This window comes from Dipteris shenzhenensis, chromosome 17 (genome assembly GCF_047967505.1).
Source record: "Dipteris shenzhenensis isolate YYH24624 ecotype China chromosome 17, Dip_SZ_1.0, whole genome shotgun sequence".
Taxonomy (NCBI): Eukaryota; Viridiplantae; Streptophyta; class Polypodiopsida; order Gleicheniales; family Dipteridaceae; genus Dipteris; species Dipteris shenzhenensis.
In genome coordinates, this window is record NC_141612.1 from 51,457,681 (window position 1) to 51,528,963 (window position 71,283).

A 71,283-nucleotide genomic window follows, 5' to 3' on the forward strand; every position below is an offset into this window, starting at 1 on the left:
GAATTATGATCTCCTATTTCTGTTTCAGGTAATTGTAGCTCACAACCTTTTTCAATTTCTATGATATCTTGTGATTGTCTCTTCTCTTTTCTTGCCTTTGGTCCCTTTCCTAATTTACTCTATTTCCTTGCTCATGCAATAGCTGGAGTCTTTCAAACCATACCCACTTGGGCATGCACTTATTCCATGAGTGCCTGAATAAATAAGGGGCTCTCAATCCATGTGAACCAAAAGAAGCAAGAGCTCTTAATCCATGACTACTAGTGCCCCTTTTTTCAACTTCATATACAAAAGATCCTTTTTCCTTTGTATTGTCTGATTGATGACCATGGTGCCCAATGGTTGAAATTGTTGTGCCTTCTAGTAGTCAAATAGTAGTTAGGTTTAATTTCTAGACTAGTTTGAGTCATATACCAGCTAATTTCTAAATCGGGATGGCTTAGACTTAATGTGATTGTCCTAAGCTAGCCTAGTGGTTGGAACATCATGCAATATATCACTGAGTCGGTTCAGATCAAACATGAGTCATGTGATTAACAGAAGCTAACAAAAATATATTTTAAAATAGAAATAATTGATGACCAGTCGGATGGTTGGTTTAAATTGGTGCGTTTCCTAATAATTATATTATTTAAGATCACTTTCCGAGCTGGTTTAGGTCATATACTAGTTAATTTCTAAACCATACTGGCTTGGACTTATGTGATTGTCCTAAACTAGCCCGATGGATGAAACATTATGCAATATATCACCAAGTTGGTTTAGATAAAAAAGGAATTATGTGATTATCCTTAACCAACATGGTTGAACAAAAATTAATCAAAAATATATTTCACAACCAAAATAATGGGTGACCAGCCCGGTGATTGAAATTACTGTGTTTCCTAGGAGTTGAATTAGTTTATTTTACTAGTAGTTAAATTAGTTTAGTTTCATTTTTGGTTTGGTTCAAGTCATACACCAGCTGGCTTGGACTGTGATCATTCAAAATCAGCCTGATGGTTGGAGTAACAATAGATAATTCAGCTAGTTAATGTGATTATTGTTTAGTGGTTTAGTTTTTTGGCTAGTTTGAGTCATGTGATTATCCTAAACCAACCCTATGGTTGGAACAACAATATATTATTGAGCTGGTAAAGGTCACATAGTAGTTCTGTAACTATTGTAAAGCAGATATGTGAAATTGTTTTGTTTGTGAAATTCTTTTGTTCTCTAGTAGCTTGATTAGTTTAATTAGCAAATTCATTGTCCTAAACTAGCCTTGTGGTTTGAACACTGAGTTGGTACATGTCAGACATCAACTATGTGATTATCATAATCCAAACCGGTGGTTGAAATTGTTTTATTTTGTAGGAGTGAAATTGTTTTGTTTTCTAGTAGCTTGATTAGATTGTGTTTCTAGATGTACTTGTGTTTGATTTCCTCATAGTAGTGTTAAAAACGTAGTGTTTGTTTCTTCAAAATTATATTTCTTGCATGTTGGGTGAGCAAATAGAGTTGTATCTGAAGTTTATGGCTCATAACCTTGATGTTTTTATTGGGTAAAGAAGCTTTGAGAATTGTAAGCCCTAGTAAGTCAAGAAACTCAAAGACAGACATGTGTCTTGTTGCAAAACACACATTGCTTTGACTTGGCCCGGCAAGCTTTGAATGACTTGAAATTTGGTTGTGTTAGACCATTGCTTCATGGAGATCGATGCCCATGTCTTGTAGGTGAATGTGTAGTCTATAGGCGACTTGGATACTCATCATTATGTGTTGTGAGGGAGACCTATTTCTCTCTAACTATCAATTCTCTCTAAATAATGAGGAATTTATGATCACAATCTTGAGAAATATCTTCTTGGAGTGACCTTCAAATTGTATTGGTTTCATAAATTGGAGGGTTAAACAATGGACGATGGGGAGGACATGCCTGAAAACTAGCTAATGGGAAGGCTTGGGCATTAAGAGAATGGATGATTCCATATTGGTCTCTCATTGGTGGAGAGACATTCCTTGGTACCCACTAGGCTCCCTTTCCTCCCTCTTGCCCCCGCCACCTCATGGGGCCTTTACTCCCCCCCTTGACTTTTGGCTGGTCCCCCTAACCTCCTCCCTCTCTTGGTGGGACCCAAAATTCATGAGTTTTTTCCCCTCCAAATACAATCAAAATTTCCAAAAGTGACCTCACCCCCTCAAACACTTCCCATAAGTCCCCCCAAACTATCCCCATTGACTCAAGCTCTTCCTCTCAGCCTCTTCCTCCTCTTAACCTCCTTCTCCCAAACTCTTTCTCTTCTCAACCTTCTCTCAACTTCTTCCTCTAAACCTCTTTCTCCTTTCAATGTCCTCTCACCCTATAAACACTATAGCATGGGTTCATTTCATAAGGAATGGTGATGATTATTATAGTTAAGAGAGTAATTGGGTGTTGAAAGCCCCAAGAGTGGTTGGCGATATCATTCAATGAGAAGAGATACCTTGATCAACAAGGGTGAAAGACTTGATGAGAGAGTGAGATTTTTGACAATGTATGCATGGTAATCCATGGTTACACAACTCTGACAGGTCTCAATTCCACCAAGATGGGACTACTATTTGATATGAATTCAATGGGAATTTTAGTAGCAAAATGCATCACAAGCACTTCATTTGACTTATCACATATCACATGGACTTTGTGTAGTCCATTTTCTTTCATATTGTGTGCCAACACTAGAGTATGCATTTGCTTGGATCGGCACCTATTTCTGTAGCTAGTTGTACAAGCTAATTAGCATCGTAAAAAGGGGGTTGTGATTGCCAATTATTGGTAAGCACTCATGGAGTGGAGTATACTATAATAATGAGTGAAGATTATGAAGGTGTGAGTAGTGATGAAGTATCACCATTGAGAATAAGGTAGGTCTAGCTTTTTACATTTCTATTCACTATCACTAACATCACCATTTAGCCATAGCTCACAATTACATCTTACAGTGGGGTTTTCTAGTTTGGTTTAACTCTTCTTTTTTATATGCCATTTGCATTATGCATACAAAAAGTTGATCATTTCACTCCATACCACTCACATGTACCTCTAATCACTCAGCTTGTGTACCCTATTATGCGCTTGCATTGGTGGAATTTGATCCAGGAATGTGTTGTCACTTGCCAAAATGGATGACTAACATCACCAACATTTCTATTCACTATCACTAACATCACCATTTAGCCATAGCTCACAATTACATCTTATAGTGGGGCTTTCCAGTTTGGTTTAACTCTTCTTTTTTATATGCCTTTTTCATTATGCATACAAAAAATTGATCATTTCACTCCATACCACTCAGATGCACCTGAAATCACTTAGCTTGCTTACCCTATTATGCACTTGCATATTGCTGGAATTTGATCCAGGAATGTGTTGTCACTTGCCAAAATGGATGAATTTTGATGATATGATGATATCAGTAGACTTATCGTCATTTGGATTTTCCAAATGTGATAGCATTGTAGAGCTCATCAAGTGAGACCTATGAAATCCATCAACACAGTTCTACCATAGTATGCTCTAAACTCAAAATCCTAATTACTATTTGCCTTGATTCACCAACCTTCCTTCCTTCTAGATCCCTTTGGATCCCAAAATATTTCCTAAATGTTTTTCAAGTGATTAAAAAAAAAATCCAAAACGAAATCCTTACATACTAGAAGCATGATCATAACTTTTGTTAAACATCTTAGATGGAGATAAAGTAGACAAAAAAAATGACCTAGAATTTTGGACCATATGATGATGTGGTTTGATAGGATTTTCGGGTTTTGGCTAGAATCATTTAAGTAGTGTATATCCACTATCTCTTTCCACATGTACACATGGAAATGTTATGGTGGGTGTTCACCTAGTATGACCACTCCTTAAGGCATCGTTGATGATGTTTTCTAGACATTTTTCCTAGGGTCACTATGATGGTGAGATTTGATTCTGGAAATTGATTAGTGGAGGCCATGCAGTGCTTGAGCCTCAATCCATGGCAAATAATGGAAGCCATGACAATTTTGAGGGAAAAAGTGTTGAGGAGGTGATTTAGGGGTCATTGAAGAGGCCCTTAGGCACTCCATCTATATCCCTCTCTCTCTCCTCCCAATGTTGGATGTGCCTATTGGAGATATGCCAAAGATCCTATGGATTTCCATCATCTTGTTGATGCTTCCAATGTAGCATTGAGATGTCATGCTTCCTATCTTTTACACTTGTAGTCAAGGTGTGAAGGGAGAGGCATAGACATTATAGTCATATACAATCATGTAATGTTTTCATTATTAGGTGCACAGAGACATAAAGAGGCACAAAGAAAGTTGAGGGTTGTGCGCATGTGGGAAGTTTGAGTTCTTCAACGATTTGCCAACATGAAATGGAGCAATTGAGGGTGGACTAGATGGACATCACAATTTAGAATGGTCATTGGGGCATTAAATTAGGTCATGGTAGAGTATGTTCATTGTGATCGGAGGCCATAGTAAGTCATGTGAGAGCAACTATCATGTGAACAACACGTAGAAGATGATATTACAAAACCCATGATATACTGATAGTGGAGCAATGTCCCACATCGCAAGTCATGAAAACTTTGGAGGCACCAAAAAGTGCGATCTACACTACTCTAACAATACACAAATTCCTATTAAGGAAAAGGGTAAAGTACCTTTGGACATTTTTAAAGTCAAGAAATACTGATAAATGATGTACTTTATGTTCTAAATCTTAGCAAGCATCTCCTATAAGTAAAGAAAAATAATAATTAATTGATGGGAATCAATACCTACTCAAAGAGAAAATTAATGGAAAGATAGTGAAAGAAAAAAATTTCAAACTTAGTATCTAGTCTGATGCAATGGCAGTAGAGTATAGACCATGCAAATCTCAAAATTATTGCACACAAAATGGGAGATTTGCACAAATAATGGGACTCATAAAGAATGGATAATAAAAATGTTTTAAGGACTAACCATGCATGCCTAGAGGTGGTTCCATTAGTCCCTAAAAGGCACATCATCTCTCTTCTTAAGGGTCTCCCTTAGTCTCATGCATATAACTTCTTCAAAATAGCCAATTTTACAAAAGTACCCAAATGAGTAAGAACGCATGTCAAACACCCAAACCCATTCCTATGCACCCAAGCCCACCATTCTCAACCCCAAAATACATGTCTTGCATACCCAAATCCTTACCTAACCATTATCATTATCATTTCCTATCCATACTCATCCTCAAATCCATCTTATCTTACCTCTAATTGACAATGCTAGCGGGTATGTGCATTGAAGGTTAGATTTTAAACAAGGAGGCATGCAATAATGTATGAGAGGGAGGAGCAAGACATGGCAATCTAAAAATGACTAGCTCTTGGTGCTATAGGCAAAGTAACTTCTACTAGGAGTGTCATGCACTTTGTCCAACATGGAAAGTGCTAAAATTTTACTAAGCAACAATTAGTTGCTCATGCAAAGTCTTGCTCATTGAAAGGGCCCTTAAATGAAAACTAGGTGGCCTATAGACTGCAGATTCATCTACAAGACATGGGCATCTATCTCCATGGAGCACATGCTCCAACACAACCGAATTTCAAGTCATTAAAAGCTTGCCAAAGCTATCTGTGTTTTACAACAACACACATATCTATTTTTGAGTTTCTTAACTTACCACGGCTTACAATGCTCAAAGCTCCTTTACCCAATCAAAAGATTAAGGTTGTGGAAACAAATACTATGTCTTTTGCACTACTATGAGGAAAAAAAATACAAGTATGTGCAAAAAACACTCTAATCAAGCTACTAGAAAACAAAACAATTTCAACCATCGGTCTGGTTTATGATAATTCCATAGTTGGTGTCTGATATGTACCAGCTCGGTGTTCCAACCACAGGGCTAGTTTAGGACAATGACATTACTAATTAAACTAATCAAGCTACTAGGGAACAAAACAATTTCACAAACAAAACAATACAGACTCATGTTTGACCTAAACCAACTCGGTGATATATTGCATGATGTTCCAACCACGAGGTTGGTTTAGGACAATTCTTTGATGAAAATCACGTTGAATACATACCCCCAAACTTATACATAAGATTCTCATGATCTCACTTGGTTGCAAGGGAGACTAGTTCTCTCTAAATGATGAGGAATTTATGGCCACAATCTTGAGCAAAATCTTAGATGAGTGACCTTCAAAATTGTATCGATCCCTTAAATTGGAGGGTTAAACAATGGAAGATGGGGAGGACATGCGTAAAAAAGACATCTACGTGGATTGTATATAGAAACTTGATAGCTAACTAACCTTCATTGATGTCAACAGCCCCCGTCTGGCCCAAAGTTGCACCTGCGCGCAGCAGGGCCCCTTGGGGGCTTTTTTTTTTTTTTTAATGGGGATGCATCCCCCATCACATACACATGCGGATGCATCCCCCATCACACACACATCCCACATGGCAAGTCATTAAAAATTTGGAGGGACCAAAGAGTGAGATCTACACTACTCTAACAATACACAAAATTCCTATTAAAGAAAAGGGTAACGTACTTTTGGACATTTTTAAAGGCAAGAAATGACTCATAAATTATGTACTTTATGTTTTCAATCTTAGCAAGCATCTCCTAAAAGTAAAGAAAGAAAAGAATTACATCATTGATGGGAATCAATACCTGCTCAAAGACAAACTTAATGGAAAGATAATGAAAGAAGGAATTCCAAACTTAGTATCTAGTCTAGATGCAATGGTAGTAGAGTCTAGCCCATGGCAATCTCAAAATTATCTGCACACGAAATGGGAGATTTGGACAAAAAATGGGCCTCATAAAGAATGGATAATAAAAATATTTTAAGGACTAACCATGTATGCCTAGAGGGAGTTCCATTAGTCCCTAAAGATGCATATCTCTGATGCATATCACTTCTTCAAAATAGCCAATTTTTAAAAAGTACCCAAATGAACAAGAACCCATGTCAAACTACACCCCAATGCATTCCTATGTACCTAAGCCCTTTCTCAATCCCAAAATACACGTCTTGCATACCCAAATCCTTTCTCAACAGATAAAGAGGATTGGAGAAGATATTGAGACGACTTGTCTCAAGTGCAGATGATAGGAGAAAAGTGTGGGAGGAGCTTTCATATTATAGGCAAGGAGAGGATGCATAGAATGACAGGTTCAATATTTCCTCCATTCATTGGTGGGAGGAATATGGCAGGTGCTCCATTGTTGCAACATTTGGCCATTTGCTTAGCCATGGAACTAGCTCTTCGTCCATTGAGTGGATGTGGAGCAATTTTGGAAACATTGCATCCAAAAAGAGGAACATGCTTGGGGTTCAAAAGACAAATGATCTTGCATTTTTGAATGGGAACTTGCTTTTGCTTAACAAGTTTAGGGTAGAGTGCACTCCTGAACCATATCTTTGGATTTAAACCAAATGAGGACAATGTAGTAGAGAATGCTCCAGAGCATGAGGATGATGAGGCCGAGGACCAGGATCAGGATGATGAGGCCTAGCAAGGGGAGGGAGAGGCCTCCATTGCTATGACACCTTCAAACCATTAGGGCTAACTCTTTTTTTATGTATACACGATGTACTTAACTCGAGAGTCTGGAGTATTTTGTATTGAGGCCTTTAGGCCCAAGGCATGGCCTCCTTTTTTTGTACTTTGCATATTATATGCTCTTAGATCTATAGTATTCTACTACACTTTATGCACATTGCATGAGGAATGGCCTCCTTTTTTTGTTCTTTGCATATTATATGCTCTCACATTTATAGTATTCTACCACGCTTTATGCACATTGCGAACATGTACAAATATTTCAGTTTTGAGTATTCTAAGAGTGCCTTTAAATGTCTAAAGCTGAAATGGAAAGTTTAGAGCTACTAAAAGTGGTTTTCTTTTCATAATTGGTGTATTTTTATATGAATTGATGATGTGTCATATGACATGGCTTTTTGGTTCTCGTTCCCCTGCTCCCCTTCCCGGAACATTCCTGTTTTTGCACTTGAAATTTCAGAATGTTCCGTTCCCTAGTAACTATGAGATTCGATATCATACGTGGATGGGTATGTTTTCTTATCCACCTATCCAATGAAAGGATGCAAAAGGGATCAGATGGTGCAGTAAATGGGAGGAGAAGGAGAGAGAGGACATTGATGAAACATAGAAACTCTAGAATGGATATCCTACCGCTATCAAATTGGATGGGTGTGTTTCCCTTATCCACCAATCCAAGCCACTCTTTCATTGTTATATGAATCTTCTTGTGTCCACTTGTCACTCCTAAGAGACCTAGTAATGTGACTTTTATATTCAATGAATCTTCTTGTGTCCACTTTTCACTCCTAAAAGACCTAGTAATGTGACTTTTATATTCAAATGGTGTAGAAAATAAGAGAAGAGTGTGGACATTGAGGGAACTCAAAATGTGTAAATGGATGCTCAAGTATGTTGTGGGTGTGTGGATTTGTATGTGTGAGAGAATTTGTTTATACAATGGTCTACACCCACTATTGGGTGCTAATGACATTAGTGGGGATTTCATAGTAGCTAGTCCTTGCTATGCATGATGGAGTTTATGGTTTTCAACCTTATCACTAAGACTATCATGAGATGGAAAATGCACTAATACCAATATGATATGTGGATGGGGTTGAGTTCCTTATTCACTTATCCATATGACCTTTAGCTGAAAATTTTGTTTCCATTTTTTGTAACTTTCAAAGTCATGGCAATGCCTTGGCGAGTAGGTCTACTAGTTGATTTTCTAATAAAATAGTGGTCCAATTTCTCCCTCCTTGATTTGACATCGAATGGAATATAGGAATATATGGGTGTACTTCCCCCTCCCATGATCTTATAGATTTGTTTGTTAGAGCATTTGCCCTTATGTTATCACATAGAACATAGTAGCTTCCTCTTGGATTAAACCGAAGTTCACCTAAACGCTTCTATAGTAAATATTTCTTCACATATCCATTTTGAAAAAGCAAAATATGTAGTTTGCTTCTATTGTCAACAAAGTGATTGTGTATTGCTTATTGCTTGTCCAATCTATGGATTAAAACTATAGTCATTTGTTGGCTTTGTCTCTTTACCTCCTTGCATGACCCATGACTATGGTTTCTTGTATATCTTTGAACTATAAAATTGATGCTATGTTGTATCTTTACAGTATTTGACAATTCTTTTAATCAATTTTCAATTTTAATTAGATGGGCTTGCCTTAAATTGATTGACCAACCCTATAAGATGTGTCCAATGATGCTGACATGGGTTTTGATATTCTTATCAATGAAGATAGATGTTTATTCTGGCTATTGTCATCAAATAAGTCAACTTTCCAATTGTTTGTTACTATAATGCAGTGCCTTGGAGCTATTTTCTTTCAATCTAAAGACTTGTCTCAATTAGAGTGTTGATAGGTTTACATTTTGTCATATGACTCTTGATATTTAAAAATTGACCGGAGACCACATGGGGGTGTTGGTTTCTTGTCTATGAATTTTGATGGCATATCTAAACTCAATGTCTTTGTGCTTCTTATCCTTAACAAAGTCATTTCCTTCTTCCACCAATTTTTTAACCCTTCTAGGTTGAGGGTTTGATCTTGATCAATATATTTTTTTAATGTCTCCCCACTTGCTTCTCTTGTGTCAAGACTTCTATCCATGCCTCTTTGATTTGATGCCATTGAGTCCATGTATTAGTGAGTGATTTATAGAAAACACTAGGGTGCTTGTTTCTTCTAGCTAGAAAATGTTTTGTAGGCTTGTCTACAACATGCATTGGGTACTTTCACCATGTTCCTTCTTTAGCAACATTGTTCTACTCTGGAGTACCTACTATAGTATCTTGCCCCAAGATGTCATTGCTTGCGGGACTCTATAAACTCATGTGTATGATTGAGCTACTTCCATTAGTGTGAAGGCTTTGAATATTTCAAAGGTTTTGGATCTCTCTTTATAGAATATCTAAATACTTTCCTAATATATTCATTGACGAAATAATCAAATATATTTACTCTCTTTTAATGATGGTGTGTCTAGCACATACCTTGCAATATTAATGTGAACTAATCCTAGTGGACCCCGTAACTAGTTCCTTCTTTGTTGTGCTACACATGCTTCACTTACCCATACTTGATAAGCCATGAATCGGATTCTTCTTCTCCAAGGATTGGAGAGATTGCAAATTAATTGTTTGAGTCGTTGCTGCCACAAATTTGCCTTAGTTCGAGAAATCGTGCATGCCATTCTGCCAAGTTGCATCAGTGCTAAGTCATAAAATGCACCATCTCTACACCATGTGTAGCGGCTTCTAACTAGTAAGATAAAATGAAATGTGTGTGAAGTAATTCCCTTGTATGCCATCCTATACACCCATAATGCTATGGTCTTGTTGCCTTCCTACAATTATTCGTTGGAATAGATTTGTTGAATATGGAGCCATTTTGTTAATTTACCCATGCTAAGGGAGATCTTTAATACCTTGAATTGTTCCCATGTGCTGCGCGAGGCTTGAAATTACTTTGGCTTGCATCCTTAGGCTCTTCTTCCTCAATTGTACTAGGTGGTCTTACATTATTGGTGGATGCCTCATAGCTGAGTCAAAAAACGTATTGCAAGGATTGGGAAGAAAAATCTAGATCTAAGAAAAGTGGTGTGCCAAGTGCATTAGAGTGGATCGTATGCCCAACAAATGTAACCTTTGCACCAAGGTAGGTCATGACACCAAGGAGTGTAGGTACAAGAACTATAAGGAAGCAAAAGGATCAAGAGGCAAGGATGACCAAGAAGACCAAGGATGATTGATCAAGAAAGAGATAGCTCTCAAGGTTGAGCATTGAGTGCTAATTATGACAAGAATATGTGAAGCTATTATACGACAATAGTGAATGAATGAGGTGGATCATGACATGGATTGTGGATTGGCACTAATCGAGATAGAGATAGTTCTCAAGGTCAAGGATTGAGTGCTAATTATGACAAGAACATGTGAAGCTATTATACAACAATAGTAAATGAATGAGGTGGATCATGACATGGATTGTGGATTGGCACTAATCAAGATAGCATAGCTAGACTCAATGAATGCATATATGAAACCCATTCTTGAGGTTGGTTACTTAGAACACTGAAGGAAAGTCACTATAAGAGAATAATTTATTTGGAGTAGAAAGACACCATACAAAAAATTGTCAAAGAATTACAAGGAAACACGCCAATAGTAGAAATGACTAGCCCAACAAAGTCTAGCCAACAATATGATGAGACAAAGTCTAACTGAGAGTTGAGGTAAATAAAGTAAGGTGTAGGTTGAGGATTGGAATTTGAAACCTCAACCTCAGAGCCCTAATTTATCTTTATAGAATGGTGTGACATAGGTAGTAAAGGATGAGGTTTCCCTAGTGAGGCATCTCCTCATCCTCTTCATCATTGCTTTCTTCCTTCTCCCTTTTCTTTGTCTTTATTTGTAAAGGACATCATACACCTCTCCATTTACAACAACCCAATGCAGATGTCCTTCACGTGTTTTTAGATCATGGATTACATTTGTAGCTACCAACCACTTAGCAACCAAGTTCTCATGGTCTTATCATGTGGTTTTTATGCTTAGGTGATTGACTAATGCCCTCATTTCAAAGGCAAATAATCGAGCCATTTTGACCTACTTTTGGTTTATATTAGTGGGCCTTGGTCCTTTAGTTATTCCCAATCCTTGACATACCTAATTGGATATTGATTGAGAAACTTTATAAAGTATGAATGGTTTATATAATCTTGTTGCATGTTACATGCACATACTTGGTTAACATAGGGTTAACACTTTGGAGATGACCAGATGGATCATCATCCTCCAATCCTCCTCAAAACTCATGAAATTCAACATTTACTCTTGCTGAGGATGACATTTTGACTAATCTCTCATTACTCTTGGCTTGACTAGGCTCTCACCCTTCACTGGTCAGGTCAATCTTTGGAGACACATTCTTGATTCCTCAAGTGACACCCTAGGGTGCCAACTCCCTCTAGTAAGAAAACGTATCAAAATCTTGAGTATGAGATGAATTTAACAATATGCCATGAGTAGAAATTATTCAAATTAACATGGTTGTGTTTTACACTAAAAGAGCTTCAAATATGTCTTTACACCTTGAAATTTGGGTAACAGATGAAACAGTTACCTTAATTTGAAAGAAGATGGGTTTTCATATTTTAGTGTATTTTTTGTTTTACCCCCCCCATCCAAAATACCCCCCCCTTGGGCCTCACATATTATGAAAAATATGTACAAATCTTAAAAGCTTGCATATTTTTCAAGGTATATGCCTTATATTTTGTGGGAGAGGGGACATGAAATTTTTATATTTTTCCCTTGCATATTTGAAATTTTTATAGAAAATCCATGCATATTATATACGGACCTTGTCCCCCCATGCCCTAGATTTTGGACGAGGGTAGTAACATATTACATATTGAGTTGGCGCCCCAGGAGTGACACTTGATCTCAATGTACTTTGGTTATTTATCTTTCTTTGGTGGATCTATGCCTTCGCTCGTTGAATCCTTGTGGGTGGGTTTGCTATCTGCTTTGGAGTCATCACTTTTTATGTAAGTATTTCCTTCATCTTTTATAGAGCTTTGTTTCTCCATGGGCGACATCCTTCTTCTTTTGGGCAATAGATTTTAAGCATATTCAGTTGATGGCTTGAATACATGCCTCTTGGTCAAGGTATACATGGTAAGGAGTTTCACGTTGCCCACAACTTCTACACTCCCTACAAATTATGACCCACATGCAAGCCATTCTCCCCAGAGATGGTGCCATGATTTTCTTCATGAGTGCTCTTATGATATGTTGGATTGTTACTAACTTCAAACTCTTGGCAAAGAACTAGAGCTTCCTATTGTCATTGAGCCAAACTTACATTGCGGACTTTCCATTTCCCAAACTTGTTGGCATACCAAATGTGAATCCCATCATACAACTAAGTTGAAAATGTGATGCTATTGAGGTTTTGATGGCCAAAAAGGAGTGATGATTACTTGACCTGGTTGCATGTGCTAGCTGACACAAAATTGTTGTGCCGATATACGATTCTTTCTATAGCTATTAGACCTACCCAAGACTTAGTTTTGTTGAGGGCTTATACTCTGGTACCATCAAAATGCAAGATCCATGTTGATATTACCTATCATAGAGTTTTATAGATATTCCACTATAAGAAATATGAGGGGATTCAAAAGTTTTTTAACACCAAAATGACTGACAATGTTTTGCTTGTAATTTCTCCTTTGATAGATACAACCAGGATTGTGAAACATTTTGAACAAGTCCTACTCTTGCGAGTGGTGGTTGATCTCAAGGAAATTTGCTAAATTTGAGAGATAAAATTCAAATTAAACAAACATCTCTAGAGGATTAGACAAAAAATATGGAGTATGGATGCCCAATCGTTTGGTGTCTCCCATCCATAATAGAGCCTTGCCTTCCGAATGCAAAGGGTTGTAGTAAACAATTTCATCAATGTACGATTGGAAGTGACAAATGAGAAGTCCAACCGTTATATGTAGAGTGGGTACCATCATGGTATTACCATGCATGGACCCCCACCATCATCTACCTAATAGACATTCTCAATTATTACATGTATACTTGCACACATCCAGATACACACATGTAACCATTCTAAACATATACATATTTTCACACACTTTATTTTGGACACAGTCACAAATGTTGCAGAGGTGATTCCTAATATCATGGTGTCAACCATATGTGAGAGACAATGTCTTCGAACGGTGAAACAACTCGCAAGGGGGTATCTTCCACCTATGCAACCAAACAAACATCTGAGTGCCCATCATCTCTTAAAAGCACCATTGCTATTGCACAACACCTAAATGATGATGACATCTCTGTACAATGAGATGTCTCGCAAGGGTAGGGTCATCCACCTGTACAACCAGAAAGACCACTAGGTGTCATTCATCTTCAAGGCAACATGCTATCATTGTTGCAAAGCAATTAAAGTCCATCCAAGATATATATGTGAGTGTACTAAGCATGTGGATTCAATGAACAATACATATCTTAGCTCCCTATGGGGTGAAATCCATTTGAATGATGGTGGAGCAATGAGAGAGGGAATGGGCATGTCTGTTGAAACTATCAATTTGAGGATTACCCAGATTGAGAATTGCATGAAGGCCACAAATGAGCATATGCAGAATCTTCTAGGGGGTGGTGGAGAAGGTTCAATAGCATGGTCACAAATGAGCACATGCAGAATCTTCTAGGGGGTGGTGGAGAAGGTTCAATAGTCTGTGAGACAAAGGTTATAGGCTAGAAGTCGGCATCTTAAAGGAACAAGTTACTTTGTTGCACGTTGAGGTGTCAACATTTAATGTTAGTTTGAATAGGTTGACAACTATTATGACAAGACTGAACCGTAAGAAGGAACGTATTTCAACCCATGGCAATTAAAGTTACTTTGGGACATCTAATTTGATATTGTATTGGAACCCAAAGTTTTACCAAACAATTTTCATAGTTAGTTCATCGTTAGGTTATTCAGTATGTGTCTATTGCACAAATTTTTTAAACCAAGTTTTCATTTGCAAGAACAACACTTTAAGCTTACTCAGATTTTTCTAGAGCTAGAATATGGTGTTGCCATGTAGGAATGTGTGTTAGATGTGCAACTCCATTTATTAATTATGGAGTGGTGGATAATAATTATGTGAGTGAGAGATTAAGAGGCATGTATATGTGAGAACACACATGTAAACATACGAGACTCAATAAACACACATGTAAACACATGCATGCAAATATGTCGATGCATGCAAAAATGTCAAAGCATCCTTGAAGCATACACATGTATGTAAGCAGTAACATGCACACATATAGACACACACAAACATAGTAACACCACAGTCAACTTACATGGAGCCACTCACTCATATGTAAGTTGATATCTTAAAGGAATGTGCGTACATGTGCAACTCCATTTATTAATTATGAAAAATGGTGGATAATAATTATTTGAGTGAGAGATCAAGAGGCATACATGTAAATGCACGTAGCATGCATATGTGAGGACACATATGTAAACATACGAGACTCAATAGGCACACATGTCAACACATGCATGCAAATATGTCGAAGCATCCTTGAAGCATACACATGTATGTAAGCAGTAACATGCACACATATAGACACACACAAATATAGTAACACCACAATCAAGTGACATAGAGCCACTCACTCATATGTAAGTCGACATCTTAAAAGAATGTGCATACATGTGCAACTCCATTTATTAATTATGAAAAATGGTGGATAATAATTATTTGAGTGAGAAATCAAGAGGCATACATGTAAATGCATGTAGCATGCATATGTGAGGACATGCATGTAAACATGTGAGATTCAGTAGACACACATGTAAGCACATGCATGCAAATATGTCGATGCATCCTTGAAGCATACACATGTATGTAAGCAATAACATGCACACATACAAACACACACAAATATAGTAACACCACAGTCAACTTACATAGAGATGCTCACTCATATGCCCAAATAATAAACAATAAACATGTTATATATATATATATATATATGTAAATGTATATACAGACACACACAAATATGTATATGTATATACGGACACGTATGTAAGCAATAACATGCACACATATAGACACACATAAATATAGTAACACCATAGTCAACTTACATAGAGATGCTCACTCATATGCCCAAATAATAAACAATAAACATGTTTTATATATATACAGTATGTATGTATGTATGTATACATACATACATGCATACATACATACATGCATACATATACATACATACTATTTATATATATATATATACATGTATACGTGCATATAGGTAGAGAGAGAGAGAGAGAAAGAGAGTTGTTTTAGTTTATAGGAGATGGTGGAACACGTTTCACATTCAGTATCTCTTCATAGGAGTAGGATGTTACATTCAACACATAGGGCAAGTCGTGATGTTGCTAGACAAAGAATAATATTTAAAAGACAAGCTCCTAGAAACATACGAACTTTGTCCTCATGGTGCACTTAATTTGGCTTTTGGAGAAAGAAATACACAAAAAATCCTATTATAAGTAGAAGGATATCTATGGTTGCAACTAGGGCTTATAGACATTCAATTGCAAGACAACATGTTAATAGCCAACAACCAACGCATTGCCAGCAACATAGATACAATTTCCAATGCAGATGAGTGCTTCTCTATCTAGTGTCGATTTCCTTTTAGAGATGATGCTCTATATCCATTGGTCTGTTGTGCTCTTACTCTCCATTCACTTGGATATATGAATTTCCTTTGTGAATTTTATCATGCTCAATTATGGAAGCAAGAGAGTCGAACAAATATGCATCAAGTTGTAGGAAAGCATTGTTGTAAAGTTTGCCAAGTAAGGTTGTTTCCATTAGAGAAGCCATCTAAGACTTTATAGTTTTTATTGCATGGCAATGATGCCAGGAGTAAATCATTTAAGAACATAAGGGCTTATAATAGTGTGATGGAATTTGTCTCACTGGATGCTCAAATAGATGGATTCTTTTTTTGGGAATAGAGGCATACATAACTTTTGAGTTCGTGGTAGTATATACCATCGTGTTCGAAATTTGTTGCCTAATGAGATTAGACAAAAGGTCCCACGTTTTGCATAGCTATATATATTTGATAGAGAACACAAACTTTGAAACTATTTGAATGAGATGCCTGGATTAGACCCTGGTATTTTGAAAGAGTTGTAGAAAATGATGCATGTCTGAAATCCATATGCCAATGCATTATTAGCGGTGGGAGAATTTTCAAAAAAAAATCCATATGTAGACTTAAAGATGGTGAATTGTGAAAGACGTTCAACCTCTTAGCTCCCACTACCAATGAGATTGTTGTTATCATGCTAGGACAAAGGGATGACTTTGATGTCGAAAACCAAGATATTCAAATTTTAAGCTGCAATGGGAGTGTCAAAAGGATATATAATTTGCATTGATCATACATGCCACTAGTATATGTTCTTTTGTTTCCTCGAGGGGAGGACGGTTAGCATATACACATGCCATTTGGTGATATTTTTTATCACGTATCATTACATGAGATACAGAGACGAGTATATTACACAAAGAGAATACTATGCATACCGTCTACAAGTGAGACAAGGTGCAAATGCATGCCTTCTGCGTGGGGAAAGATTGCTCCAACAATACATTGTTGATACATATAGTACCATAGAAGAATATAGGTGAATGTGAATACACAACAATCAAGCATCTTTCCTAGCAAAAGTTTATCAAGGATTGACATACATGCTGAATGCAATTGATGGAACACATAATGTATTGGGCAATGCAACAGGACATAGAGTTGTGTTGCCATCTTCTTTTGCAAGACCATATTATATGTATCAATTATATCAAGGTATAATGACAACTAGAGATAAACTAGATTTGCTTATTACATTCGCTTATGATCCAAAATGGTCTGAAGTATTTGAAGCTCTATTGCCAGAGTCAAAAGTGCAAAAGATTGGCCAGATCTAACAACTCGTGTATTTTACCAAAAGAACAAAAATATGATGCAATCAATTTTGAAGCATAATTTGTTTTGGCAAAGTAGTTAGATATGTTTGTGTGATAGAATTTTAGAAGAGAGATTTGACACACTCACGTATGCTATTCAAATCTTTGGAGACTACTCACTACGTTTGATTCATATGTGCAAAGCTTCCTGATGTAACATTATTTCCGAAGTTCATGCATTCTAATCTTTCTGTATTTCTTCAAGTGTCCTCTCTTTTCCTCTCCAGTTTGCTGCACCCTCGTCCCTTTTGCTTCATACAAAATTACATAGCTAGGTTTAGAAGGAGCGCACTTGGACATAAGAAGATTCATCCACCAGAAAGAATCGAAAATGCCATGCGCATGGCTGTATGGCTAGATATTTATATAATCTGAAGGCAATTCTATTAGAAGGCTTCTCTCTTCAGACAAAACAGCGCTATATTGGGAGAAAATCGACCAAGGTCCATCCTTCCGCTTAGAGGATTTGAAAATTTTCAAAGAAGCTTTTTACAGGATCAAAAGCATAGTCAAATTCAATTAATCAAACTTCTGTAAACTAGACACAAAGTTGGAGGCTGCAAATGCGGCAGAACCCCCAAGCACTGTAATAAAAGCAACAGCAAACTGTACAACCACCTGCCATGTTGCCTCTTCTGGTACGAAGTAAACAATAGCTGGACCAGCTAGCAGCAATACTAAAGCAAGTGTTAAAAGAGATCCAGGGGTGCTTGGGTCCGTTGCTGCAGACAGAACACCAAATTCTTCAGCCTTTGAAAGAAGGCCCAATTTTTCTATCGTGGAGAGAGAAAGTCCTGCATTTTCCGCTGCTGAGAGAAGGCCTGCCTTTTCAGCTTTTGTCAACAATCGCAGCTGCTCAACCCTCGACAGTAACTTCACAGCAACAGGTTCCCCTGAGACTTTATCCCGCAAGCTTGCAGACTTGTCCCCAACTTGCAAAACCTGCACCTGGAAAGAGAGCTTCACGATTAGGACAATTTCTTATAATATTGTTTGAATTTTCTCAACAATCTCGATTTTCTTGGTTCACAAGACTAGGCATCAATATCTACAAGCAACACATGACCATAAAAAGCGAAAGAAACAGGTATGAACAAATAACATGTGTTAACGAAGAAAACAGTAACGAAAGTGAAAACTTATACTTCGTTGGTGGAGCCCATCAAAGTGCTCTACTGAAAGCGTTTCCTCGAGTTCTGATTTCTTGTTCTTTAATGTTGATGCTTTTACATTGAGACTGCAATAATGCTTGAACAGAATCGATGGTAACGAGACAAACAGTCTCATATACATTCTGGACTTGGACTTCAAGCTCCAATCATGTGATGGAAATAAAGGCTGCAAGAGTCTACAATTTGTTGCTTACAAACATACTTGGGTCCGTACGCGTATGGTTGGGTGAACCATACGCGTATGAAATAAATTTTCCATACGCGTATGATACGGCCAATCATACTTGCCTTTTTTTGGGGGGGAAATGGGATTCCCAGATCCTTATGAAAACGTTTTTTTAATCCGTTTCATGACTTTAAAATTAATACAAGTTTGAAGTTGAAAGTTTGTAACTCTCTTTCATTAAATGTGTAGCCTATTGTTTTAGGTTGTAAAATTAGGTCACGTATGATTCAGCCCAAGGGGCTGAACATACTTCCATACCCGTATGCGTATGGTAGCATATGGAACTATGCTTACAAACTCCCTTCTTCCCTCATCTCTCTCCTTTATTTTTCTGCTTGCCTTTATGAAGGTTTATATATCGTTCTGCTCCAAGACAATACATAAAAGCAGATGACTTCTTTAATCAGGACACCTGTAGCACCAGATTATTAATTTATAACAATGATAACAGGGGAACATGACGTGTGTCCAGGAGCACTAGCCTTAAAAGTGGCACTGCAACACAAAAAGCAACCAATTGTTGGGATATCTCAAGGTGTATGCCCCAGGCACACCTTGGGTTCTATGTGTGTGTGCTAGAGGCACAGTTAGGTGCCCATAAGCACTGTTAGGTGGTGGTAGATGCCACATAGGCTGATTGAGAGATTCTAGGAGCTGATTGAAGAGATAATTGTGGAGCTTGGTGGCTCATGTAGGGGTGCCTACATATGGACCTCACCCTTCTTCATTCTATAAGCATTCTCTTGTTTTGTGTTCAGCTCCATGCTTTCTTTTCACTTCTCCAACATGGTATCAGAGCACTATGATCCTCCTTGAGCCCATTTATGCCATGTCATCATCTTCTTCCCCACCTCCACCTTCGTCTCCATTTTGCCCCTTTCTGCCCAACCACTTGGAGGGCTGAATTCTCCTCCTACAGGCGGCCTCTTCTAGAGTCCTTCTGGCTGGGGAGACCCTTCGTATAGACGACCTTCCACATGCAAGGAACTAGAGAATGATCGTCACTGCTAGTAGCCATTCCTCGAATTCTGTCGAAGCTCTCTTTCGTGTATTCTCCTTCTTTGCTCCACCTCTTTCTAATTCCTTTTAGGGAAAGCTTTCCCATACTTTGGACTTTCTTGTATCCAAGTTTGAGCAGCAATGGTTGTATATTCGAGGAGAACAGAGCCAAAAACCAGTCAACATTGACGACGTTCCAACCAGCAACGCCGCGCGACATTACGCCTGACCTCTGCAGTAGAGATTCGCCCATATGAGAGCTTTCATTTGAGCTAGAAAGCCCTCTTTTCTTTGCTTTGAGAGGGAGATCCAAGCCCTCCAAGATCAGGCCTCTGTTTTGGACAGTTTTGACAGTATTATGAATTTGGTGCTACATTAGATGCTACTTTGGCATTTCTGATATTTTAAAGTGTTGAATAGCATCAGTACAAATGTGGCTACAACTTTCTTTTAGGTTTCTATACCTGGATTTGCTTGGAATACTTTCATTTAGCCACCTCTATCAAGCATGCAAGTTGAAGTATCATTTCCACTATGATTTTTATTATGGAATTTGGTTACAAGTCTTTTCTACACCAAATGCTTATACTTTGAAGCTTTTCAGTTTTTTCTAGCCTTGTAAGAGAGTAGACACTGCCCATTTTGGGTTAGACCCTCTCATGGCTACCTTCTTGCATATTGATAAGTCAATGGTAAAGGCTTTCACACATGGCAAATGAAAATTAAGTTTGCATTGATGAGGGAAAACCTCTGGGGGCTTGTCAAACCTGCTTCAACTTCTTCTTCAACAGCCTCTAATGCTGGAGAATCCTCAGCTCCTACACGCCCGGCACGAGATCTTGCTAAAGAGGAGAAAGCCTATGGCATTCTTGCTCTTGGCTTAGGAGATGACTATATTCATCACATTTCTGATATGGAGTCTCCTCCTGAAGCTTGGCAAAAGCTTGATATTCTTTTTGGTGCTAGCTCTCACATCTCAAAATTGTCACTTAATATTGCTTTCTTTAAATTGAAGATGGCTAATGGCACTCCCTTGGCTGCCCATGTCAATCACATGCGGAGTCTCATGACTCAACTTGCTTCTATCAACTCTCCAATCACTACGGATGATGCAATGGCAGTATTGCTCAAAAGTATGCCTGAAGATTATGATCATGTTGTCACCACATTGAAAAATCTTCCTAATCCTACTCTTGAAGGTCTTATTACTGCCCTTCAAGAAGAAGAAAGGCACAACGAACTCCAGAGAGGCAATGACACAGCCTATGCCATAAAAACTCAAATGAGCAAGTTTCCACCTTGCAAACATTGTGGGAAGACCAATCACCTCTCAAAAGATTGCTTCAAGATCAATCCTTGCAAATATTGTGGCAAAAACAATCACCATGAAAAGTTTTGTAAGGCCAAAAAGGAAGCAACTACAAAACCAGAAACTGCCAATTTACTTTCGGTTGATGTGCCTTCACAAGATAAGGCCTCCTATGATGATTATGCTTTTTGAACCAGCTCCACATATGCTCAATATCTCTCTTTTATGTTGAATCAAGGTACTCTGCCTGGATAGTCCTCCAAAATGAATGGAATAAACTATTGTGTTCTTTGTAAACACCTCTGGTCACCATATGATGTAGGCCATGTGTATGTGTTTAGCTCCATGGTACCTCCTGCAAACATTGTGTGCATGTACATGCAGGGGAGATAACCATTGGGGGGATCTTATGTATCCCTTTGTTTGACTTCACACCCTTGGGAACCCTTGCTAGCATGAGATCCTAGCCATAGATTTATCCTTGACCACCATGAGATGGCTTCATGCTGCAAACATTGTGTGCATGTACATGCAGGGGAGATAACCATTGGGGGGATCTTATGTATCCCTTTGTTTGACTTCACACCCTTGGGAACCCTTGCTAGCACGAGATCCTAGGCATAGATTTATCCTTGACCACCATGAGATGGCATCAGACACTATGTGACTAGATGTATCCTTGACGGAGCTGATTGAAGAGATGATTGTGGAGCTTGGTGGCTCATGTAGAGGTGCCTACATATGGACCTCACCCTTCTTCATTCTATAAGCATTTTCTTGTTTTGTGTTCAGCTCCATGCTTTCTTTTCACTTCTCTAACACCAATCCCTGTAACTAATCTAGCAACTAAAGTACATTACCAATTACCTTAGGGCAGTCCTATCACCACACCATAAATGCACAAATTGTGATGATCTAAGGTTTGCATCATAGAAAATGTCAGTCTCAAATTCTTCAAGAAAAATCATGCTCCTCCATATGCAAGGCATATAGATGGGGCAGCAAACATGGGAGCTGTAGAAATATGTATTTATTAACAGAGCATGAAAAAGAATGTCCCTTGCCAATACATCTGGCTTTTCTTAAAGGTAAATGAAAACCACCTGGCATGGCCTTGATCGTCCTGACTTGGCTGCCCAAAATCCCCTTTCTATTACCATGACTGTCGGCTGAGATGTGCACATCATCCTCAAAGGGATGCATGCGTAAGTCCAATATTGACAAACTTCGAACATGATATATTGACAGATTGAATGAACAATCCAGGGCACAAGAAGCAACAAGCTAAATGGAATAATGGGGGAAACACCCCAGGGCCTACTCTCCTCACGAAATTACATTCATGTGTCAATTTCATATTAGGGTGTTTGAACTTTGAATGGCATTGCTCCTTCTAGGCACCATGTATCACATCCACCCCTCTTGATTCTTGCTTGTTGAAGTACCCATTCTTGATTTACTTTGTAAATGGGTAGGTTCTAGGTTCATAGGGTCAGCTACCAAACTCTAATTCTACGAGGATGCTGTTGATACTCTCAGTATGCTCTTAGGCGCTCAAAGTGACAAGAGATGTACTTCGGCTTTTGCTTTGTACTTGCCTTTTGAGCTTTTAGCCTTTGACTAAATGAGTAAAGATTTCTTGTTAGAAGTATAAAAATGGAAGGCTGAAAGCCAAGAGATAAAGATGAAGTTTATGTTTTGACTATTTCTCTAGCAAGGAATGGATTATGCTTATTATTAGTGCTACTAACCAAACTCGATCAATCTCTCATTAACAAAGTAAAGAACCTAAAGCCCTTATACTCGGGGATGGATTGAATGGACAGTTGTGGAAGGGTATGCCCTTTCAATGGGACAATTCCCATGACTCACAAGAGCTACAAGTCTTCCAAAGGGGCATACACTCGCCATTTTATTCGTAATGTTAGCCTCTCATTAAGGGTTACACCTTCACAAAACACCTCTTCATGTAAAGAAAGATGGATCATACATTTCCGACATTAACACATATATTCTTGCTCCTCTACTATCATTAGAGTCTTCTCTCTCTCCTCATCTTACTAATGATATTCAATTACTAGGATTTTTTACAGTGGTATCAAAGCAAAAAACTCGCTCTTGCCTGTAGGGAATGCCCATCATCTTCTGGCTGCCACCTGATACCAACTTGCGCTAGCAGATGCTACACATATTTGTGCATAGAAAAGATTCACAAATGATGGAGATATGCAATAAAAAGATTCATCGGCTGCCCCACATGATAGTGACCTCTCTATCCTCTCATGTCACCAAATGACGTGAATGGGCACAACCAGACTCACGTGCTTGGGCTTTCCAAGACCATAGGGGACACGATTTTACCAAACAGACGTACCTTGTCATGAAAAGTACTACCTCTTCACTCAAGGAGCATACCCAGTCATGAAACGTCACACCTTTTTACCAAAGGACACACCCTTTCATTATGAAGGGTCACGCTTTTGAGACTTCTCTCATGTGAAGAAATGCATACCTCATACCAAGGGTCATACCCATTCGCGAAAAGACACACCTATCCTTGAAAGGAAATACTTTCTCACAAACGGACACCCCCATTCGCGTAAGGACACTCATTCCAAGGGACACATCCCTTCAAATGGACACACCCTTTCATGCCAAGCGCACCAAAAATTGCCCGCATGCACCCTTCACGTCTAGAGACAATCTTTCACAAAGGGACATACAACTGAAAGATGGGAAATCATCTCCATGGATTTCATTACAACCTTGCCTCATTTCATCCAAAGTTAACGTAGAGTTTTGGTTATCATTCATCGGTTGTCTAAAATGGCACATTTCACTCCTTGCAGGAAGAGTGTTCAAGCTCCAAACATCACACCGTTACTCATACAACATATACTCCGACTCCATGGTTTGCCAAAGAACGTCATCTAAATAGAGATCCCAAGTTCACTAGTCACTTTTGGATTTACCTCTTTGAGTCTTTGAGCACAGCATTACTATTCAATTCAGCTTATCACCCAGAATCAGATGGTCAGAGTGAAAGAATCAATCAAGATACGTTACATCACTACATCCAATCCAACTAATATTTTTGGGTCATCGAGTTCGCATCCAATAACTCTATCTACAATGCTATCAGCCTGACTCCTTTTCAAGTAGCCTATGGACACACTCCGACGGTACCAACATATTTTGTAGTTCAACAGCAAGTAGCCGTAGCTGATCAAATTGTTTAAAACGTGCAAGATGTCCTAGTGCAAATCAAGGATCAAATGAGCAAAGTGCTCCTCAGCTCACTAATAATATTGAATTGCCACGATTTCTTACAGCTTGGCTGACTTTTTTGAGAGACGCAACTATATAAGGCACAAGGCAGAATGCTCCTACTAAGTATAAAGGCTGGGCCTTCCAGATGAGATACGAGCTTCTTCTCTTTTCCCACTCCTGGCCGAGCCATTCAAAAGGCTGGGCTGCTCTTGTTGAATGGCTTGCCGCTTGGAGAGCCGTTGCTGAGCTTAGGTCACTCTAAAGCATGCAACTCTCGTCCGTTTGGCTTTGTTATTCAGAGATACTCTAGGAAGGGGGCCAACTGCCCCTAGTGGTGTTCCTGCACCCTCACCCACATGCACGTGTATCTCCTTATGTCTCCATTCTCAAGTACAATGAGCACCCTTCCTCGCTCAGTCAATAGCATGTGCAAGCTCGAGAAAAAATGGCTTGCATGACTGTTACATTGGTATTAGAGCTTCCTAAACTTCCTTCAGGTGATCTTGTAAGTAGTTGTAGTAACAATGTCTTCTACACAGTAGCCTCTTCACCTCAATTCTAATTGGAGTCCCAGACAACGAATGGGGCGAAAAAGGCATGTGATGACGTGTTCCCACAAGTCCGCCATAAATGAATTATGAGAATCGTCCCCCAAAGCACAAGGTCAGTTTCCAACATGGAACCACCATTCAATGCAGCCATTTTGATAGCCGTGATACCACCAACCATGGTAAAATACATGCCCAAACGTCCGAGAAACATTCAGTTCCAGTTGGCCAAAGACTTAGCAGAGTAGGCTTAGCATAGTCACGGAAGAGAAGCTCGATAAGCCATGGATGTTGCCCAAAGCTGGTTTTATCAAAGTCAGCAATTCTCGATGCACTATCTTTAGGGTTACAGAGAGAATTATGTTGGTCTAAAGACTCTACAGAGAAAACTCATGTTCAGCAACAACATGTCTATACGGATAAACGAGAGAATGACATAAAATGAGAGAATGGCACAAAAAGAAGCAAAGGCATCGAGTGAATCCCTGAGGGTCTCATGATTTCACACCTGACCTATGTTGCAATGAAGGTCAAAAGTTGGTCAAGTTAGTGGGGGTTAGGATAATTAGTACTTGGGGGGGTCCAAAGGGATAAGGAGGTACTATATAAGTATCGTCCTCTCATGTACAAGCACACTTTTTGATGTGACATCTAATCCTATCTACTCTCCCTTCCTCCTTCCTGCCTACGCTCACTCACTCTCTCTCTCTCTCTCTCCCCTACTCCCTCTCAATCTCTCCCTCTCTCTCCTACCCCTTCTCCTCCCTTCTTACCCTATCTCTCTCCCCCTTCTACTAGTCTATCCCCCTTTCTCTAAATCTGCCCCTACCTCCTTTTCTACATTGGTATCAAAGCACTTTCCTTAGGGACTTGCGCAAGACCCTCGCCCCATTGCTTCATCCTAGCTTCAACGACCAGAAACTAGAGAAGGAACCAGAAACCAACAAACAACAGAGCCCCTTCTATATCTGTTGTCCAATTGAAAGACTAGTCTCTGCTCCTTGTAGAGGAGATACATCGAGCTAATGGTTTTAGGATTCAGAGATTGGTGCTGAACGAGAGGGCGTAGGACTACGAGAGGGCTACTCTAATTGAGCTTACAAAGCCAACCTCGCCATCACTGTCGCCCAACCAAAGGGCAGCACTGACTCGATGACCGCGCATGGTGAACCCTGTAAACTACTCGGTGCTTTCTATCAATTCAGACAACGGATTTTGCAGAGGCGTTTGAATGAAATGATTGCGAGTTGCCAAACACATATACTTGAACTTAAGAGTTTGCAATTAAGCTGGAATTAAGACTTATACGATTAAACACAAAGTGACATCATTGAAAATTGCAATATGATTGAGGGGCCAAGACGAGCCCCCCCCCTTATCCAGGCTCACTTTATTCTTGAAAATAGAGATACAAGACCAAGGTGCAATGTGTTAGAATTATACATATAATTCAGCAGTGACCAATGTAATTTAATAAGCTAGTTAGGGGAACTTTTCCCTCTTTAAGAGGTTTTTCCCCTTAACTGCAGTTAGTCTACTAACTATGGTTAGTGACTACTAAGGTTTTGTCACTAGGACAAAACCTTATCTCACTCTTTCAGTTGTATCACACTTACACTCTTCTATTGCAACTAAGCTCTCAAGCTTTCAGCTCTCAAATCACTCTCTTGCTCTCTCTCTCTCCCCAAATCTTACATTTGATATCAGAGTAGGTTCAAGAACTCCGTGCTCCCTGCTCCCTTCAGCTCCTGCTGCACATTCGCCTTCCAGCACCAGCCCAACAGCTTCCTGCTCCAATCGTTCATCGCCCGTACAGATCGTCCGTACAATCTGTACGGACTCATTCCGTACAGTCTCGCGCCGTACCTGCTCTTGCCGTACCTGCTGCTTTCGTACTTGTCGTACCTGCAGTCTCGTCGTCTGTACATGCGATCGTACGGCTCTACAGCTCGTCACCGTACAACCTACAGTTCCCCGTCCGTACTTGCAGGTGTACATGTGCGCACAAGCAGCTGTACAACATCCGTACGCTGTACGGATTTCGAGTTTGCTGTCTGTACATTCGTCATACTGCCACACATGCAGTCCGTACCTGCCATCCGTACAGTACATGCGTTGACTGTATGTACTGTCCAACGTCAGCCAACCGTACAGTCCTGTGTCAACCAGCCGTACATCCATTCAGCACATGCCGTACTTCCGTACAGCAACAACCCGTACAATTATCTGCCGTACAATTGTACGGACTGTCAGTTGTGTCGTTGATGTCCGTACAGGATACATCTATTTTCGCTGATTCCTACAATTCTGTTCTAGCAGATTTTGTTTCAGAGCAGATTTTCTTTGCAAGCATTGCAGGCACATTCGGAGGTTTAGCCCAAAAATTTGGGGCTTTCTGCTGAAATTGCAAAATTTGGGGCTTTCTGTGCTTTTGCCCCTTTCTGGTTGCAATTTCAAGCTCGAAATTTGGGGCTTTCAGTTTTGCAGTACAATTTCTTGCAAAAATTTGGGGATTTTGTGATTACACTTGCAATTTCGCAGTGAAATTTGGGACTTTTGCAGAGAGAGCGCAATTCTTGCAACATTTGGGGCTTTTGATCAATTTGCCCCTTTCTGGTTGCAATTTCAGGCCTATTTTGGGGCTTTTGTGTTAGGAGAGCAATTTTAGAGATTTCAGTTCATACTGCCTTTCTTGAAGTGTTTTGCAGCACTTTAGGCAGATTCTGGAGAGTTTTTGATGCTTGGACAGATTTCTGGCAGTGCAAGTGCAGAAATTGCATTTACAGCCACTGCTTGGCTGTGTTTTTTGGGAGTTGTGCATTTCATTCCCAGTAAGGGAATTCAGTTTTGTATCTACTAAAATCTCTTTCTCAGATATGGCCCAACAAAATCAGAATGATTTCCAGTTCGGTGGTCTTTCACAGGAAGACAAGTTGGATGGTACCAACTACTCCCTCTGGAGTTTTATGGTACGCAATATTCTGATTTCTCGCAATTTATGGGATTATGTGAATGGGGGTGAGATCCGACCAGCAGGTATAGCACCTAATACCCCTCCCCAGCAAGGAGGTGGAAGAGGTCGTGCACAGGGTGCAGCTGCAGGACAAGTTGTTGGTGCAGCTATAGCCACTACTCCAGAGCAGAAGAGATGGGATTCACGGGATGCCTTAGCTTTGTCATGCATCTCTCTTTCAATGAAAAGATTTATCATTCTGCATATCAGGTCGTGTAAGACCTCGAAGGCAACGTGGGATATCTTAGAAAGCATGTATGCAGCCCGGAATGATGCAAGGGTATCTTTCTTGAAAAGAGAGTTAAGTAATACACATATGGAAGAGGGTGACTCCATGTCAGTCCACCTCACAAAGCTACAGGATCTCAAAGAGCAATTATTGAACATTGATGAGATTATTCCTGATTCAGAGATGATTACCACCACTCTGAATTCTCTTCCTGAGTCTTATCTCAGCTTTCATACCTCGCTGAACTTATCATTGAGGGAGGGGTGCAAATCCTCTCAGTTTTCATGAATTGATAGGACTTCTGCTTCAGGAAGAGCAGACCAGGAAAAACTTGGCTTCACGTGCAGGTGAACAAGCTATGCTCTCAAAGTTCAAGTCAAAAACAAAGGGACAGGCAAAGACATCAGTAAATCAGCCTTCCAATGGGTCAGGACAGCCTTCACAAAAGGCTAAGAATGATGCAAGTAAGCCCAAGAAGAAGGGTTTTTGTCATTACTGCAAAAAGCCAGGTCATCACATTGCAGAATGCAGGAAAAGGCTTGCAAAAGAGAAGAAAAACAGCTCCAGTATGGCTGTTTCAGATTCAGCTCCTCATGCAGCTGACAGTGGGGATGCTGCAGCCAACTTTGTTGGACAGGATTATGCCTTTTTATCTTGCATTTCAGATTCTAGGCTGGCTGCTCCAGATGCTCAGGATAGTACAGCCACTTGTAATGATGATACATATGCCTTTTTGACTTGCAGTTATGATCCTTCCACGGATGCATCAGCTTTCAGTGTCAATGAAACACTGAATACTTGGTATTTTGACAGCGGTGCCTCCAAGCATATCACTTCTACGAAGTGTCTCTTTACTTCCTTGCATCCACCTCCCGTTGATAAGAAAGTCACTTGTGCCAACAACTCGTCATATTCAGTACGTGGTACAAGAGAAGTTGAGCTTACCGCCATTGATGGCTCAGTTTTCAGACTTTCAGATGTCTTGTATGTGCCTGGTATCACCAAGAATCTCTTTTCAGTGTCCACTCTTAACAGGGCTGGATTTCAGGTCATCTTTGAGGATGACAAATGTGCTGTCCAAGACAGGGAAAATGATTATGCCTTGAGATTATCTGGTACTCTGCTGCGTGGGCTTTTTCAGCTTGATCTTTTTGAGAAAAGAGCAGCCCATGCTCTTGCAGTTTCTACTCCTACTGCTGCCATGCAGAATGCAGAGTTATGGCATGCCAGATATGGCCACATGCATTACAACAGCTTGATGACACTTCAGAAGCACTCTATGGTTGATGCATTGCCACCTCTTGAGATACTTCCTCCACATGCCTGTGAAGGGTGCATTTTAGGCAAGATGCACAGATTCCCCTTCAAAAAGGATGGTTCAGTTAAAGCTGTCCGAAAATTACAGCTTATACACAGTGATGTATGTGGTCCCATGAGGACTCCATCATTGGGTGGTCATCTCTACTTTGTTACTTTTATTGATGATTACTCCAATTTCACTTGGGTCTTTGGACTGAAGCGCAAATCAGAAGTGTTCATAGTGTTTAAACACTTTTCAGCCATGGTTGAAAATGAAACTGGACTCAAGATACAGACATTGCGCACAGATAGAGGTGAGGAATACTTGTCTGCAAATTTTGATGCTTTTCTGAAAGGCAAGGGTATTGTGCATCAGCTCACAGTGAGGCTGACCCCTCAGCAAAACGGCAAAGCTGAGAGGAAAAATAGAACTCTTATGGAGATGGACAGATGTATGCTGAAAAGCAAATACATGCCTCACAAATTCTGGCTTGAAGGTCTAATGTGAGCCAACTACATCTTAAATCGGGCTCCCACTAAGGCTTGGAAAACAAAAACTCCCTATGAAGTCTGGAATGGGAGAAAGCCTTCAGTGGATCATTTCCGTGTCTTTAGATGCCTTGCATATGCTCATGTGCCAGTTGAATTTCGGCATAAGTTGTCAGATAAGGCAATTAAGTGGATATTTGTTGGGTACAGTGCAGAAAGCAAGGGGTACCGTCTCTACAATCTTGCTACACGCAAGATCATTGTCAGTAGAGATGTGATATTTGCTGGAGTTTTTGAGGGGTTACTACCCATTGCCTTGGGTTCCCCCGCTGATATTTCTGATGCAAATCAGAATTTACAGCCACCTCCCCATGCTCCAGTTCAGCCACAGGATGTCTTGCCACCTCCACAGGCAGTGGAACAGGTGGTTCAGCAAGAAATTACAAACATACATGCAGCAAAAACAGTCCCAAACTGGCTGTTACAGACTCTCACGGAGAGTAAGATTGATGCTCCATTACCTAGCAAGACTCGCAGTGCAGTAAGGCACATGGAAGGTGCTAATTCAATGGAATGAGCATATGCAGGTACTCTTCTCGATGAGGAGGAGCCTGCAACATTCGAAGAAGCAAAGGACAATGTGCATTGGATGAATGCCATGCACAATGAATCGCAGTCCATTCAGAAAAATCAGACTTGGGATGTCGTAGACTTGCCACCAGGTAAACATGCCATTGGTACACGATGGGTTTTCAAGGTGAAACAGAAGCCAGATGGCTCCATTGACAGATACAAGGCAAGGCTGGTTGCCAAAGGCTATGCTCAGAAAAAGGGCATAGATTATGAGGAGACTTTTGCTCCTACATCCCGGATGACCACCATCCGATCTGTTATTGCAATGGCTGCACATTTTGAGTGGAATGTTCATCAGTTGGACATAAAAACAGCCTTCCTAAACAGAGACTTGTTGGAAGAGGTTTATGTCAAACAACCTCCAGGCTATGAAATTACAGCAAATGCACTTCAGGTATGCAAGCTAAATAAAGCTTTGTATGGGCTGAAACAGGCCCCTCGTGCATGGTATGCCAAGATTCATGTCTTTTTGACCAGCAAGGAGCTGCACAATAGTCCTACTGAGAGCACCCTCTACATCAAGAAGGATGGGGGGGAAATTTTAGTCATCATTCTTTATGTCAATGACTTACTGCTCATAGGGTCCAATGAAGATAATATTGCAGATTTCAAAGCTGATTTGCAGACCAACTTTGACATGTCACATTTGGGGCTGCTTCACTTTTATTTGGGGATCCAGTTCTCTCAAGAGAGACGTGGCACTGTTATGTCTCAGTCCAAGCATGTGCAGAAACTCTTGGACAGATTTAACATGCATGATTGTAAGCCCATAGCCACTCCCATGGAGCCAGGGCTGAAACTCACAATGCATGATGCAGGAGAATCAGATGATGCCACATTTTACAGTCAGGCTGTTGGATGCCTCATTTATCTCTGCAACACTAGACCTGATATTCAGTTTGCAGTATCTCAGGTGAGCACGTATATGCACAGCCCAAAAACTATGCATTGGCAGGCAGTTAAGCGCATCTTCCGTTATTTGCAGGGCACGAAGTCTTTTGGCTTGTCATTTCCCAGGGGGGGTGACTTGCAGATGCATGCATACAGTGATTCAGATTGGGCTGGTGATAATGACACTAGGCAGTCCACTAGTGGCAATTGTTTCTTTTTGGGTAAAGCTTGCATTTCCTGGCTAAGCAAGAAACAATCTACAGTGGCTACCTCATCATGTGAAGCTAAGTACAGGGCAACTTTCACAGCAACAGTTGAATGTGTTTGGCTGCGTCGTCTATTTGCTGATCTTCATCTGTCATTGGAGGGTCCTTCTCCAATTCTCACTGATAGTCAGCGTGCCATTGCAGTGGCAAAGAATCCAGTGTTTCATGCTCGCACAAAACACATTGAGATTCACTATCACTACGTCAGAGAGAAGTTACATGCAGGAGAGATCAGTATGATCTTTGTGTCCACACATGACAATTTTACAGATATTTTCACCAAAGCACTTCCACGTGAAAAGTTTGAGGCATTTCGCAGTGCCCTGAACTTATATCCATTTGGTGATTAATCATCCTTGTACATGACATTGGCACTGCAGGGGGGTGTTAGAATTATAGATATAATTCAGCAGTGACCAATGTAATTTAATAAGCTAGTTAGGGGCACTTTTCCCTCTTTAAGAGTTTTTTTCCCTAACTGCAGTTAATCCACTCACTATGGTTAGTGACTACTAAGGTTTTGTCACTAGGACAAAACCTTATCTCACTCTTTCAGTTGTATCACACTTACACTCTTCTATTGCAACTAAGCTCTCAAGCTTTTAGCTCTCAGCTCACTCTCTTGCTCAATGCACCTTCCAAACTGATGAACTCAGTGGCACCTTCCAAACTGATGAACTCAGTGAAAACCTAGGACCTAGATACAAGACTCAAGAGCATATGTACAAGGTAGACAACAAAAAGGAGGACTCCAAGCTCAGGTTTCAACTCTTGGCTTGCCCAATCCACAAGGAAGAAGCCTGCAACAATTACCACTTACATCCAACATAAGAGGCAAGCACTAGTTTCTAGAAAGATAGTAGAAACAACATGAAATAGTGCTGTAAATGAGATAAACTTGACAATACAGACTCCCTTCGTGACTTGACCCTTTTGTAGATGAAGTCCTTGATGCCTCTGAAGCTACCTTGGGTGAGGAGAGTGTGGAAATGGGGCTGGAATGAGAATAGCTTAGAAAAACAGCCAGTAGGCTAGAGAGAGAAAGCCTTTATGGAGTGATAGCTGTAGAGAGAGAGTGCCAATGCTGATCCCAAGGGAGGGGATGTAAGAGAGGAGAGAGGAGCTGCTGCTGTTCCAGAGGTGCACAGAAAGGCAGATTTCTGCAAGGGAAATGGGCTGGAACAGTAGAGAGAGAAATTCTGCAGTAGAGAGAGAAAGACTGCAGCAGGAGAGAGAAAGGGGCTGTGGCTGCTCCAGGCTAGGAGAAGGAGAGAGGATGCTGCTGTTGTTCCAGAAGAGCTGAGAGGGGGCAGATTCCTGGAGAGGAGGGGCTGGAACTGTAGAGAGAGAATGTGCTGTTGTAGAGAGAGAAAGTGCTGCTGAGGTGAGAGAATGGCCTGGGGAGAAGCTGGCTGCACCCAAGGAGCTGGAGAGGTTCTTCTGCATCAACCAAAAGGAGGGAGAAGAAAAGTGACGAATTATTCATGTGTGGAATGAAGGGGAGAGGCCTTCTAAGAGGACAGCCCACAACCTGCCCCAAATCTACCAGATTTGGGGCCAGACACTTGGCCTGCATGCCCTGCCACTTGCCATGCATGCTGCCACATGTGTGGGACAGGTGGACTGACCTGCCAGCTCAGATTCCATGTGGCAGTCTGCCACGTGTCAGCTGCCACGTGTCACTCCCAAAAACCCTAAAATTTCAAAGTTGTCAGAATTCAATTCTGATCGCACCCACGGGTTCCTAACAGCTTGTACTATCTATTGACGTACTCTAAGGTCATAATTGAGCCATACTGAGCTCATTTGTTTGTCGTCTTATCTTGTATCTCCATTACTCTTGGCATGCTGCCAGGCCCACACCCAAAGCTCGGGGAACATTCTCTTGAACGGTTCCTAGGTCAGTATGCAATCTGTGCATTTGATTGGTCCCATGTTTGGGTACTCAGATGGGGTGTGGTTTCCCGATGTCCCTCTCAAAGAGAGGCCATCACTCTTGTGGGTCACTAATGCCCATAACCCCAAGCAAGGGGGTCCACCCTCAAATGCTAGACCTAGTCCCCATTGTCCGTAACTGAACAGTAGGAAAACATTTCATTTCTTAATAAGCATACTATTGAAAAACAAAAAGAAACAGTACCAAGCAAGTGGATACATGTTGAAGCAGGATGACATTCCCTCCATCAATCCCACAACTGACGTCCACAACTCCTTCCATAGTTGTTTTGACACATTGTTCTTCGCTAGCATCGCCTGAGAGATTTGTTGACCAACCGTGCAGCCCGTTCGTCGCTCAGACCTGCATCTCTCATGCGTTCAAGCGGTTAGGCCGTTAGTTGCAGCCCGTCAGCCGTCAGCAGGTAGCCCCTTTGCTGCCCGCTGAGAACAGGTAGCCCATCATATAAGCCCAAATCGTCCGCCGCCGGACAGTGATGAGGCTGCTCGGTGTGAGCAAGTGCCTGCTACAGTGGTTGCATCCGCTAGTGGTACAAATGTTCCTACTAACACTCACGCCCTCTCTCCTACATCTCAGGTTGTTCAGACTCAATTCCTTGCAGCATTCTCCTCCATGCTCCAACAGGATACATCTTTACAATTGGGACAGCAAATGATTAGTCATCAGTCTCAGCATTGGCCAGGTTGTCACACATGCATTACCGGACAAAGGCAAGCAGCCTATACCCCAGCATGGGGTCAAATCAGACAGCCAGAATGCATTCTCTGCACCACGCCGAGGTTTTATGGCAGGTGTTGCACGCACAGCAGGATTTCAGCCCAAGGGAACTCTTTCGATTACCATCTACGATTACATTGGATGTATTACATCAACTATTTTCCCCTTTTGGGCTTATTGAGAAGATTGTCATGCATCAAACTTCAGGTGGTCTACAAGCTGAACTACACTATGCCTCACAGGCTAGTGCATTGCAAGCACGATTTGCAAGCACGAAACAGCTTGCAAGGTCGCGATATATATGACAGTGGCTGTACATTACACATTCAGCTGTTAGCACCGACAAAGATGTCATTCCTAGGGTCATTCCACGCTAAATGTGGAGATACAAATGCCATAGAGCACTAGAGGGGTGATGACACAGGCTAAGCAGGCCGATAAAAATAGCCACCCAACATCTGAGGAGAATGCACATGTGCAAATGTGGGTAATGCAGCCATTACAGCCAAGCCATCCTATGCCTCCCACTAATACACAGGCAAATCATGCTTCAAAGCCAGTGAACATACCTTTGTATACAGGACACAAATCTGATTATTTCAAGGTGATTACAGCTGCAAATACAAATGGGGTTTTTGGGGATAGCCGCTCAGATAAAAAGAGCAGCCCACATGATGGAAACAAATATGGACAGCAAGGGGGCTGTTATATCAGTTTGCAGGACCGATACATTGCTCCAGATGATGCCCTGGCAATTCAGCACACTAATGGAAGAAATGCCTGTATTCAAAGTAGCCTACATAACCGTGACAATGAAGCAGACCTGATGGGTGAAAAGATAGCTGAGGCGCCAAGCAATGATGAGCAAATCTGTGATATTGATGAAGATGCACAGCAAGATAAGGATGTGGATGCACTTACACTCGATCCTTCTAGGCATGCAAACTTTGAGGACAAATTTTTTGAGGAGGTGAGTGTCCAGCATTGTATGGTCTCTATAAAGGGGCAAAATATCGAAGAGCACACAGATAATATCAAAGGATGCCAAAGTAAACTTACACACAATGAGGAGCAGCAGCTTGTGCAGCAAGAACAAGATATGCTTGACCGTTTTAATCTAGAAGCTGCATCACAAGACATTCATAAGCATGATGGTGGGGGATGTGGCCACAACTTTACCATACCTAATGCCCGTCACTGTTGCTCACTAGGTGAGCATACCTGGGAGCTTTGCCTTCTAAAGTTAGCAGCCATAATGAGAACAATGGCACCTCATAGGAGTGCTGTAAATGCAAGGGAAGAACTTTGGAACGATGTCCTCGTGCCGCATATATATAGTACATGACAAGTATTGCAGCTATGTAGTAGTGGCACTTGCAAAAGCAAATCCATGTGCACAGGATGAGGCTGAACTAAACTATGACGGTGATCTTGGGACTATTAAGTACAGTCCATCAAGATTGACTACTAGGAACATGCAGACATCACTAGCCTTTGAGCTAGAAATTCAAAAAAATTTTAAAAGGCTCTTTGTCCAGCAAGTTGCAGACATAGGCCAGCAAGACAAGCCCCGAGATTCAGCTGCTATAATTGCAGTCCTAATGCAATGTGATGTTGAGGGTTTTGGACCACAAATTTTGCCATATTTATCATCAGGGCATTATGCATATTTATGCTGCATGCAGTTGTTCCAGCTTGTCAACAAGGATGGTCCATAGATGTCAGTGTCACAGGAAGTCCACCAATATGTTTGCCAGTTCCTTCATGGTCACTTGCAGAATGTAATTATAGATGGGAATCGTGCTTTTGAAATGAATAGCTGCTTGATAGACAAACTTTCAAGCCTTAACGGGAATGAGTCCATTGAACTTTCAGATTTGAGCATCGTGGCTATGGAACTGAACTTTTTGATGCAATTATTTTCAAGGGATAATGCATTACATAGCCCTACGTGCATGCCACTATTTCAGCCCATTCCCAATGAGGATTTATGGAAAATTATTTGGCAGCTGACTGCCAATCCTGCAATGTTATCAATATTGGGAATTGTGCCTTGCATGGAGAGCTTAAGCAGAGGCAAGTCTGCAAAAGAACTAACTGAGCGTGAAGGAGCCACTAGGAAAGGATCCACATGCAACCTGCGGGTGTTGTGTGGAAAAAGGGCTAGAAGCATGCAATCAGTGAATGGTACTTCTATTACAGATTTGGTTGCAGGCTTGACTAGATGTTGGTTAGTTGTATTTGAGGACTATGGCAGAGACAACTTGCTCAATGATGCTCAGATGCAGTCAATATGGCATGCATACGCAAGACTATGGGTCAGCACCTGTACTTTGGGTCGCACATGGCTGATAGCCTTTGTTCTCAGTGCATGTTTGTGTTGTCTCCTTACTACCACATGGACAGCTAACCCTTGTCAGCCCAAAGCAAATGGAGGTCAAACGGGATATAGCATTTTCTTGTTTCATTCAATGCCCCCTCCTTGGTCTACCAAAACAAGTTCAAACAATGTGTTTGATTATTTTGTTGTCACAGGGATGGACTTTGGTGTATCCAGTGACAAGGAAAGATTATGGGACCATGCCTACATGACTACTAGCAGGCCTGATTTGTCTCTCTCAGGTTATTTGGCTGTTCGGAGGCTAGATGCACCATGTTTCGGCAATTGTGCCATCTTTGGAAGACATCCGAAAGACATACATGCTAGCATCCAAGTATTGGAGCCCTATGTTGTCTCTTATGTGACAAGTCTAGATCCAAGGGATGTTGAGGAATTAGAGAAACTCATGGAGTTGTTGGAGTCCAATTGCAGCAGCTATAATGAAGATGATTTTCAGTTCTTGACATTTGGCAAGGACAACATAACCAGAGACACAATGCAAAGACAGCTCATGGAAGCTACCATGTCGGGGATACTGCAAAGCAATCGATGCTTCCCATGTAGAGAAAAGTGGACATCAAGGCATAGAGAGGTCCGCAAAATAAGTGCCTTGGAGACCGCCAATCTCTGTATGATTTCAGAGCTTCTTCCTGATGAGCATGCTAGGTGGGATCAACGCTTACATGACCCTAGCGGCACTACAACTTATGGAGACAACAACTATCTTACTTTTCCTTTTGACCCGGGTGGCATGCATGATTTTTTTTGCAGCAGCAAGGAGCCTTTGTTTCCAGCCACCACTTTGCAATTTTGAGGACAAAATTTTATTGAGCAGGGATGGTTGTAATGAAGGCCAAAAGTTGGTCAAGTTAGTGGGGTTAGGATTATTAGTACTTGGGGGTGTTTGCAAGATAGAGGGGTCCAAAGGGATAAGGAGGTACTATATAAGTACCGCCCTCTCATGTACAAGGACACCTTTTGATGTGACATCTAATCCTATCTACTCTCCCTTCCTCCTTCCTGCCTACGCTCACTCACTCTCTCTCTCTCTCTCCCCTACTCCCTCTCAATCTCTCCCTCTCTTTCCTACCTCATTCTCTCTCTCCTACCCTTTCTCCTCCCTTCGTCCCCTATCTCTCTCCCCCTTCTGCTAGTCTATCCCCCTTTCTCTAAATCTGCCCCTACCTCCTTTTCTACATATGTGAAAATAACCAGAATAAACCAAGCACGCATTTGTTTTGGCTTATGCTGATTGAGGCTTGCCCGTCTTTGGTTAGCTGAACACTAAATGTAAGCGCCAAACTAAAGGTTCACAAGCTGCTAGCATGGCATTCTCAATATACTAAGTTGATATGCCTCTGATAGGCAGCATTGTTGGCGTCTTCTACGTTCTTCATGATTGGCAAGGTCAAACTCCTTATCCACCACGGGAAAGGGTCTAGGCAGGTATTTCGTAAGGGCAAGCCTCACAAAGAAGAAACTTCAAACGCTGAAGTCTACATTAATGGAAGGGGATAGTGCAGCTTTATCGGGAGAACTTCAAGACAAAAAACATAGCGAAAATTGAGAGACTTGTAATGGACGAGAATAAAACCTCCTTGAAATGCGATAATTTCAGGCACGCATAAAAGTTAACCTCGAAGTAACAAGTATGACAAAGCTTTTGCCACACAAGATACGCCAGGACCAACTCGCGCCACCACAGAAGGACAATCGGGAGCTTGGATGTTAGGATGGTGATGGAAAGAAGCATCGAATGGGAGAACGCACCCGTTTTCCTCCAATGTAGCGTGTGCCACTGGATTCTAGCCCACCGGACTGCGTGGCGCAAGTGACGAGAAGCCTGGCCCTGGCGCCGTTGCACGCAGTAGAATGGTGCAAGGGGCGAAGGGCAGGCAGCGGCGACAGAGCGTGGCAGACAGATTCGGCCATCACGGCAGAACCTCACAAAATCGAATTGCAGATTGTTGCACGTGAAGAAGATTGAGGTGATGGTCTCATCCATGTTGCCCATAATACCCCTGCCCAACCATGCTTCGCCACGTCATTTCCACTCTTCGTTATCTTGGACAGCGAACGCAGCCAACCCTCTTTGACACGTGTCTTGCAAACTCTCACTCAGTTTTATCTCCTTGAGCCTGCTTTACTCCTGGATGAACCTTGCCCCAAGCTATTGAGGAGGGTAGAACTTTCTATGGAAAACTCTCAAGTTCTGGAAACGTACATAAACATCACAAAAATAGAGGGTAGGATGAACGAAGCCTCTAATGCATTGCTTGTCTCATGACCTTCAGGATATCCACAAGCGTCTCGCATCAACCGACAAAGGTGCTGCTCAAAAGGCAAGAATGCTCAAGGCCCAAGTCGCCAACCTCTGCCATGAGTATAATTGGCTACATAGTTGCAGTTTGTTCCTTCTCTTTATGGGCAGAGTTCCCCCAGAACATGAATTCCCGCAGTGGTTTCATGGGGCATTTCAAGGTCGATGCACCCTTCGAGATTATAGGTTTCAGGAAGGGCTTTTTTCAAGCTTCTGTGTCAATTGAGGTGGAAAGAAATTGGTTGCTTGCTTGCTGTGTGGGCTACTGTGGAAACGTCAACATTCCTTAGAGCGCAATGTTTAAAGTGGATGACATTCTCCAATACGAATGCTTGGTGTGGCGAGCTTTTTGCTCAAGAAGTGGCTAATATTGCAGCTACACTCGGACGGGTCTTGTACGTTCCTCCAATCCAGCTTAAGAAGGCAACGCCGCAAGCTTGTGTGCTTTGGGACAGAAGGCGTGAAACTCCAACTCGGTTGGAGTTCACGCTATCTAATGGATGGGATATCATTGTATTGGTGGTGTTTGGATCTTTCCCCAACGCGTGTTACTCTTGAAGGCAACCAGCTCACTTTGCCCATTACAAAAGAATCAAAGTTCCAAGATCAGACAACCCAGCAGAACTCTGACTCCAATGTCAACCATGCACCATAGGCAGGTGCATCATGCGCAAAGTAGCCCACATAGCCTACGCACAATGAAGTAAACTCCAAAGAGCATGCAGCCCAGGTCTCTAAAAAAGGCCCTGGGCCTACTAAGGAGGTCCCTAAGGATACTTCCAAACAACAAATGGTACAGCAGTTAGAGGAGGACGAAAATTGACAATGTACGGCAGAAAACGTACGATAGAGAGAAAGCACGGATCATGAACATTTCTACCATGTGGTTTCGACCTCATGCACTCCAAGATATGTTAATCTCAAAGTTGTCAAAGGGGTGGCACGCCATTAGACATTCAAGAACATCTATGCCCCATTGGAAGATCTCATGGAGGACGATGAAAGGGATAGTAACGCGTGAGATGGATATGAATAATCTCAGCGTCCTGAACTAGCATATTCGAGGCATGTGTGCCAACTGAAAGAAGCAGTTAGTCATTAGGGTTCTTAGAGCAATGAAGCCCCACATCGGCGCTCTACAAGAAATTAAAACACAGAATAATAACACTAATTGTTTGACAATGCCCTATCCAATCTCCCAGTTAAAGGCCATGAAGGCTACGTGTGAACTCAACCCCACTCCTCGTAAGCACCAAGCCCCATGGTTCCTACTCGGCGTTGGAAATTTAGGTGTTTGGCACTTCTTTCATTATCGTCTCAGTCTATGGTCTGAATATGCCCAACAAGCAAGCACAACTTTGAAAACACCTTCAAGAGCAATTTGCAGATCAGCAGGTCATCTTCGCTGGTGACTAGAACATGACTTCCTAAAGATTGTGAACGACTGAGGAAAAACAAGCTTGGAGAATTTTCAGCGCTGCACTGATCTAATCGGTGCTCCTTCGATTCCACATGCAACCTTAAGCATTTTACATTGCACAATAGGCTTAGAGACTTAACCTGGCAATAACTAGATTGGACCAGATTTATATCTCAAAAGGGGCCTGGTGGATTGCTTCAAGAGCCAAAGATAGCATCCTTGAGGAAGAAACAGCATCAAACCATACGCCAGTCTCACTAATAAGAGCGCCTAAAGGTCCAATTCCATCAAAGGCCAACATATCCTTCTTTGGCAAGCCGAATTTCGATCAACTAGTCAAAAATGCTTGATATAGTGCTCAAATGACATCTAGAGATCCAGTAAAAAGGTGGGAGGCGTGTCTGAAGGCTGTCAGGTTAGCCTGCAAAGCATATGAGAAGGCCGCAACCCAATGTAAGGGATTGCAGGAGGTCATCATTTGATCTAGCTTGCTAGCTGCTCTTCAAACTCATCCTCAATTAGAATTCCATGTAAGGGCTAACTCTCATGCAAGACTGGCAACAACAAAATTAGGCTGGTCTTCGGTGGATGGAATTGGGCGACATACCATCCGATTTTTTTTGCAAATGTAACAAACATATATTATATAGTATTTCATATTTCTCTCTCTCTCTCTCTACACACACACACACACACACGTCTGTGTGTGTGTGTGTATACATATAATATTCTTATATGTATTTTTATATTTATATTTATTTATATAATAGTATATAAAAATATATAATATAGTGTATAGATATAATATGTAAGATATAAAATGTGAAATATTAGAATATAATAAATATCTTATAAATAATCTCTACTCTCTCTCTCTCTCTCTCTCTCTCTCTCTCTCTATATATATATATATATATGTGTGTGTGTGTGTGTGTGTGTGTGTATATATATGTGTATATATATATATATATATGTATGTATATATATATATATATATATATGCATATATATATGTGTATATATATATATATATATATATATATATATATGTATATACATACATACATACATACACACACATATATATATACGTATACATACATATATATATATATATATATATATATATATATATACACATATATATATGCATATATATATATATATATGCATATATATATGTGTGTGTGATATATATATGTATGTATACGTATATATATATATATATGTGTGTATGTATGTATGTATGTATATACATATATATATATATATATATATATATATATATATATATATATGTATGTATGTATGTATGTATGTATGTATGTATGTATGTATGTATGTATGTATGTATGTATGTATGTATGTATAATATACATATTGGTTGTCCTCTAGGGTGTGGGGTCATGCTCAAGCAAAGAGCATATTGGTGCCTAAACAAAATCCAATGCATCTTTCACAAGTGGAAGGATATGGCTCTGTCCCTACTGGGGAGAATCACCGTTCTCAAGCATGTCATCCTTCTAGCTACCTTTCTAAAGTGGCATTTGTGGCTATCTAAACAAGGTGAATGATATTCAATCATTCATAAATGGTGTGGAGGAAGACTGGAGGAGATAAAGGGGGGAGAGAGAGAGAGAGGGGGGGGGAGAGAGAGAGAGAGAGAGAGAAAGTCAACCACTTTAAAGTCTACATTCAAGTCCAATGAAGAGGAGCCAATAGGAAAAATGCACTTCCAAAAATTCAAGAAATGCCTAATTTTTGCTTTGCCCAAATTGCATCATTGATAAGGCTACCCAGAGGGCATGCCAAAAATTGTGAGGGAATTCCTATGGCCTGAACGCTGGCACTCAATCCCATGGCAGTATGTAACATTACCCAAGAATGCTTGGGGGATCGTATCGAGTCCTTAAAGTGCAATTCATTATTCACAAAGTGGCTGCTAAGGCTACATACCCAACAACCATGAGCAGACATTTGGATATAGCAAGCGGGTGGAGTTGGGATTGACCATGGAACTGCCTCTTGGCACTCTACACATTTCATTGATTGCCATATGGCAGAAGATGCTAGACAGATGCTTGTGGGGAGGATCTCAGTGGATAGCTGGGGAAAGCTCTTTGGCTCAAAATATATGGATTTGTCATGAGGCATTCACTAACTGCATTGTGTCGAACTAACACCAATCATTACGAGGAGGATGAATGAGCGGGGCATTTGCTCCTGGTCACAACTATGGGATCTGGTACACCACAATTGGTGTGTTTGCCTTTGAGCTACAACAACATTTTGGACTCACTCCAAATGAAACATAATTTATTGATAGCGTGTTGCAACTTTTGAAGTCCACGTTGCCGACTAGTTCTCAAATGCAAAGGCCGGTTGACCTTAAGCGATGGGTCACTAGCTCTAGCAAATTTGCTCATATGCTGACTCTTTAAGACTTCTCCATGCCTCTCCCTGACGTTGTTCCAGCAAGAACCTCCCAAGTATGGAAGCAGCATGCACCATTTGATTTCTTGAGCATATGGGCTCTTTAGCTACAATGAGTATGGTATTCCATGCGAGTATGGTGTTGTACGCCCTTAAGTCACTTTAATTTCCTTCTATGGAGGTTACTAACTTGTAAGTTTTCCACCAAGGATCGCGCGGTGTCCCCTGTGCGCTCTCTTAGAAACTAATTGTCATCTTTTTGGGGTGAGCCCTTGTCATCCAAAAACAATAGGGTGTTCAGAAATGATTTGATATACTGTAATATTTGAATTCCAAGTTCCCTACAAACTGATCTTCGAGTGGTTTAGTTAGCATCCTTGAGTATCTCAATTTCAAATGCTCTGAGTTTTGCATGCCATTGTAGTTGCTTTGCATTGCCATTGTCTAGAGGGTTCAAGCCAAGCCTAGGGACCATAGGATTCTTAAGACACAGGAGCCTTTGCAAGGGCTTCTCCATAGTGTACAAAAGGTCTTATCATCCAAGACAACACAGCCTGGAATTAAGGGTTGGAATTCTCTTGTAGCATATGACAAGGAAGCTAGGGGTTGGTCATGGATTGGGCCTTTGCAATCTCCCACACTTAACCATGATAGCAATGTGGTGCATATTTTAGTAGAAGCATGGGCGGTTTCTATGAAAATTTTCTATATTGTTTAAGCATGAGCAAGAGACTCTACAACAACTTGGTCTCTCTTCTAGCACTAATGCCCATGCCAACCCTTCTTGATGAGAGAGGTTTCGCTTGCAACCAGACTGGTTGATTGAATAAGCAGATGATCACCTTGTATCTTTATTGCAAAAGGAGCTTCCAACAATCATCTAGGGAAGGGGGGGCTGCTTTCCTTTGAAGGCCCACTCTTCCAAGTGATGCAAAGGCTCCCTTTGACACTTCATACAAGCCTTAGTAGGGAGGTAGCATCACAGCCATTGCCTTTATTGTTAAAGAGAACCTTTTTCCTTTTTGCTTCATTCCTACAATGCCCAGCCTGGATGCCGCTTGCATTCTATGGTCTATCATAAAGCTTTGTTTAAAAGATTTAGAAGCTTGATTGGACACGGGCCTACTTGGAGGCCCTCTATCAATGCAATAGTATGCTTCTTCTTCCTTTGCAATAGCATCATGCCCTAGTTGCATACTTTGACTATTGCAGAGGTGCTTGCTAGCCATACTTTTTAGTTTCATAGCTTCATCTATGCATGTAACTACATGGAAGAACCAAAGAAAGAGACGAAGACTAATACTTGTATTTTGGGGATGCTTTACCATTTAGTGCACTAAGGCGAGCAATGCTAAGCTACCCATGATCGATAGATGTTAGCACCACGAACACCTTGAAGAGCAATTTGGACCATCATTTATGCAATGAAAGATTCATAATGCCCACCACTAGGAAGAGTCTTTTGCAATGCATGCCATCAACACAGTCACCCATGGAAAACATGAAGGCGTTGACCATGCGAACATAAAGTTGGAACAAGCTTTCCTTGCTTCCACCCAAATAACTTGAATTTTTAAAATAGTTTATTGATATAATATTTTAGCTTGTCTTTTCAAACATTAACATACAATCATCATTATTATTTTGCAAAGTAAAATAAGTAAACTAAACTTGGCAACCAAAAAGACACATTTGCCACTCCATGTAAGTATGACATTACAAGTTTGCTTTTTTACACTACATATACAACATTGGATGTGCTCTCCCATTGTTACACCTCCAACACTAGTGGTGATATTTTTCAAAATGGAGGAAAGGCACATTCTCCTATGATAATAAATTTATGGAGAGAGTTGTGCTGGCTCTCCGCCATACCTTATGTATGGTTTTCCTTTTTTGTTTCCCTTTTCTTCTCTTTTCCAAGTCCTTGTGCATGCATTCTAATGAGCACATTCTTCTAATGCATGTTTATATTACTTTAGCATTCCATGCCAAATCTCTAATCCTTTTTGTCTTTGTTTGTTTTTGCTAGAGTTTGCAAATGCAAAACAAACATTATACTTTAGAGGAATATATTCTTCAAAGGGTATACATACCACAACCTTTCACCTATGTTACAATTTGAAATGGATGTTCTAAAAAACAATGTTTGAACATTCAAAAATACATTGTTTTCATCATGTCAATTATCATGCACATCAAAAATTCTATCTAAGGAAAGAGGTCAGTAAGTTTACATACCACTCATGCCTAATAACCTCAATATGAGTTCTGCACATGTTTTCATCCAAGCTAGTCAAGCATTCTAGTTTACTATAGCTTAAGATCATCACCACACGTGAAACACAATCTCTGCACATTCAAGCAATGAGAATGATTACCATCGAAGGCATCTCCTCCTATTAGATGACCAAGAAAGTTCCATATGTTGATGATGGTGGACAAGAAGATATTCGTGTTTGGCCCATGTTGTTGAGGGTAATCTGTACGGTTACTGCTTCAACATGAAAAGTAGCAAAAGTTTATCTTTCACAAGTGCCTATCCCCAATGTATAATCTTCACCCCATGAGGCACTACTCCTATGCAACAATCTCCTTCAAGTCCATTCAAAATCTTTCTTTTAATTAAATCGGGAAGCATCTTCATCTTGTTTGGCTTCTCATTCTCCAATTTGTTGAAGTTGACCAATCCTGTAAAACTTCCAACTCTACCAAACCACATTCAGATGAACGATACCCCCATCTACAGCTTTCAATCCCTCTAGGAGCAAGGCTACAAGCTCTTTCTTGATTGTACTCAAGGACAGAGGTCTAGAAATCAAAAGGATGTTGCAACACATATACCAAGACACCACGAGAGTGGTGAGAGGCAAGATGATGAGGACTCCTAGGAACTGAGACTTAGAGTGAAACTTAAGTGATGAAATCTTGAATGATTATCACACCCATCAAGTATGCAATGATGACTATGCAATCAACACAGATGAAGTTGAAACCTATAGATTTTGAGCAAGTGTTATTGCCCACCTTAGCCTTGACAGGGCGTATGATAAACCTAACAAAGCATGCCACCATGGTCGGACCAATAACAATAATGAAGAAGTAGCAGCCTGAATGCGGGGCAAAGATACACTGAGGACAATTTTCCCTTATGCATACCTAAGAGGTACTATGGCTATTGCAAAATCTTCCCATGGACCTAGGGAAAGTAGATGGCACAAGGATCATGGAAATTTGATTGGTGAGGGGGGGTATGTATTGTGGTTCCCGTTGTCAACTACAGATTCTTCGAAAAAGAAAAAAGTTGGGGTGGGGGGCTACTACAAAGAGTTTGCAATAGTGAAACTGCAAACCCAGAGGAAGAAATCTATCAATAGTATCTCCAAAGTAGGTGGGCTACATCCATACATCCCTTTGTGCACCTTGTGGCGATGCAAAACATATTAGGCCATTGAAGAAGTGCAACTGCATCACAAATGTGCCTCCAAAGGGACTTTTCCTAGCTTGAACAATGCCCAACTTACCTATTTTGAGCACAAGATGAATCTCGTCCATAAAAATACTAGCTCTCCCTTTGGCCTCCTCCACTTCCGTCAAAATGGCCTTCAGCCATTCTTCAAACTCACTGTGGTACTTCACACCAGCCAATGCTATCAGTCTAACATTGGAAAGATTATTGCAAGGAAAACAGAGTGCTTGCCATAATTGGCTCGAAAGAGAACAACGTAGCTTACATATCCACATACTTTTAAGTTTGATGAGGGGCCTCCAAGGCTTTGGCCTAGTGGTTTGGGCATTGGGCTTCCAATCCCTAGGTCACGGGTTGAAATCTTGGAGGTTGGGGCTTGGTGTCCTAGCATGTGGTTGGGTGTGTGTGTGTGAGTTGACCACAGCTGTGGACCTTGTGCCCATTGGTCCAAGGAGGGTGCCCCTTGATAGGACTACAAGTGGGTGAGTGTGGGGTGGGTGTGTGGGAAAAAAAAAGTTTGATGAGAAAAAAGAGTAGTAAAACATTTTCAATATTTGATGCAACTAGTTTTCTTACCTTAGAATGTTGCCGCGAACAATTCTTTAAGTGAGCCCTTCCATAAAAGCTATCTTCCCTGCTCTTGGCTCTCCTATCAAGGGTGGATTGGCCAACACAGAATGTAGACAACTCATTGAATCTCATTGTGCCTTCCAATTATGGGATCAAGCTTCCTGACCTACTCGACCAAGTCAATCCCATTTGTGTTTGGAGCCAAAAAAATGGTATTTCTGCTCATGCTATCCACCTCCTCTCTCATTTTCTCTGTGCAAACAATCAATGAGGCTGCCACCGGCCTATATTGGCATCTCCTATATCAACTACTTGCTAAAGTGTAGAATTGGCCATGAGTTGAGCTACTCTCACAGTAGGAAGATCAAGGAGAAGATCGACAAACAAGCAAACAATGCAACTTATGCAGCGACGATGATGACTCTACCATCCAAGCTACATGGAACATTAAAAGAGTGACAACTACTGCAAAGCCTTCAAAGATGATAATGATAAATGGAAAAACAAAAGAGGTATGGCTCAAGGGCTTCAAATATGACAAAGTTACATGGAATGAAAAAAGCTAGATGATCGCAAAGGCTTCAAAATGTAAGCTAAGAAAATTAAGAGGACCAAACCTTTGTTGGAAACTTGAGCTCCAAATAAAGAATCTTGAATAAGCATGAACGATGTGCATTGTAGGCATCATCAATGATAGTGCTAGACTCCATTATGCACAAGTGGCTTGCATTCTCAAGCTATATTTGAGCAATGATAGTGCTAGACTCCATTATGCACAAGTGGCTTGCATTATTTGAGCATTGTGATTTTGAACCACAAAAAAACATTAAAGAGTCGCAATAATTCCAAGCACATATTTTTCCCATCTATAGATTGAAATCATTACTAACCCCTACCCCCTTGGGTGGACCAAAATGTTTTCAATAGGCTTGCAAGCTAAACCAACAAGGTCCCTTAAATTGAAAATATTGAGGAATATACTAATTATTGGAAAGGGTAGGAGTGCACGTATGGAGGGGGTAGGATCGGCATAAGGGAGAGTGGAGAAGATGGGTCCTTTGTTTAACATAAGGGAATAATGAGGACACAACCTCACCTATTTCTATACTTCCTTTTCCCAACAACAACTAACGGTAAGACATTTGAGCAGGTACACATAGGTTCTAGTCCTCACTGAACCACTTTTTCATCCAAGGAATCAATTTAATTTCTCAAACAACAAATGCATAGTGAGATGGTTACTCAGGCAATTATCTTCATGCCTTAAGCTATAATAGTGTGTTGCCATTTCGGTGAGTGAGTTGATGGTTGAAGTTGAGCCTTTGTTACTAGTCAGTTGTGTCTTTTGTAAGAGCAACCAACCCGGTCGGGATGAGCTCAGTTGGATAGAATAATAAAAGTGCTTTTGGCTTCTCTGATATATCAAAATCATCATCTTAGTTTCTAGTTTCTTCTCAAACTTTAGATTTGAGTCCACATTTTTTAAGTTCTATGAATAATTGTGTGATATATCTAGCCATCAATGCTGTGATATTTATATCTAGCCATCAATGCTGTGATATTTTGGTACCATTCAAAGGCCTCATCAAGTAGGTCCATGGGAAACCAAGTTGCTTTTGTTTCATCAGATCGATCATCGCTAGTATGGCATGCTACACCAAAGAGTTGGAGGAATCTTTCAAGATCTCATCATCAGTTGTACTTTGGCAATTCTAGTCTGCTAAAGTGTCTTCTCCTATTATTATTGTGATTGTTGCATCATCAATTAAATATATTATTGGCATTTGTGTCTTTATATACTTCTTCTTCATGGCATCATCATTCCACCATGTTACTAGAGGAGGGGGAGAGGCTAAATTGTTAGAGTGCATCGAGGGTACAAGAAAATTCTCACAAATATGTGGGTTTTAGTGTTTTTCTTGATATCAAGTGCATAATTAGTGCTAAGTTATGGCCTTCAATGTGGTGAATATAACTATGAAGTCAAGTTATGATTTTGACTCTGTACGCCAAAAACATAGTGGTGATGACTGCTCAAAATGAGTGTCTAATAGAACCTAAAATGATGGAAAATTAACTCAAAAAAGTTCTTTTAGATGTGAAATTTGGGATCAAACAAGGTGCAATTTGGCGTGCAAATGACCAAGTTAGGGCCTTTAAAGAAGGGATAAGTTTAGGCTATTTTAAATAAAGCCCCCTTTCTTTTTTTCCTTTTTTTCTTTTTTCTCTTTCTTTTTTTCCTTTTTTTCTTTTTTCTCTTTCTTTTTTAACTTTTTTTTTTCAAAATGTTCTCCTCTCTCTCTCTCTCTCTCTCTCTCTCTTGTGGGGAGGGGGGAAGGAAGGGCTTAAATTAACCTAATGTACTTTAGTTAGGTGACAATAGTGTGGTTTTAATAACTTAATTATAGTTAAACTAGGGGTCATCAGGGGCAGATCCATCATGCGATGTGGTGGTGATTGTCGTTAGCATGGGTGTGTGGCTACGGGGTGGAATTTCTTTCGATAGCATGGGCAAATGTGGTGTCCTAGGGTTGATAAAGACAAGGTGATGGCAAAGATGCCACAAGTGGAGGGTTATAGAAGTGGAGAGTGGCAAAGTTTTAAGAGAACGAGTGACGGCAAAGAATCGGGGTTACAACGATGTGTCGATGAAAAGGAGGCTGCAAATTTGAATGAAAGGCATGGCGAGTGAAAAATGAGAGCCAAGGGATGGACTTGATTGACAAAAAATGTAAAATTTTAGGGGGGGCATCGATGGAAAAGTCAACGAACATGGGAGAAAAGGAACAATTCCATAGGGATCCACAAGATCAAACAAAATGACAGTGTCAAAACACTTAAATATAAGGATGAAAATTATGGGAAAAGGGGTGGGGAATGGACAAAAGGGAGAGGGGGTGGAAAGGGAAGGGGGAAGGGAGAGAGAATGGAAGGGGGGAGAGTGAGAGAATGGAAGGGGGGGAGTGTGGTGGAAAGGGGGGAATGGATGGAAAAGGGGAGTGGGAGTGGAGGACAAGGAGTGGGGCGGTGATGGAAAAGGTAAAGGGGGTGATAGAAAATGAGGGGAAATGAAAAAGAAGAGGGGAGAAGGAAGCACAAAAAAGGGGGAAGAAGGAAAGAGAGGGAGTGAATGGACTGAAAAGGGGGTGGAAAAGGGAGTGGGGTTAGAAAGAGAAGGGGTAATATGACAAAAGGTGAGAGGGATGATGACAAAAAATGAAAAAGGGAAAGGGGGGAGGGTTATACCTTGAAGTGGACAAAAAGTTCAAGTCGTGGTGGATGAAACCAATTAAGAAATAATGGAGGAGGGGATGGAGATGACTGATAGAAAGTGGAGGCAGGGAAGAGGAGATTGATGAAAAAAGTGGTCGTGAAGGGGAGGAGACCAACAAAAAAAAATGGTGATGGATGGGTTGGAAATGAGGAAAGGAAAAGATAGAGGTTGGATGGAACTTAGAGGTGGAGAAGTGAGTTGAAAGGTTCAAAAAGAGAGGGGTTTGCAAAAGTGAATGGGGAAGGATTGAGGGGTAGGGGCAATGCTATAGGGTTAATATTTGTGGTTTAGTTATTAATATGCTTATGAAGTCACCATTTCTAGTCGTGTAATCAAAATAAAAATCTTGTAATCGAGTAAAAAATTGAAAGCTTTCTCGTACTACTTTGTTTTTGAGAGATGTATGATTGAGGTTTTTAAAGGGCCTACTTTCTCACACAAGCAAACACATGATACACATTTGCTTTAGCCAATCTAGAGTAATGGCATTGTTTCTTTGTAGCATATGTGTTCATAAATGTAGCAAAAGTCCTTGGATCATATTCCAGTGAGAGGTGTAGGCTGAAGCGTAAAAAGTTGTTCTAGTGTGCATCTAAGTGTAAAAGAAGTATTGATCATAAGGTTTGATAAAGGTTCTCACCTCCATAGGGTTGAAGGGTTTAGGAAAGGGTTGTCAGGTTTTAAGTAGGGTACGGTTGAGAATCTATTTAGGGGTTTAAACTTGAGAGTGGGTTGCAAGGTTTAGGATGAGTTCAAGGTAGAGGAGTCAAGAGCTAGTCTCCTTCACAAATTCATGGATTAAGGTTTGAGGGGGAGCAAAAAAGGGTGAAGTGGAAAAGGGAGGAGGAATGAGGTGGAGAAGGGAGAAGGAAGCAGGAGAAATGAAGATGGAGAAGGAGGAGAAGGGATGAGGAGGTGGAAGAATGGAGGAGGAGGAGGCAGGAGTAGAAGGGAGGAGGAGGAGGGAATGTAGAAGTATGGGTTGCAATGGTGAGAGCATGGTAGAACACAATGGATAGTGTAAGGCAACATGGACCCCAAGAGATCAAACAGGTGAACACAAAAGTGAAGTGAACAGAAGATATCTTCTAGAGAGTATTTTGGCTACCCCCATCCTATTAGATTCATCAAACCTTCTTTCAAGCTCCATATATTACAAGCAAAACCTTTTCGCTACTCCACGCACATAATACTCTTCATTTTGGTAGCTCTCGACTTGTGCTTTTGATCCTTATTGTCATGGGGTTAACACTAGTGGTGTCTCTTTGAGCTACTCAACCATTTGTTTCAAATTCTCAGATTCTTTGTCTCCTTGCTATTGATTTTAAAATTGTTCCATGTTTTTGTAAACTTGCTACCAACTTGCATGCTACTACCGAATTTCTCTAAGTAATGCAAAATATTGCTCTTGACTTAATGTGCATAAATTATCAGGACTTGTAGGTCATCGAATCATACTCATGTGTGACTTCTTATCTCATCATGTTTTGTAAAAGCAAATGGATTTGATACACATGCATACCTCCAATTTGTTTGAGTTGGTTCAATAATCAAGTAAATTGAAATGTTTATTATGGGCACATTCTAGCTTGATGTAGGACTTGTAAATAGAAGCACACTTTTTGAAAGAGGATCGCAAGGATAGATCTCCCTCTATGACACTAAGCATCCAAGTAGTTAAACTTTTGAGATGAGCTTTTGACGTGCATCTCTTTCTTTTCAAGATCCATAAAGATTAATATTCCCTCACCAATTTAGCATTTAGGACATATTTTTGGTTGCTTGAAGAAGTTCAAGAGGTTTCCCATCACCCATTCTACAAACAAAAAACTTTTGTCAGCTTCTTGATCGAGATAGGTAATAGAAAACCCAATTAGGGGTATTCTACTCAACTTAAACTAATCTCTTGACAATATCAAAGGACTATCATTCTCATTGCAAAATTCATCGTAGTACTTACTCATGATCGTTGGTCAAAAACTCCAAAATTACTGTGAAGGCCCCATATCACTTTTTGGCACCATAGTCACTCAAGATGCTAATCTCTTCTTTATACATCATGTATATGATGTATAATTTATAATGTCATCATTCAACACAGTGTCCTCTCTTCATATTATATATGTCAATGTTCATCTTCTTCATACTTGCTCAATTGAAAAATGGACTTTAAATTCATAAAATAAGCAATTCTTATTTCAATTCATAGTTAAATCATTATTATAGTACTCTTAAGTAAATAGTCTCTAAAATATCCTTATCCTTCATAGTTGTGGAAAGTAGTGATGCAAAGATTCCTATATTATATACATCTTTGTATAACTCTACAAAGCATACCTCAAAATCATGCATATAGCATACTTATAATTGTTGGGATTAACACGTGCATTATGGTGTATGTTTTGTAAGCCAAATCTTTTCATTCGGTGTTGACTTGTGTGGCAACCTAATTTTGGGCCTTGTCATGTGTGGATGGCCACTTTTTTCCTAATTTCATCTTCATTTATGAGCTTGTTGTCGACAAATGTCCTTTTTTGTTCAGAAGTCTCCTACTACTTTTCAACGGTTGTTTTCAGTCTCCTCTTCAACTCATGGGGGGATGTTGGATATGTGAGCTTCATGGGTGACTAAATTCATGGAGAACTTGGTGGACTATCTCGATGTGGCATCCAATCATGCATTGGTTGGCCTTACGGAGTACATGGTGACTATTTATATCAACCAATTACATTGAAGAGGTTTCATGAAAATTGTGATGATCAATGTAGAAGCAGTGGCAATTCAATGAATCTATAATTAGATGCTCTATGTTTTGGTTCACTCTTTTTGTCCATCGACTCCATGAGAGTCGTGAGTCAGTTATGGAATATTGAGTATGGGCAGCTACTCGTAGGAGTCAAGTAGGATCCTTAAAGTCTTTTTCTTTGATGTACTACCAACAAACTCGGTAGAGGTGAGGTACAGAGTCCCGTCCTAGTCTTTGTCAATATATCTCATGAGTTTTGATGAATTATACTTCTTTGAGTCAAACATATGAGCTGTTGTTTCCTCCATGCAATTTTCTTTCAATGGAAGCTTTAAGTGTGTGTGTGTGTGTGTGTGTGTGTGTGTGTGTGTGTGCATGCATGTGTGTAGTAGACATTTACAACACCCCTTTCCATATTGAAGAGTAGACAATTTAGTGGAGGAAAGAGAAATGCTTAATAGATAAACTTTGAAATAAACATCCACTAAAAAAGAAGTAGCATCAATAGAGGGTGAACAATTTTTTCTAAGAGGAAATGTGAGCAGTAGAGCTTTGATAAATCATTGGCAGCATCACTTTTATTGAAGAGGGGAGTCTCCCTACCTACCGCCATCCAACAAGAAAAACGTGTTGAGAACCAATTAAACCTTAGTTGGGAAGACAAGTGACAAAAACACCCCTCCCTTGTTATCAGAGTCGCAATAAAAATAAACACTTAACAACTGACTTACAAAGCAAGTTATAAAAATAATGAGTGCAAAGTTTGTATGATCACTATAAGTGAAGCATTTCAAAAATTGAAAGGGAAATTAAGTTTAACGAACACAATTTGTGAGCATATAGAGGTAGGGAAAGAGAAAATGTTAGATGCGCCCATTTTGAAAATATTAGGGTAAGGATAGTGAGTTGGGGGGTGAGATGAATGTGTGATAGGTGTAAAAGACAATAAGTAAAAGGGGGGAATTATTGGGAGGATTTTTAAGGAGGAAAGGAGGGGGAGGAGTTGAGAAGAGATATTTTAAGGCATAAAGAAATAGTGTGCCGAGAAGGTGGATTGAGGTGAGATAGAAAGATTAGGAAGAAATAGAGAGATAGGTTTAGGTATTGTAAAGAAAGTTTAGAGGGGGAAATTGCAGACAATTAGGGGTAAGGAGGGAAAAAATGGAGTGAAGACACATGTTGAAAAAAATCAAAAAAATCAAAAAATAGAAGGGAAATTTAGAAACTGGAAAGATAAGTTAGGATTACAAAAATAGAGTGGGAAATTGTCAAAAATTAAGGGTAAAGAGACAAAGGAAAAAAATATTTTTGAGACACGTGCTAAAGATATATAAAAATAGAGGGGGAAATTGAGGAAAAAATGGAAAACAAAGGGGGGTGTTTTAGAGTAAAGAGAGGGGCCAAAATCACGGTAAGAAGGGAGAGGGGTAGGTTAGAGGGGGGTGTAAAATAAGGATTAGCAAGTAAAAGAGAGAGGGGGGTGGGGGGTTGTTTTAAATAGTAAGGAGAGAGAGGGGTAAAGAGATATTCAAAGTACATGAATTAGAAGGAGGTTCAAAAAAACCATAAGAAAGCATGAAAGAGAGAGAGTGTGGGTGATAAAGACCTGTGAGTCCATCGAGGGCTTGACGAGATGGCAGGATTTCGCACAAGCTTGTAAGTAGTGTCTATCCACTACGGGCCGGAGCAATGAAGAGTAGAGGAGTGGCAGTTTGATGTTGTGGTGGGACCGGTGGCTGTAGTAATAGCTTTAGCCATTTAGAGGTAGCTTAGAGCATAGAGCAGGTTGGAGGCTTAGAAGCACACGGGTGCAGTGGGATTGGATAGTCAGGGTGCACGATAGGTGCATGGAGTGGATTTTGTGACGTGTGCAGCTAGTGCGGCACAATGGCACCTTGCGGCAGGAACTATGGTGCCTCAGAGGATGCGTAGGCATGGGAGTTGCGAACATGGGGAAGAGCACAAGAGTTATGAGCAGGCCTGGGTAGGGGAAGTGAGCAATGAGTAGTGAGTGATGGGAGGGCCTTAATTTATAGGAGAGAATAGGTTAGTCAGGGTTGGGGGAGTCAGGGAGGTGAGAGGTCATGGAGTCAGAGGAAGTGGAAGAGGTGTAGAGTATGAAGGAAGACGCATTGTGAGGCACATAGACCATGAAGCAAGGGAACATGAAACGAGGCGTAGACAGGGCAGCACATGTGGGGAATTAGGGGGATGCATTTATTTCATAGGTGAGCAACTCACTTAGGTTAGGATTCCACATGAGAACAAGCACACTAAGTGAAAGTGAGGAAAAATCCATCAACGATAGGGAAACCATAAGAATTACCATATGTTTAAATGGGTAGCGATGGGTTCCTTATTACTTGCCTTACCAAACATGATGACTTTGTTTCCATTTTGGTGTACAAAGGATCATCAATGAGTGTTTGAGGTCATTAGATAAACTCTAAAGAAGGATGTACTTTTAAAACACATGGATTTTTAATTTACTCAGATGCTTGTGGTATAGGGGGTGTGGTAGATGACCATGATAACTCAAGATCACAAGTTTATGCAAGACAAAAGTTACATCTCATTATACATCAGTTTAATTAGAATGCCTCAAGTTTTTTGGGTAGTGTAAAAGTCTCATGGATTAAAATTCCACTTATATACACCACTCTAACTACCCCAACTTTATATGCTTCACATGTTGCTACTCGTAGAACTCTTCCTTTACAAATCTCTATGCCTTTGTTACACTCTTTAAATGACCATACAAATTATTCGCCTAAGATCATGTCATCAACCAACACTTCATATTGTATCCTCAATCAATTATCTTTGTCTACACTCATTTTATTGTGGTATCTAGGTTTGGAAAAGTATTATCAAAGTCACCTAACAAAAAGCAAGCAAGGTATCTCTAGTTGATTATAGCCACCAAATTGCAAGCTCATTGTTTATGACATTACAGGTCCATTTCTAGTCTTAGGATCAATTAATTCCTACATAATCATCCTAAAGGAGGACAATGGCTCAACCATTGGCATAAATTTGAGATTCACATGTATATCTCCATATTTCTATGCTAAGAAATTCATGGAGTTCTCTCATATTCATCATGTCAAACTCAAATGCGAGTTCATTTTTTTCAAACAAGTTTGCCCTTGGATTTTGTGATGATTGAGCTATCAACAAAAGGAAAACAAGCACAACATCCTATGTTGTCTTCTTGATGTACAAAAAAGGATCTAAATTTGATGGCTGGAATGTTGAGAGTTCACGCTCAACATCATGTGATCATGTGTGCATAGCACCATCATGTGATCATATGTGCATAGCACTAACCTTATAGAGTGCTATAAAGGAAAGGGTTAGATCCCGTAACCCTAACCCTAAATGGGTTTGTATATATTCTATTTTTTCAACTAAATCTAGTGTACAGTTAGTCATTTGTGGTGTGCTCTCTAGCTGTGCCCTCTCTCCTCATCTCCACTCTTCTCCTCTCCCCTCTTCATATTTTGTCATGGTATCAGAGCTCCCTTGCCTTCCAGTGAGGCATTGCGATTCCTGAGAGTGAGATAGTGATTGAGAGATTGAGATCCAGTTTTCTCTTCCGTGAGAGAAATTTTTGTCCATTTGAAAAGTTTCCGTTCATTGTTTGAGTGCTTATGATAGTTTCTCATGAGGGAGAGAGAGACTTATGTTCATGTGATTTCCGTGAATCTCATCCATTTCTGTTCATTGTGATTTGAGAGATTTCTATTGAGAGACCAATTGAGAGAGATTCGTTCTGACAGATTGTGTGAAAGAGATGAGAGAACTCTCTGTGAGAGAGAATAGAGAGATTAGCCTCCCTCTTCAATGACATACTCCAAGCCTCCCATAGCAGCAAGGACCTCCAACAACATCGGCTCTATAACCTCGGCCAAAAGTGGCCAACAGCAATAGCATCAACTCGCAACAAAGAGCAGTGCACTTGCTTCAAGCTCCAAAGCGGCTCCTTCGACTCTACAAAGCATCAAGCTCCAAGAGGCTCACAGCGTAGGAAAGATTCCATTTACTCTTCTAGAGATTCATCGCTCTTCGTGTCGATCCCATTGAAACCAAGTAACATTTTCAAAGCTGCCTCCGACTTTTTGAGGTCGACATTGAGGGCAGGCCTCTCAGCATCTTTCTCTCGCTCCCATTCTTCCCACGGCAATGCAACAGCGAGCTTTGATGACCCTCTAAAGTCCTACAATGAGCCCACGCCTTGAGAGTAGCACTCCTTCCATGGACTAAAGCCTCATGGGCTCCCTTAACACATAGCCATCGTCTCGCTGTCTAAAGTGTCATCGACAGAAGGACTACAGCAATGCTCGACTATTGCTCCAATAGAGAGACGACCGTGAACAGGTTCTGCTTACGAGCTTTGGTGACCAACTACAACCTCAGCCTCTATGCTAATGTTGTCGCCAGCAACGACGCCTTCTACACAACCTTCAACGCTCATGGGCTAGCTCCAAGGTAATCTACTCTAGCACCCCGGCAGATAGCACTGGATCCAACACCGCTCCTTCGAACAACAAAGACGTTCGGGCAGCACCTTGTAACAAAGACCTCCGAGAGCAAGGGCGACACACATAGTGCTCCATCTACTCCACCTAGTTCACGCAATGTCCAAAGCTCCTCTCTACAATAGCAAAGCCCACTGACCTATCTCGGTGACCTAGGAGCTCCCACATGCCTCGCCATCTTTTGCCACGTTAAGAATGCAATCAAGACGAACTCTGCAGCGGTAGCGTCGACATCCGCCTTCAATGAAGCCCACAACTCAATCGATGAAATCATCAAGATTCTGAAGTATCCGTAGATTCCAACGAATCTTCTTAGATTTCGGTGCCTCACCTCGTGACACGTGGCACCATAGTGACCCTCCTTATCTCTAACTTTATCTCCAACCCAAGGTTGGTTCTCACACTGCCACGTGGCATACATCTAACCACACCCATGCTTGGTCAGCCTTATGCCATGTGTAGATAAGAGTTAACCTCAGGTCATGTTAACCCCTGGTTAGGTCACCAGAGTAAGGTTTGGTTAAGAGCTTGACACGTGGCACCCTTATCTCCAAGTGCCACATCATCTCATCTGGCCACGTCACCAAATACGTCATCACTACCACGTCAGCATTACCACGTCATCTGCTGACATCATCATCTGTGCCACCTCAGCTGTCCAATCAGCACTGACCTCTGCAGGCATACATAGTGTTCCACAGTCACTTCATGTGACCACTCCTGCCACCTCAGCACAGGACTCCACTGGCACACCTCTTGCTAGGCACACTGCCACAACACACTGCATGTGACCCACAGTGACACATCATCATTGAGCACCATTTGCACTCCTTTTGCCCCTCCACCTAGATCAAGTCGTATCTCTTGATCCAGGAAGAATTTGAGGGCGCTCCAAAAAAGAAAGTCGCTCGTTTTTTTCGTGCTCTACGCGCTTGTCACATCACGCACACATTTCGATGCAAGTTACACTCACATTTTAGCCTCGCCGACAAAACCACTTCCTTCATGCACATTTGCCTCTACATTGATGCATCTGACCCAGTCCTTAAAAAGAACAAAAGAAAAGGAATTATTTGTTATTCTTTCATCGATCGACGGTTGGTTTAGATCTAGATCAGAGTTAGACATCTTCAGGCCGTATCCTTATCTGATGGTATCCACTTTTAAGGTCAATACGACTGAACATTGAGGAACCTTCCAACCGATCCAATATAGCATCAATGCGTGGAATTGGAAAACCGTTCTTAATTGTGACTTTATTCAAAGCCCTATCGCCATAGAGGGGACGCTTTGAATTTTTCCAAGTTGCCAATCTAAGCCATGCTTGAAATTCCCGACTAATACCTACTCGGAGTCAGTCCATACGCTCACATATGGTTTCACATCATTACATTACCTGAAACCTTATGTTCATCAGTTTAGTGAGCAGACTTTAGAGTTCAGAGGCATTGCAGATTGTTTCAGTGGGTAGATAGCATTTGATTTCACACACACATGCCACCATTGTAAAGCCTATTTGGCTATTTCACGACATCGTGCACATCATTTTAGCCTTGTAAAGCCTCTTGGCTATTCCCGTCATCATTGTCACAAGCCTTGTAATATAGATCAGATTTTATATACTACAGTTCTATCTTCACCGACGGTACAGAGATTTCACTTGGCATAGTCAGTGTATTTGCAGTTGATTCATACAGAGATCTTCACAACACTTTTGAGTACATTTCTTGCACCATGTCGACTAGCAACCTCAATTTGGAGGCATCTGCTAAGTTAGACAACTCCAATTATGGTACATGGAAATACCGAATGGAGACCATTCTTGTACTTCAAGACAATTGGAAGTATGTCGATGGGTCTACACCTAGACCATTGGACAATCCAGTCACCAATAGCTCTACTCCATCTATTGTCACAGCACCAGCAACGAGATCTACAATGGGATCTACATCTACACAAACAGTTTCCGCACCAATAGCATATCCTGCCATTGCCCAAGCTCAAGCAGAATGGGATAAGAAAGACAAGTACACCTATCATCTGATCAAGCATAATGTGCAAGATGTCATGCTAGGACAACTCAATACAGTCAAGACATCAAAAGAAGCATGGGATATCTTCGCAGCTCTCTACGAGTCCAAGAACACATCCAGGATTCTCACCCTGAGAAACCAAATCAACTAGAGTTTTCGCAACAGCAGTGAAACCGGTCATGCTTATGTACTCCGCATAAAAGGCTACAACAATCAAATTGCAGTAGCATGAGAGACTATGAACCTCGTAGAAATGGTTCAAGCCATTCTGAATAGACTAGGAGAGGGATACGAGAATCTAGTCCAGAGTATTGCCATCCAATGGCAAATTCCAACACTGGAAGAACTTCAGTCAGTTCTACTTGGTGAAGAACTCAGGACTCAGGCCATTCAACACATAAAGGTCATTCTAATGATCAGGCATTCACAGCTTCAGACAAAAGCAGAGGCAAAGGCAAAGGCAAAGGTAGATCATATCAGAAAAGTGGTCATCATTAGCAACAAAATCAAAGTCAGCATCAAAATCAGCATCAGCATCATCCTCAGCAACATCAGAATTAGCAAAGAGGAAATCATTCCAACCGAGGAAGATTTCAAGGACGAGGGAATGCATCCACCAATGTGTCAAACATTCAGTGCAACTATTGTCACAAGTTTGGACACTATGAAAGAGATTGCCGCAAGAAGCAGTACGACCAAGGCAGTCAATCCAACAGTAATCGAGGGAATTCCTGAGGCAAAGGAAATCGTGGTGGACATTCTAGTCACAATCATTTTGCAAATGAACATGGAAATATGTTTCTTGCAAGCGAGAAATTGCATCAAACTGATACAGTGTACCTAGACACTGATTTCAATCCCAAAGAGGATTTCAGCTATCAAGTTGACCAAGTGGAATAGGATCCTTCGTACATCAACAGTGGTGCATCATCTCACATGACAAATCATCAGGAATGGTTCACAGAAATGAAGCCATTAGGACTGAAAAATGTCATCTACACAGCAGACAATACACCGAATCCAGTTCAAGGGACAGGTGTTATCCCTATGAACAATTTCACTGGTACGAAAGGATTAGTGAAAGATGTGCTATATGTTCCAAAGCTCAGCAAGAACCTTTTGTCAGTAGGTCAAATGACGACACAATTACAAAGTCATCTTCGATGGTGATGAATGCACTATTAGAGATAAATCCAAAAGATGTCAGCTAGTAGCAAAAAGTGTCAAGGAAGGACGCTTATACAGAATGCTAGCTATAGTACCAGATAAGCATGCCATGTCAGCTCAAATGCAATAGATGCCACTATCTGCAAAATGGCACAAGAGATATGGTCATGTTAACTTCAAGTACTTATTAGATCTCAGGAATCAGAATATGGCAATTGGGATTCCGAAGCTACAGTTTCTTGGAAAGGTTTGCGAAGCATGCTGCTTTGGCAAACAAAAGCGAACCAACTTTGTTAGAAGTACCTCTCGTGCATGAGATATTCTTGATTTGATACATACAGATGTATGGGGCTATGCCTAGACCCGCAGCTTCAAGCTCCAAGAGGCTCGCAGTGTAAGAAATTGGATGCAAAGTCATGCAAATGCATCATGGTTGGCTACAGTGAAGAAAGCAAAGCATACAAATTGTATGATCCCATCAACCGCAAAGTCATTATCTCCACAGATGTAATCTTTGATGAGGAATCAGAATGGAAAACCTCACCTACACAGGAGATAGAAGCATCGACTTCATAGTCATCTACAGAACAGGTTGATGAAGAAGAGCAAGAATTGCCAGCAACACCCCAAGCAGAGCCACAACAACTCACATGGCGGTCTACTAGGGAAAGCAGACCTCCAGCCAGATTGACATATGCTCAAAAAGGCAAAGCAATTCAGGTTGAAACCACCAACTATGCTCTTATGACTACCATCATGGCTACAGAAGAGCCAGTGTACTTCGAAGAGGCAGTATTATACGACCTTCCACCAGGAAAGAAGGCCATAGCAAACAAATGGGTATACAAAGTGAAGTACAATCCAGATGGAAGTATTCAGAGATACAAAGCCAGACTAGTTGCAAAAGGATTTGCACAACAATATGGTCAAGACAATGATGAGACTTATGCTCCAGTAGCAAAGATGGATTCCATACGGTTTTTGATATCACTAGCGACACTCAGCAAATGGAATGTGTATCAGCTTGATCTCAAGAATGCATTCTCAATGGTTATCTAGACGAGGAAGTCTACATGCAACAACCAGCAGGTTATGTTGAATTAGGAAAGGAGAATAAGGTTTGCCATCTCAAGAAAAGTCTCTATGGCTTAAAACAAGCCCCCAAAAGTTGATACAGTAGAATCGACAAGTATTTTGCTGATCTGGGATACATGTAATCCAATGTAGATCATACTCTCTACTACAAAAGTCAAGGGGAAGACATTACTATTGCACTTTTGTATGTAGATGATCTAATTGTCACAGGAAGCAAGGATAGCTTCATTAGAAAACTGAAACAAGACTTATCTGCAGAGTTCGACATGAAGATCTTGGACTTATGCGCTATTGTCTTGGAATTGAGTGCTGGAGAGATTCAAATAGCACATTCATGAGTCAGCTCAAATATGTCAACAGTCTCCTGAAGAAGTTTCATATGGCAGATTGCAAGATTGCAGCCACTCCCATGGAATAGAGTTTGAAACTTACTAAAGATTCAGAAAAGCCTACAGTCAATGACAGATACTACAAGCAGCTCATCGGGTCTCTTATATATCTGACAATCACATGGCCATATATTTGTTATGCAGTAAGCTCATGGAAAATCCAAAACAGTCTCACTGGAATGCAGCCAAAAGAGTCTTGAGATACATAAGAGGTACAAGATAGTTTGGGATAGAATACAGAGGAAGTCATCCACGGTTACATGGATACTGTGACAATGACTATGTCGGAGATCATGAGACCAGGAGATCGACACATGGATACGCATTTTTCCTTGGTCAAGGTGCTATATCATGGTTGTCAAACAAACAACCAACTGTTTCTTTGTCTTCGACTGTGAATCAGAATATAAAGCACTCACTACAAGTGCATGTGAGGCTATATGGCTCAAAAGACTATTGTCAGAAACAGATTACTTTGATGAGTCAAAGCCAACAACAATATACTATGATAATCAATCGGCTCAAGCATTGGCAAAAAATCAAGTATATCACTTCAGGACAAAGGTTATTGATGTCAGAGAGCACTTCATCAGAGAAAGAGTGTTACTTGGTGACATCACACTGCAGCATTGTGATAGCAAAGAAAATGTTGCAGACATCTTTACCAAACCACTCGGTAAAGAGCTTTTCGAGAAACACCGATTAGCTCTTGGTTTGATGTAAAGGAAGGACATTCCCATTAAAGGGGTGTGATGGAATGTAATGCTCAGTCCTTCTTCGATTCCCCAGAATCATCATCTTGAGGGAAGGCCTACTTCATGATGTTGATCTCGAGGGAAGGTGTTGAGAGTTCACGCTCAACATCATGTGATCATGTGTGCATAGCACCATGACGTGATCGTATGTGCAAACACTAACCTTATAGAGTGCTATAAAGGAAAGGGTTAGATCCCCTAACCCTAACCCTAAATGGGTTTGTATATATTCTATTTTTTCAACTAAATCTAGTGTACAGTCATTTGTGGTGTGCTCTCTAGCTGTGCCCTCTCTCCTCATGTCCACTCTTCTCCTCTCCCCTCTTCATATTTTGTCATAGAACCCCATCTATAAATAAATGATTATGGATCCTGGCATTTCATGTCCTTGTTGCTTATTTCAATCCATATAAGGATTTGAGCAACCTAGAAACTTTATCTTTTGGCTCTTTGACAATGTACCCTTTAGATTGTTTCATGTAGATTTTTTCTTCTAGAAAACCATTCAAGAATGCATTACTTACATCCATTTAACGGAAGTTGTTATACTATAAAAAGAACTATCCTGGTAGTATTCATTTTTGGAACCGGTGCAAATGTTTCCTCATAGTCTATGCCATATTCTTACGTGTAACATTTGGCAACTAGTCTAGCTTTGTACTCACCATCTTGATTCAAATTTACTATGTAATCCCATTTGCATCCAATACACGTTTCTTAGATGCTAGAAGATTTGAATAAAGACCAAGTATAGTTCTAGGTGAGGACATAACAATTCTCATCCATGGCTTTTTCCATTGAGGTACTTCATTTACTTATTTGAAAGATGTAGGTTCACTAATTTGCATAACCTTGTTATAAAAGGAAAATTATTACAATAATTCCATCTTCTTAGTTATTTTGTTTCATGGGGATATCTTCTAAGTGGCATTGTGGAACTCTTTGGCATTTCGATGACACCATGGTGGTTGCAATATCCACAATTTCCTACATTTTCCTCCCCTTTGCTTTGTGTAGTCAATTGGCTAATCTCAATAAAATTCTATCATGAAATGATTTTTAGGCCTAGAATGTATTAGGCTAGAAAGATCAAATGTAATAATTAGAAGGTAGGTTAGGTAGGTTTAAATGGCTAAATGCCATACTGATAATGTATTGGATATGTTAATTGATTAATATAAATGGAGCACTCACACATGTAGGTCCTAGGATAGGAATGGGTAGGAATGCATGGGTATGCATTAATAAATGGTAGGCATAAAGTGTCATAGGCTAAGGGTAGAATAATGGGGTATGGCCAAGGGATGGATCCTAGGAGGCATGAGAGGTTGTGACCTCTCGTATGCATGGAATGTGTGCATGAGCCATTATGCATTCATATGTGGTATGTGGATTGTATGAGCATTCTAGTTGTCAATAGCAAAAATACACTCATGTGGGCACTCCTTCCAGCCCATTTTGGAGGGCCAATGCTTCTCACATTATGCATCATTCTTTCACACGTGTGCATCCTCCAACCAATTTGTGACAAGTGGTATCAAAGCAGTGATCCTCTGACTATATGGACCTGTCATGTTGCAGCTTGCTGACATCCGTGTGACATCGTCGAGGACACAAAGAGACAACAAGATTACCAAGGGGCTCCTTGTTATTCCATTCTCTTTGAGTTAATTTTCGATTCTAATAAGAGCTTTTGAGTAGCCACGATAATCAAGTCTGCCACTTTCGTTAATGGGCCTTTTGGCCAAAAAAATAAAGTCACCCACCCTTGAATTCGTCGGTCAACTAGCCTTTCCCCCCCTCCCCATGCTATTTATTATCCCCCACCCCTTCGCGTAGTCCTTGCTATTTATGTCATCTTTGCCTACGCTATGCACTATGCAGCCTGTGTGCTTCATGGTGCACCGTGATCCACGTCGCAAACTCCACCACAAAAATGCATCGGGATTCGAGTAGGTGCTACCATCGTGTAGGCACCACCGACGGTGCCTGTAGATCCGCCAACCCTTGTAGCCCTGCCACATGTCAATACCACCTCTGCCCCCTCTATCGCCATCGCCTCTGTCAAACTACAGCCCCAACGGCTGTTGTCAGCATTAAAAGCCATCTCTCAAATCCCCCCCCCCCCTCCTTGTATTTCTAAAATCCCCCCCACCCCCCTCTCTCCTTATTTCCCTCTAAGTTCTGTTTTCTTCCCCCCCCCCTTATTTACCCTCTAGTTCTAGTTCCTTTCCTTCCCTTTCCTCACATTGCAAAATAAGGGAAAATAATAAGAAAAAGGTTGTTGTTATTAGAAAAAAAGAGAGAAAGAAAGATGGGATAATGTTATTAAACATAAAAAGATCAAAGATAAAAAATGAAATTGAAATTAAAACAAGATAAGACTCGAAAGAAGAAAAAGAGAGTCGATCATGAAAATGGAAAAAATAAGATTAGAATTGTGGAGGCAAGACACTTAGAAAGGAAAGATTAGTAGTAGCGGTGGAAACATGATGATGAATCCTCGGAACAATGGACTTAACAAGTGATGTATCAACCTAGAGGAGTAGACCATTGAATGGGTTGGGAAGATGGTAAACAAACTTGCAGTAGTTGGAGGAAATTGGAACAAAGTAGATAATATACTTGCATGTAGGATAACAAAGTAGTGGAAGCATGGATCATGCAGTAGAAGCTCAAGAATTGAGCACGTGCAACCTTGGAAATGTCCACAATGGAAGGCATCCATGGTGCCAAGAGTTTTGAAGTTAGAAAACCAAAGATGGTTAAGTTTTTCTCTTGGGTTGGGTTGATGAGCCACGGTAATACTTGGGCTCTTCCCAAGCAAGAGGGTGCTAGAAGACATATTAGGAAAATTAGTAGTTGGTAACTTCCTTGCTAAGTATATCAAGTGGGGACCTATACATGGCCATAGGTTTGGTAACCTTAAATTAGACTAGATTAGTTGAGTGCAAATCTTAAGAAGTTAGGACATTTAAAAGAGTGATTCATTTGGAATGATCACTGAAAGGGTCCATAGTCCCACCTAGGTGTTAGAGTAGGTGGTGAATTTGTGAGCACTTAGTAAGGTCTAGTGACCTTAGGTCATGGACGCATGACTATGGGTGGATCCTCAATTAGACCTGGTGCTCTAGAATGAGTACTCATTGAGATCTGGTGATCTTGATCTTGTAAGTTTAGGCCTATCTTGTAAGTTTTGGGTCTGTTCCACCTAAAACTAGTGGTTCCAAGCTGGTCTATTGGAACTTGGACCAATGCATGCATATGAGATAGATAGATTAGGAAATGGTATCCTATTGGAAAGGAAAAGTAGAACGGAACTGGACTCCTACTAACCCTAATGGATAAAGTTGAATTAGTCTTTGTAGGAATGTCCAAAGCAAAGGAGTACATGGACAACACAACATGAAAGATAAGTACTATGTCTTTCTTATTGATTAATTTGGAAATTTGATTTAAAGGAACATACTAATGTTGGACTTGTTTGGTAGGAGTACCAATCATGGGGAAAAATATTGAAGAATGTTGTATGGAAGTTTATGCAGGAACCCAAAGAGTGCTAAAGACCATGAAGGCAAAGAAGACTACTTCCATATGAGGGCATCTGTGCCCCAAGCAAGAGGGCATGTCACGAAATGATTTTTAGGCCTAGAATGATCAAATGTAATAATTAGAAGGTAGGCTAGGTAGGTTTAAATGGCTAAATGCCGTATTGATAATGTATTGGATATGATAATTGATTAATATAAATGAAGCACTCACACATGTAGGTCCTAGGATAGGAATGGGTAGGAATGCATGGGTATCCATTAATAAATTCTTCTTATACATCTTTGGTGAGTTTTATCACTTAGAAATATTTAAGTCACCTTCACACACTTTTTTTTTTGGGGGGGGGGTAATACTCACCTTCACACACCCACACAACCACACAACCACACATGCACACACCCACTTTTCTACGTGAAATCTTATATTTCTATGTGGGAAACCTCAAAAAGAGGTAAAAACCCACCAAATAAGTACAATAAATTTTTTTACAAGTAAAGCCTCAGAGCATAAGTCATGAGGCAGCCAAGTAGTTACATATCAAGCAGGAGGAGGATTAAACACAGCATCCTATCTTGGAACATGTAGAGGCCTCCCCAAAAAAGCTACAAGAGTAGGAAGATGCTGAAGAAGAGGTAGAGGCAATGCTTTGAGGGTAATCCAGACCGGACAGTGAGTCAGAAGAGAGGCAGACGGATCAAATAGTGGATCCTTGGGCATCACATAAGCAAAGAAACTAGCCCCATGAATACTAGCACGACTGACAAGTCGCTCCACCACATCAGTCGAAGAGCAGTGGGCATAATAAAAAACTTTGCCCAGAAAGACAAAGGAGGAAAGGCAATCCTGACCCAGTGCAACTTCAGCCCAACGACGAAGTTGAGTTGCAAATAAAACCCTGCCCATAAAGTAGAGACAGACCCCAAATTGCTGAGCCTGTCAAAGACCGAAAACCAGAAGGATCATATCAAATGTATCAGCCTTAGAGTATCAACCTTCTCTTAGCTAGATCATATAACCTATATGCTTATACTCTTTTGGATATGCTACAAAAACAGATATGATGGACTTCACATCAATCTTGTTCCTAAGTTCATCTAAAATATGTGTATATGCAATATATCCAAATACCCTTAAGAGATCAATTGATGGCTCCTATGAATGTGGCCTCCATAGTGATATTTTGTAAGATTGGAGTAGACATCTATTTATGAGATAGACTACAATATCACAAGCTTCAATCCAGTATGATTTGGGTACCTTCCTTTTCATCCATCATAGACCTTGCAGACTCTACAATGGCTATGTTTTTCCATTATGCAACTCCATTCTACTTTGCATGATGGACCTTGATCTGATACATGATAAGGGATTTGAACTCCTTGAATGCGTTCAATGCATGCTATTTTTTCTTTCAAAGATAGATGCAAGTTTTTTCTTAAGAACTCATCAATGAGAGTATAAATCTCTATTCAATGACAGTGTCGAACCATATCTCCATATGTTAGAAAGTGATTTGGAGGATATTTATAATACTAGATATATGGAGGAGATCTCCATATGTCCGAAAGTGATTTGGAAGACATTTATAATACAAGACCATTATGTCAAGAAAGGTTGTCAGTGTTCCTTTCCTATGTAACAACACTAAAAAATCTTAAATGGCCTTGAATTATACTTATTATTTTCAAGGAAACTAGCCTTTTAAAATTTAAGTGTCCAAACCTCTTGGCGACAAAGTAATCAAATAAGAGTTTTGATTTTATTGATGAGCTCTTTAAATGGGAATCAATTAAGAAAACTTGAACATATGGTTCATTTTTGCACCTTTTGCTATGATCAATTGAGCTAGGGTTATCAAGTTTAATAGCAATATATATATATATATGTTGAATATAAGCTTCGTATCATTTTTTATCATATGGCCAATTGAAATAGGAATGTATGACATTGTCGTCACAAAAAAAAAGCATCACCTATACATTTTACAAAACCTGTAATTATTTGAAGTGAAATGTTGTATTTACCATATCTGGTTGTTTCTTATCAATCCCCTCTAAGTGGTAGGACCATGATGATGCTAATAACTTTATGAATATTGTGAAGACTAATAACTACTTGAATGTCTACCAAGGCTACAATAAAAATTTCATATGGCTCTATTGCTATGTTTGCTTGAACTATTTGATTTTTGCCTCTTTGTATATAAGAACCTTTACTTTTTGCCTCTTTGTATATAATTACCTTTACCTTTTCATGAAAATTCATATTCATGGTCATTGATAACTACATTTGTGTATGTTCTTACATGATCTTTCACTAGCATGTGTGACATAAAGGTGGAGCATGCCTTGTGACAATTGTTGTAAGAAACTATTCATTATACTTCCCAACGCCATTGAGTGTTATCTAGAGTGACTTTTCTATGCTAATCCCTAAAAAAATTGATGTCAACTGTAGCCAAATAATCTAGGCAAGTTTTGGTTTGTAATTTTGTTTGCATTGTTCAACAGATTCTAAAGCATAATGGTCCTTCACTTATTCAAGCAATGAACCTATTCTCCAAAGCTTTCCATGCATCAAATACTATCTTATTGTCTCTAATAATGAGAAAACATCATTTACATTGTAATTTACAAGATTGAGTAGCTAAACTTGCTTTGTCATCCCAATCAAATTGCTTGTCTTAAATTTATTGAATTTAATCTTTTGTTAAGGGTGTTCTAGGAGTTTTGGTTAGTGGCAATGTCATAAAGTTTCATTATGTAGAAGCCTTGATAGGCTTGAGTTATGAGTTTCCATGCTTGTCCCGATCAAGTTTGCTATTAGCCTACTTTATGAAAATAATTTTTTCTTTTTGGATTATAAATATTATATCACCATGTGATGTAGATATATCTATTTCAACTTTGAAACACTTGCCTTTCAATGCGTGGAATTTACTTATGGAGACATAACTAATTTTTGTCAAGAAATGATTAAGGTAGACCCAAATAGTGAAAAAGATGCTTAAAATTAGTAAAATTATTACACTTTGTAATGATATCAAAAGTGCCACTATTTTATTTAAAAAAGTGCCAAAATCATGTATGAAATGTGCGTCCAACTTTGTGTTTGATTTAGCTTAAGAATAATCGAGTTATGAACTTCCAAAATTTGATGGAGAATGGGACTTTGAGGCTTTAAAGGCAATGTGAATGGACTTATATCTTTCGGTAATAGATCTTATGGGTATGGTCTAGTTAGACTTATCAAGGCAATCTAGCTTAGTTAGGCTAACTAACTAGAGGTTGGTTTAAATGGGTTGTATTGGAAAAGGTTAGCCTAACTTAGGGTAGGCTATGTTGATAAAGGTTAACCTAACTTAGGATAGACCTAACATGTGTTGACCTAGCTATTGTAGATTGATTAGGTGACACATGGTAGTTGACTTGGATAGAGCACATGGACTAGGGCAAGTAAGGAATGTTCCAATAGCATTGAGCTTGGAAATTGGTCAGTTGGAGGGAATGAGGGTATCGAGTATCAAAAAAGCCCCTTAAAAATGGGATTGAGGTATTAATCCCAAGGACTAAGGAAGGAATAAATGTAGGATAGAGTTTAAGGTATCAACCAACCATTTTGGGGTAGTGGAAGAATCAAGGATTTGAGGAACGGCGGTATGAGATTTAAGGTTGGTGATCACAAATTTAGGTGAATTTATGAAAATTTTAATGGAGTTTGTCACTACGTAGGACACTACAAATAAAACAAATGATGTTTGGCATAGTGCACAAGTATTTGGAGATCTTCTTTGTTGGGTTGATTGTAAGATTCTCTTCTTGTACTCTAATCTACGGTGCTATGAGGAGCCACCTCACAAATCCCATGGGAGGAGCTTAAAGCTTCATGTGCAAGTGTGTGGGTCTCATGGAAAGGCCTTTATTACCCACACAATATCTTATGCCTTGAAATTTTTATCTTGGGGTTGTGTTGAATTGTGCCCTTGGATGGTGGACACTATTGTCTTCAGCATGCAAATCCTCATGTAGTACGTGGGCAACAAATATGCCCTTCCATAATACTTGCAAGTGCTTTTTGAATAATATTTGTTGTCGACAATAAGGAACTTTGTTCTATTCAAACTCAAAAAGAAACACATGTATTCAAAGCACTTGTAGTGGACATGATTGAGCAAAGAGCGTGGAATGCCATGATCCATACTTACTTTATTAGTATGGGCTTCTAGGCATCAAGTTCAGATCCTTCAATTTAGATAAAGGAGACATCACATGCATTGTGCTTGTTGCCCTTTATGTGGAGGATTCGATCAAGCTTGTTTCAAAAGTTAAAAAGTCCACTCACATATGAGACATGAAGGACGCATGGCATAGACATATGGAGAGATGCATATAGTATTCTGTCAATTCAAAAAGTTATGAAGTAATTTTGCATGCATGATTGCAAACCCTTGCCCACTCTTAT

General features: G+C 40.4%; 1 protein-coding gene across 1 annotated transcript; it reads right to left on the bottom strand.

Annotated features, from left to right (window-relative positions):
- Nucleotides 1-18,146: 18,146 nt before the first annotated feature.
- LOC147892268 (uncharacterized) lies at nucleotides 18,147-39,069 on the bottom strand. Its single transcript, XM_087388696.1, has 2 exons — nucleotides 38,829-39,069; nucleotides 18,147-18,608 (listed from the first exon to the last, which is right to left on the bottom strand). Exons 1-2 carry the CDS (start codon nucleotides 38,988-38,990, stop codon nucleotides 18,180-18,182), a joined length of 591 nt encoding a protein of 196 aa, XP_087244822.1. The 5' UTR covers nucleotides 38,991-39,069; the 3' UTR covers nucleotides 18,147-18,179.
- Between the last annotated feature and the right edge of the window lie 32,214 nt (nucleotides 39,070-71,283).

Coding starts and splice junctions, on each gene's coding strand:
- LOC147892268 (XM_087388696.1), bottom strand. CDS start 38,990: ATGGCCGAATCTGTCTGCCACGCTCTGTCGCCGCTGCCTGCCCTTCGC. Junction 18,609..38,828: donor GCTACATTGGAGGAAAACGG/GTGCGTTCTCCC, acceptor CTCTCTTTCCAG/GTGCAGGTTTTGCAAGTTGG.